Source organism: Hemicordylus capensis, chromosome 14, assembly GCF_027244095.1.
Source record: "Hemicordylus capensis ecotype Gifberg chromosome 14, rHemCap1.1.pri, whole genome shotgun sequence".
NCBI lineage: Eukaryota > Metazoa > Chordata > Lepidosauria > Squamata > Cordylidae > Hemicordylus > Hemicordylus capensis.
In genome coordinates, this window is record NC_069670.1 from 8,463,978 (window position 1) to 8,524,925 (window position 60,948).

General features: G+C 61.8%; 3 protein-coding genes across 9 annotated transcripts; 1 reads left to right on the forward strand and 2 right to left on the reverse strand.

The window, feature by feature from the left end:
• Positions 1 to 5,938: 5,938 nt before the first annotated feature.
• On the reverse strand, positions 5,939 to 14,080 carry RHBG (Rh family B glycoprotein). Of its 2 annotated transcripts, XM_053277213.1 has the most exons (10): positions 13,453 to 14,077; positions 12,428 to 12,614; positions 11,910 to 12,060; positions 11,523 to 11,670; positions 10,851 to 11,017; positions 10,170 to 10,307; positions 8,909 to 9,042; positions 8,650 to 8,771; positions 7,480 to 7,553; positions 5,939 to 6,822 (listed from the first exon to the last, which is right to left on the reverse strand). In XM_053277213.1, the coding sequence occupies exons 1-10, from the start codon at positions 13,667 to 13,669 to the stop codon at positions 6,739 to 6,741; spliced, it is 1,422 nt and encodes a 473-aa protein (XP_053133188.1). In that variant the 5' UTR covers positions 13,670 to 14,077; the 3' UTR covers positions 5,939 to 6,738. The 2 variants fall into 2 exon arrangements, with proteins under 2 accessions (XP_053133188.1, XP_053133189.1); XM_053277214.1 differs by lacking the exon at positions 8,650 to 8,771 and having other exon boundaries at positions 13,453 to 14,080.
• Positions 14,081 to 19,202: 5,122 nt separating this feature from the next.
• HAPLN2 (hyaluronan and proteoglycan link protein 2) lies at positions 19,203 to 26,403 on the forward strand. Of its 2 annotated transcripts, XM_053277200.1 has the most exons (6): positions 19,203 to 19,960; positions 21,134 to 21,253; positions 21,895 to 22,251; positions 23,541 to 23,657; positions 24,181 to 24,366; positions 24,753 to 26,403. In XM_053277200.1, the coding sequence occupies exons 2-6, from the start codon at positions 21,163 to 21,165 to the stop codon at positions 25,034 to 25,036; spliced, it is 1,035 nt and encodes a 344-aa protein (XP_053133175.1). In that variant the 5' UTR covers positions 19,203 to 19,960; positions 21,134 to 21,162; the 3' UTR covers positions 25,037 to 26,403. The 2 variants fall into 2 exon arrangements, with proteins under 2 accessions (XP_053133175.1, XP_053133176.1); XM_053277201.1 differs by lacking the exon at positions 21,134 to 21,253 and having other exon boundaries at positions 19,205 to 19,960.
• A 1,017-nt stretch (positions 26,404 to 27,420) lies between these two features.
• On the reverse strand, positions 27,421 to 56,812 carry BCAN (brevican). 5 transcript variants are annotated; one of them, XM_053278545.1, is made up of 14 exons: positions 56,680 to 56,812; positions 45,560 to 45,649; positions 44,700 to 45,095; positions 43,807 to 43,981; positions 42,135 to 42,262; positions 41,570 to 41,863; positions 39,212 to 39,403; positions 35,992 to 37,185; positions 32,688 to 32,795; positions 31,663 to 31,821; positions 30,267 to 30,349; positions 28,985 to 29,129; positions 27,948 to 28,130; positions 27,421 to 27,673 (listed from the first exon to the last, which is right to left on the reverse strand). In XM_053278545.1, exons 2-14 carry the CDS (start codon positions 45,639 to 45,641, stop codon positions 27,651 to 27,653), a joined length of 3,162 nt encoding a protein of 1,053 aa, XP_053134520.1. In that variant the 5' UTR covers positions 45,642 to 45,649; positions 56,680 to 56,812; the 3' UTR covers positions 27,421 to 27,650. The 5 variants fall into 5 exon arrangements, with proteins under 5 accessions (XP_053134520.1, XP_053134516.1, XP_053134519.1 ...); XM_053278541.1 differs by having other exon boundaries at positions 39,059 to 39,403; XM_053278544.1 differs by lacking the exon at positions 56,680 to 56,812 and adding an exon at positions 56,442 to 56,550 and having other exon boundaries at positions 39,059 to 39,403.
• Between the last annotated feature and the right edge of the window lie 4,136 nt (positions 56,813 to 60,948).

Genomic DNA, 60,948 nt, shown 5'->3' on the forward strand with positions numbered 1-60,948 from the left:
AGCCATGGCTAGACTTGTCCTCCATAAAGTTGTATAAGCTCCTGTTAAAGCCACCCAAGCTGGTGGCCATCACCACATCCTGTGGCCGAGAGTTCCACAAATTAATGAGTTGCTGTGCGGAAAAGTGCTTCCTTTTGTCAGTCTGCACCTTGGGAGCAGAGGGTTCCTCCTCCTCTTCACCTGTGGAAATTTGACCCAGAGCAGAGGGTGGTTTTGGTGGCCTGCTTCCTGAGAGGGCCCAGCAAAAGGTCCTCCCAGGTCCTCAGGGTGCTGAGGTGCAAAAAGCTTCCAGTCCAGACTTAACCCCACTGCTGTTTAATAGTGCCAGCAGCAAGACAGAGGCTCCTCTTTGCACATGCCCCCTCACCTGGATGTTCCACTGCTCTGCTACTGTGCACTGGAAGAGCGCCGTCACTACAGGCGGATGTGCGTCAGGTGGTGTCGAGTGGCTGCTGAGGGGCGACATTTCTGCTGAGTTGGAAAGTTCTTGTCAGCCCTGCCTGGCCCAGTCCCTGCCTTGCAACATTGCTGGGGGTGAGATCATGCGCCCTTCCTGCTGCTTCCCTGCTCCCACCCCCCCTTTCTGCACCATTCGCCAAGCTCCAAGGGCTGTTCTTAGCACCCGAGCGACCATGTTTTGACCTTCCAGACCCAGACCCACATTTTGCCACTAGAAGGAGCTCTCCCCATGGGCCTGTGGGCCAGTGGTCACAGGCCTCCCGTTCTGGACAAGAAGGGCGTCTCCCCAAATCCACTTTGTGGCCAACAGCTTCAGAAAGCGGGCCCAAGATGGCCTGTGCAGCAGAGGCGTCCTTTGGCGGGGGGGGGGGTGGCCCACAGGAATGGCTCAGAGCCCTGAATCTCACCAGCCCCCTCCTCCCCCTCCTCCCCCCTCCTCCCCCGTGGCCTAGGCACCTGCATAAAGCAGCAGTGGGGGGGGGCTCCTAGCCTCGCTTGCTGTCTGAGCTTCCTGCTGCTTCGTAGGGGCTCCATTCTCATACTGGGAACTTTAAAAAAAACATTCACAGTTATTTCAGGGCAGGGTGGGATTGAGTTGGACTCTCAAAAGAGGGGCTGTGGGCCCAGGGCCCAGATCTTTCAGTCCCTAGCAACACCCTTGCTGTGCAGGGATTTCTTTTCATGGGGAGCTGTGGGGGGGATGCTGGGTTGTTGTGTGCACTGTTATCAAGGGCAGTTCCAGAGGGAGAGGGAGAGCCCCCCAGACAAGAAGTGGATCTCCCCCTCCCCATTTCTGTCTCAGAAATCTAACATGTGAGTTACAGCTTTCCTGTCCAAAATACACCCCCCCTCCATGCCCCCTCCATTCTCCCCCCCCCGCCGGTGCAGCCATTGACTATTATTCCTCTGAGGGCCCCTTTCACACATGCACAGATCCCCACTGGACACAGCAGTCTCATCAAGTGGCAAATGGACGTGGAGGACCCAGCTGAGAAAATCCTCCATCCCAGGAATCCTCTCCGAATTCCTTGTGGCGGGAATTCTGGTCCTAAACCAGCGAGCCTCCCTGGCTGGAAGGCAGTTCTGAGGCAAGAGGCCATGGAGGAGGAGGAGGAGGAGGAGGAGGAGGAGACATCCCAGCAGTGAGGCCCTGGTGGCCACAGCCGGGCGCTGCTCGGAAGCCCTGGCTGGCTCTCAGGGCCAGCCGCCTGGCCTTTGAAGAGGCCTTCCTCGTGGCTAAGGGACCCCTCTGCTGGCCTGAAGGGCCGGCATTGTGCTCAGCTACGGAAGAATGGGGGCCCCTACGGAGAGCCAATTTGTTCACTGTCCGGGGCCTTTCAGGGTTCACAGGCCTCCAATCTGCCACTACCAGAGCGGCAGCACCAGCCCCCCCCCCCGCCTTTCCCTCATCATGCCGGACTCCCTTGAACCAGCGCCATACAAAGCAGGGTTGGTGGAGTTCACGGGAAGGAGGAGAAGGTGTGGGGGGGGGGCGGGGGGAGAGAGAGAGACTCCCTTAATCCGATTAAATCTAGCAGGCTGGGGATCCATCGGGGGGGGGGGCAGCGGCGGTGGAGTCTAGGCCAAGAGGCTGGTTACACTCGAACCCTTTTGCGGACGGGCTGCGCTTAGCCATGACCTGGAGGGAGCTCTGAAGCTGGCTGTGCCGGGGAATCTGGGAGGGAGGCTTTTGGTACCAGAGGGAAGAGGTGAGGGGGGGGGGGGCGGGAGAAGGGAGCAGGGCTCTTGGAAGTGGAGGGGCACCTGCCGAGACACCTCCGCCCAGCTCAGACTGCAGAAAAGGAGGACAGGATGCTGTGAGCTGGAATCTGGAATACTGTGGTCTGTGGCCAGTCAGCTGGGTATTTGGGCCCATTTCAGATCTTCATCTCACCTGGCCCAGTCTCCAGGTTCAGGGATCTTAAGGGGTGTGTCCGTTTCAGTCACAGCCAGGAACCCATGGTGATGGCCACCAGCCTTGAGACATGGAGGAGGAGGAGGAGGAGGAGGAGGAGGAGGAGGGCAGAGGTAAATCTTGCTTCATGAACCTTTTGGAGTTTTTGGAGAGTGTCGTTGACAGGTGTGTGGATAAAGATGATCCGGTTGGCATAGTATACCTGGACTTCCAAAAAGCTTTCAAAGAAGTCCCTTGTCAAAGACTCTTGAGGAAACTGGCTGAAGGACAGGAATGCGTAGGAATAAATGGACAGTTCTCTAAATGGAGAGAAGTGGGGTCCCCCATGGATCAGGACTGGGGCCCCTGCACTGGGTGAGAGGACAACAAGATGGCCAATGTGCTTCAGTGTTAACAAGTGTCACGTGATGCACACTGGGACGAAGAACCCCAACCCACCCTGCTGAGCTTCCTGGAGGAAGGTGGGATTAAAAGACAAAGAAAGTGGAGCCTCCCAGTTAAGAGGCAGTATATCTCTCAATTCTTGGGGGGTGGTGGTGGAAGGGGGCAAATAGCAGCTTTTGCTTTATGATGTTGATCGCCCACTCCCCTGCTGCTGCTGGTCTCCTCAGTCAGGCTGGGGGTGATGGGAGTCCTAGTCTGGCAACATCTGGGGGCCTGAGCCTGAGAACTCCTGACCGAGAGGCAAGCCAAGCCGTGCCATCTGGGCATTGCTGCCAGGGGCCAGGAGCCATCCTGCAGCAAATGAAGAGCCCGGCCGGGTGACCTCTGAGAGGAGCCAGGCAGTGCGGGGGGGGGGCGTGTACAGTAAGGAGAATCAGGGGGTGGGGGCAGCTTTGGAAAGCCGGAGGGGGGAGGATGCCCCAGGACATCTGGCTGCTGCTATTGTTTGGCTTTCTTGCCTTCCCCGCCTCCAAATTCCACTCCCCACTTTAACAGCCTCCTTGAGCTGGGAAGGAAGGCTAATTGCTAATTAGCCCCGCTCTCCCCCACCCCCGCCCCTGGCCCAAGGGGAAGGGGAGGGGGGCCAGCACATTCTTCCGCTGTTGCCTGCCAATGGCAGCCGTAGTTTGTCTTGTGCCCAGAGGGGCACCTGCTCGCCAGCCACTGGGCTCATCCACAGCCGGCTAGTGATGATGAAGAAGATGGCGGCTCCTTCCACATGGCCTCCTCCAGTGTGCCTGATGCGCGGTGGTGGTGGTGGTGGGGCACCACCATGGTGGTGATGGGGCCGCCCAGGCCCTTGGAGGGGGCTTCTCCTCCACCCAGACAGGCCCTGGCTGCCTTCCTCCGTCCTCGCTCCGAAGGGCAGCCAGGTCTGCCAGGGAGGGGCCTCTTCCCACCCATCCCGGGGAACAGCTCCCTGCAGATGCCGGGCTTGGGCTTCAGAAGCCGACAGCTCTGGTTTGTAATTAAATGTGGAAATGCTGGATTAATGCTGCCAGTCTTGGCTGGAGTCCAAAGCCGCTGCAGCGCCCTGGTCCTGACGGGCACCGGTTTGCTGACGGGAAACCTTTCAGCCGCTGCCGGCCTCTTCGTCGCTTGGATTCACGAGGAGGCCATGTCAGACAGCACAATAAAACCGCAGGAACATTAAAAGCAAAGTTACAGGGTGAAGTAAAAGCCACGTGAGGAGGGGCAGCAGCAGCAGCAGCAGCTCATATTGAAACTGGGGGGGGGGGGGGCAGGCGCAAACCATGGCTCCAGCCTCTCTTTAAAGATGAGCAGAGAGCAGGCCTGCTGGGTGGGCTGTGAGGGGACAATTCTGTGCTCCATAGACGCAATGCCCCCCCCCCACACACACACACTGAAAAGGCCCCTCTTTGCTCAGTTAGCAGTGGAGGGAGAGGACAGAGGACTGCACCTTTCCTCAGTGTTGGTGATGTTACAGGCATTGTCCAATAGCTGCTCGTGGTGGCAGTTGTCTTGCACCAGCAACAGCGGAGGGGCAGGAGGGTGCCTGTGAACTGCCACTGGGTTAATGCCCAGCCAAAGGAGGCACAGCCTGGAAAGGAGGTGTCCGTATCCTCTGCACCTCAGGAGTGAGCAGGATGCGGCCCCATCCCTCAGCAAGAGAGACTTCCCTCAGGGCCAGCCCAAATGCGCCGCATGCAAATGAATGGATTGTATGTATACTCCGTTCCTGTGTAAGTAGCAGGAAAGGGACAGCAGCCAGGATTCTCGAGGAGGAAACACGCCTGTATACGCTCTGTCCTGCCCCCTAGCCACTAGGGAAGGAAGACCCATGCAGAAAACAGGAAGGCAGACGCTCCCAACCTTGGGTGCCCAGCTGTTGCTGGACTACAGTTCCCATCACCCCTCCAGTGGTTGTGGCTAGGGATGATGGAAGCTGTAGTCAAGAACAGTCAAGACTGGCACAGAAATATTAGGGACCAAGCTCTGATGAGTGCTGAGAAGAGAAGCGGGGTCCTGCCACCTAGTGGTGGAAACTGTACTTGCGCCCCCAGAACTTGGATGTTTCCTGTCCAAGAAGAAGACCCGCTCTCTTGCCAATTTTCAGGGTTTCCTGATCTCCTGGTGTCCTTTGATGTAGGTAGGGGGCGTCCTGGCATCCTAAGGGTGGTGCCTGGCAGATTGGGTGGGTTTGATTGGGTGTGGTGGAGCAGATTCACTCCCTGGCAGCATCTCCACTTAGGCCTGGGAGGGACTCCTGCCCGCAACCTGGCAAAAGGCGCTGCCAGTCTGGGTAGGCAATCCTGAGCTAGCTGGACCAGTGGTCTGACTCAGCAAGAGGCAGCTTCCTAGGCTGCTACGCTCTCAGGGATGGCTTGCAAGAAACATCAGCCAGCACGGAATTCGGGGACATTCAGGATTTCAACACACTCTGTCCATATTGAGGAATGGTTTATGGGATGCACCATGTCTTGTCCCGAAGTTGACTCTGCCATTACAGGGCTGTTTTCTTCTCCCACAATTACTCATTTGAACTGCCTTTCATGGTGACGAAATCCCAAGAGAGTAGTCTGGGTTATAGCAAAAATAATGGCCTCTCAGCTCCAGGCAGGTTTGGATGGAACAGATTATCTAGACCAGTATTCCCTGCAACAGGGTTTTCCAGATGTTGTCGACTACAATTTCCAGAATCCTGTCAAAGGCCATTGCAGCTGGGGATGCTGGGAGTTGTGGTCAACAACATCTGGGAATCTCTGTTACAGGGGACACTGATCTAGACCCATTTCAAATCGGCTTTCGAGTGGGCTGTGGGAGTTGAGACTGCCTTGGTCGGCCTGATGGAAGATCTCCGACTGCCTATCGACAGAGGGAGTGTGGCTCTGCTGATCCTTCCGGATCTCTCTGTGGCTTTCGATCCCATCGACCGTGGTATCCTTCTGGACCGCCTGAGGGAGGTGGGATTGGGCGGCCCTGTTCTACAGTGGCTCCGTTCCTACCTCTCTGGTAGATTTCAGACGGTGTCACTTGGAGACTGTTGCTCCACAAAGTGAGAACTAAAGAAATCTGTTATGAGGGGTCCCTGGATGTGGGTGCCATGCTGAGTGGGGCTGTGCCCTTGGATGAAGAATATTGATAGCCCAGCAAATGGTCCCAGGTTAGGAATGATATTGACATAAAAATACAGATCAGCAGCAGAAATACATCTATTTCAACCTCTCCTTCTGTTTCAATCATTGCCCTGAGGTGCTTGTTTCCCCTCAAGAGTTCTAGAAAGAGGGTGTTTCTAGCCAAGGAAATCATTGGGAATCTGTCCCGCCAGCTAGGGGGGAAAGATGGCTGCTAGGGACCTGACCCAGAGCCAGCTGCCTTTGGGGAGGAGGTCCTGGCAGTCTGGGAGAGACAAACCAAAGGAGCCCATCAAGGGAAGGCAGGTGCGGCCAAGAGGTGTGCCTCCCCAGGTGCTGTGCCTGTGGGCCCTGTGGGTTCTCCCTGCCCATCACCTCCCCAGGGGTGCCCTGCAGTAGTTCTGCTGTCCCCAGGGTCTGCTCTCCAGCAGAGAAATGGCTCCCATGCTCTGTGGCCCAGCTTGAGAACATGTGAAGTCATGTTGCAGAAGGGAGTGCCCCTGAGCATGTGCAAAAGGCCCTCTGCAGAGTCATCACAGCCAGTCCAGTGCAGAGGCTGCTGGAGGCTCAGAATGCCTCGCCTTGGCAACTGAGTGTGCGTGGGGGTCGCTGCCGCCGCTGCCGCCTCCACAGCCAGTCCTCGTGGCCTCTTCTTGACCAGACAAGGGATCGTGTGGGGAGATCTCCTCATGTGACAGACCCCCTGTGCTCAGACAGACCCAGCTAAACGGAGCCTCATGGGACCCCCCCCCAAACACAAGGGGTCTGTGGGCACTGAGGCTGCTTCAGCCCAGCAGCTGGGGGAGGTGCTCGGGCCGAATCCTGTCAGGCACTTGTTGCATCTCTGTCTGGCTCCTGGGTACTCACGGCCTCCAGGCACTGAAGCCCCTCGTGATGATCCTCAGGCACCTGTGCAGAATCCAGAGAGGAAGATAAACAGAGCAGGGAGTCCTGGGCTGCCCCCGTCCACACACACACACCCCCTGTCACTCCCAGGGACTCTTCCCAAGAACGGTCAGCAGCGAGAAGGTGACCCTGGGCCCAGACGGGCCCCCCAAGGAGGAGCAGCACCCTGAGTCTTCCCGTCCCTTATATGTCCGAAAAGCCACAGCAGAGGGGCAGAGGGGGATGGAGGCTCTGGTGTGGGGAGAAGAGAGCTGGCCTTGGGGCAGTAGCCCAGTGGCTTCCCCACAGCTGCTTCTGGGGAAAGAGAAAAAGGGCAGAGAGGCATTCCCAGGTCACCTCTGGCTTGGCCCTTCCTGGCTGTGCAATGTGCAAAAAGCACCGTCTGAATCCAGCTTGCTGAGGATCTCCATCCAGCAGTTTCACTCCAGAGGAGGCTCCCTTTGAAGCCCCCTGGAAGGAGTCTAGGGACTTGGGGGTCAGCACCAAGAGCACGTCCTGGGAGGTCCCCCCCCCCGTTTGGAGGACACCTGTTTGATCTCTTTTTACATCAGGTTTTGTGTGGTGTGGACAGCAGCAGAAGGGGACACTGACTGCCTGGCAAGCATTGCTGAGCAGCCACCCAAGGAGAAAAAGGGTCCCTCGAAAAGGGCCTGTGGGTACCTCCCAGTAGATCTGATCTTCAAAGCACTGCCGGTCGAGGGGAGCCCCGAGACTTCTCATCTTCAGGATGGCGCCTGGGGGAGAGGAGAGAAAGTCCAAGGAAGGCTCTGCCAGCGCGATCTTCTTGCCATGCTCAGACTCCCCTCACCATCAGTTTCTGGGCAAAGCTTCAAAATACACCGTGTGGGGTTGGGGGGAACATGTGGGGGGTTGAAACACAGGCTGGGTTCCAGTCCTTCTTTCCACTTCAAGATAGACTCAGGTTCACACCATTGATAACAAACTACAGCAGAATAATTAAAAGTCACCTCGGGAGGCAAGTGTCCAACTTATATAGGGACTAACCTCTGTTTTAAAGGGGGTCAGCTTACGTTCAGAGTCATCTTCTGTTTGGGTAACCACTATGGGAATGGGAGTTGTCATAGCCCAGCGGCTTCTGGAGACCAATAGTTGGGAACCCCTGGCCTAGACTGTAAGGTCCTTGGGGCAGGGACCTGCCTGTTTCGCTTAAGAAATCTTCTACATCAACTGCAGAGGGTGGTCCTATTGGCTGCAGCGTCAGCCTGGCCGTCCCAGGAGCGATATCTTATCTTATACTGCCCTCCAGTGGCGAAAGTGCGTAATGTCTTCAGCTTGGTGGAGAGACACGGGATTATTGCCCTCATCCCTTTTCAGAGATGCGGCAGCAGAACGGCCTCTTGTCACCAGCGGCCTGGTTGGGCTTCCCCCCCCTCCCCCCCTTGTTTTCTGGAGGTAGCAATTAAAAGACGGCCTTCTCAAGCCTGCAGTTTACAAATGTTTTTCTCTAGCCTTCAATCGAGAGAGAGAGAGAGAGAGAGAGAGAGAGAGAGAGATCTCCAAAACTGGAAGAAGATCCGGAGCAGCAGCGGCAAGAGAGAGAGAGAGTTGTGAGTGAATCTCCTGACCTTCCTTTTTCAGTTTAAAGGAGCCAGCTGAGCTGTGAGCTCTTTGGGGACCAGGAGAAGTCTGGGCTCAGCAGACAGACCCCTCCTCTCTCCACAAGCAGAGGGACGCTGTTGAAACAGGCCGGGAAGCCATCTGGGACCAGCAAATTCCATGAGCCCACCTGCCCACCCTGGGCCATCCGCAAAGCCTTCCCATGCTGCCCCCGCCCCCAGCCCCCCTCCCTGCCCCCCCAGCAAGACTCACCCACAAGGCAGCCGCCAACCACGGCCATCCCCAGAGAGACCAGCAGGCCCATCAGCTGGAAGAGGCCTTGGAAGGCCACCGTCCGCCTCCCGGCAGCCACCAAAGGGAAGACGTCGGCCATCCTGCACAGGCGGCAGCAGCACACCAGGCCTGAGGAGGCGGCCCCAAAGCCCGGTCCGTCCCCGGAAGCCCTTCCACCTCCCAGGCCACACTCTGCCCCAGGGGACCCCCCCGCCCCCCGCCCCCCACCAAGGCTCACCCTTCGCCGTAGATCTCTGGGGTCGCCAGGACTGCTACCAGCGCGCCAAGCAGGGCCCCCAGGACCCCGGGCATCCCGTGAAGGTTGTGCACCCCGCAGGTGTCCTGGATCTTCAGCCTGGAGGCCAGAAGGGGCTGGGGAGGAAGAGACCAGACGCCAGTGGGGGCATGTTCAGGTCAGGTGAAAGGAAGGGGGGCTAAGGAGGGCATCCGCTTGGACCACTTCAAAAGGAAATCCTCCGGGGAGGAGAGAAGTCTGCCAGTGGCCTGTGGCCAGCAGGGGGGCCTCCAGGGAGGGTAGAGGGAAGAGGCTCCTCCCGAATTGTGGCCTCCCCAGAGGGGGACTAGAAGCTGGGCTCGAGGGACCCACGTGGCTTTCACTGAGACACACACACGGAACTCAGCACGTTCAGTCCTGCTGGCGATCCGTCTCAGTGACTCCTGTCGAACTCAGAAGGGCCTTGGGTGAGTCTCCCGGGATCTGCAGTCGGACCGTGAGATGCTGCTCCTCCGCCCCCCCCACCCCAGAGGGAGCCCCCTTCCTTGGCGGCCCGTCCTCTGCCTCTTCACACTTGATCTTCCCATGCCATGGGACTCTGCACCGATGCGCTGCAACATGGCCGCAGCTCAGACCCAATCTGCAGATGAATCCACCACGGCATGGGAACTGGCCCGGGTTGCCCCGTGAGCAGCGTATCGACTCAGGGGGTCCGGGAGAACTGAAACGCCTGGGCAGCACCGGACTCCCCACCAGAGACCCAGGGTGCCAGGCAGGGGCGCCAGAGGTCGCTCCTCTCTCTCCCTGCCCCGTCTGAGAGTCAGGCTGGACACGTGGCGCTGGGTCGGATCGCGCCACTCTGCCTGATGCATGGCCAGCCTGCCTGCAGCGTGGCTGTTCTGTGGAGCAGACTTCCAGTCCAGAGTCCGGGGCAGGGGGGGATATCCCGCAGGTGGTGGCTGGACACCCCACCCACCCCGCCTGACCTCCTGTCGTGGGGGTGGGAGGCTGGGGGCTGGGTGCAGCTGTGCCTGGCCTGCCTGCCTGCACAGTGGCGGGGAGTGGCAGCCCTCCCCCTGCAGAAAGGCCTTTAGGTCCAGGCTCCAAAGGCACCTAAATGCACCCCCTCTGCAACCTTTGGCGCCCCGCGCCCCCCCCCCCCCCGTCGGGCTCCTTAGGACCAGCTGCTCAACGAGGGCTCAGGAAGCAAAGGAGGAAACCCCCCCCCCCCCAGTTGGGGCACCATATTGGTAAGAGAACGTACGGTGAGGAACTGGAAGCCGAGTGTCGACACCAGGCCAGCCAAGACGCCGGCGATCAAGGCCCCAAAGGGGGTGAGCATCATCTCCGCGGAAGTCCCGACAATGACGCCCCCGGCCAGGGCCGCGTTCTGGATGTGAACCTGGAGGGGGGGGCAGATTTGGAGAGGCTGGTGATGAGGCCGCCGTGGGAGGCAAGGCGGGGCAGAGGCGGCAGTCCGGGGGGGGGGGGCAAGTGGAAGGCAGCCCTGCAAGACAGAGGCTGGCTGGGCACCCCCCACCACCACCACTTCCACTCTCAGGCCCTCCCAGGAGAAGGGGCTCCAAGAGACAGACACAGGGGCTGTCGAGGGGAGGAGGAGGAGCCCCCCTGCCCTGCCCTGCTCTGCCCTGCCCTGCCCACTCCCGCTCTTATGAGGCTCACATGTGGTCTCCCATCCAAAGGCAAGCCAGGGTGGACCCTGCTGAGCAAAGGGGACCCTTCAGGCCTGCCACCCCCAGGCCCGCTCTCCTCCGGGGTGGGGTGGGGGCTGAGCTCAGGGAGACCTTCTGCTTGCCAGGCAGGCGCTCCTCTGCCACTGAGCTTCAGGCGTGCAGAAGCGGAAGCCAGCAAAGGGGCATGAGGAGGGCCAGTCCTCCCTAAGTGCCCAGGAGGAGACCCCCGCCCGCCCTGCGCCCAGGGATACCATGTCCAGTTTGCCTCCTTCGTTCAGCAGGGCGGAGGTGGCGAAAGTGGCCAGGGTGCTGGCAGCCAGGGAGAAGTAGGTGTTCAGGGCTGCCCGTTGCTGGTCGTCTCCGTGCGCCGTGATGGCGGAGTTGAAGCTCGGCCAGAAGAGCCACAGGAACAGCGTGCCTAGAGGGGGGGAGGGGGGAGGGAGGGGGCTCCATCTTAGGGCTGGCCCTGTGAGGGGTGGGATTCCAGGCCAGAGAATCGGGGGGGCGGCACTTTTGCCCCTGCCCTGTGCATGGGAGGGCAAGGGCCACACAGCAGCCAAAGCAGAAAGGCTAAGACGTTGTGCCCCTGCCTCTTCCACATTCCCTTCCCTCTTTGGCAAAACTGGGTGGGGGGGCGGATTGCTTGGTGTCCCGGGCGCCTTCCAGGTTAGGCCTGGCAATATCTCCACAGTGTGCTTCCACACTTCCTGTGCAAGTCCCTGCAGGGGGTGACCTCCCAAGGGTCTCCATCTCCCCAGCCGGCTCTGCAGAGCATCCTTGGATCAGCTCAGTCCACCTTTTTTCGGAACGGAAAAAAGCCCCCCCCCCGCCCCGCAATGATGATGTCGTTTCTCGGGCCCTCCACAACCACAGCTTGGACTGCCGATGTGTGTCTGTGGAGCTGGGAGTTTGGGGGCTCTCACCGATCATGGCAAAGAGATCGGAATGGTAGGTGGACCCTTCCCGCTGCTGGCTGCGGTCCAGGTGGGGGCGGTACAGCATCCGGGAGACCATCAGCCCAAAGTAGGCCCCGAAGGTGTGGATGGTCATGGAGCCGCCTGCATCCTTGGCCTGAACAGAGGAAACAAGCAGATGGGGGGGGGCGGTGAGGTGGGGTCCACACAGTGTTCAGTGACAGCCCCGGACCCCCAAGGCAGACTCTTTGGCCTGCCATGAGCCATCTGAACACGCGGCCTTGCAGGGTTGTTGTCAGGATACAAACGGGGGGACGGGACGGTGACACCCCACAAGCCTCACCAGACCTGCTCGGAGGGCCCAGCCGCTTCCATTCCTTCCATGCGACGACTCACCCCAAGAAGGTTCAGCAGGATGTATTCGTTAATGCCGAAGAGGGTGACCTCGAACCCGGCCATGAGCAGCAGCTGGACGGGGCTCGTTTTGCCAAGCACCGCCCCGAAGGAGATGAGGACAGCCCCCGCACAGAAGTCGGCACTGATCATGCTGTCCGGAAGAAGAAGCCGGGGAAGGGGCCGCCGTCAGCCCTGTTTGGAAGGGGGGCCCCCCCACTGCCCAGGAGAGCTCTGAAGCAGCCCCGAAATCTTGCCCTTGGCCCAGAGGTGTCTGAGGACTGCCCCACGGCGGGGGGGGGGGGGCGATTGAGAGAGGAGTCCGTGATGCACCAGCGGTCCCATTTCCTGGCAAGATGGCCCCAAGCCTCCCCAAGGGCCATGTGAGGGCAGTGGCATCCCGGGGCAGGCCCACCAGGCAGCCAGATCTCCCGGATCTGGATCCGGATCTCCCCCAGGCTCCCACAAGTGGCGGGCAAGAAGACCAGCCAGCAGGGCGGTCCCATCTCCATGGGGCTCACCTTTCGATCCCCACGTGGATTTTGCCATTGTGGAAGGAATGGAGGAAGCCTTGGATGAGGACAGACCACTGGATGGCGAAGGCGGCAATGAGGAAGTTGAAGGCCACACTGCCAAAGCCGTACCTTTTCAGGAAGGTCATCAGGAAGCCAAAGCCCACAAAGATCATGGTGTGGACGTCTTGGAAGCCTGCGGGGGGGGGGACACAACGGGGGGGGGGCCCTTGTCAAGGTCAGGACACACATCTGGGCCACAAGGGCCTCCCAAGCTCGGGGGTGCCCAATGAGGAACAGCTGTCTGTGGCTCCCGGCAGACCGGTTGCCCCCCACGTCGGCCGGAGCTGTGCTGCCTGCAGGCTGCCCATTCATCAGGGAGAAGTGTGCGACCCCCGCAAAGCTCTACCTGATGAATGGACAGCCTGCAGGCAGTGAGGCTCTCGTTCACATGGGGGCATGGTGGGGTGGGAGAACCAGGTGCAATTGGGCTTCTGGGAACCAGAAGCAGCTGCCCCCAGCTTGGCACCCCCCCCGGACCCCAACACGACCAGCTGCTGCTGGCTCATTCTCCTTCAGAAGCCAGAGGTTGCCAGTTCGAATCCCCGCTGGAATCATGTTTCCCAGGCTATGGGGAACACCTGGATGGGGCAGCAGCGATCGAGGAAGGTGCTGAGAGGCATCATCCTCTCACCCTGCATGGGTCAACCCCTCCTGAATAGGGCTCAGGCCCATGACGTGAATGGCTCAGAGCCCCGAATCTCCTCCTCAGTACTAGGAGGGGTCACCTCTGATGCTGCTTCTGCAGCTCTCTCCCCCCCCCAAAAAAGGTGGGGACAAACTGGCGGCTCCCTTCGCCCCCAAGACAGCCCTGGCCTCCTCCTCCTCCAGTTAGATGCCACTCTTCTTGGAGAGGCCATGACTGGCTGTGGTTCCCCAAAGGGGGTCTGTGGGCCCCCTGGCCTTTTTCTGAGCCCCTGGGCAGCTCAAACCACCCCCGCCCCGAGCTGGGGCCCCCACGATGGATGACTCACTGGGGTAGCGCAGGTCGAAGTGGTTCTGCAGGGGGGGGCTGCTGCTGCCGTTGGGGAGCCGCAGCTCCTCCTGGTGCCAGAGCTTGGCGCTGGTGTGGCGGCCGTAGCAGACGAAGGTGGCGAAGAGGAGGATGGTCAGCAGCTGGAGGAGGAGGCCCAGGGCGGGCAGCGAGAGCCGCAGCAGGGGCGGGGAGGGGGCCGCGGAGGGCCCGGCCATGGTCCTGGGGGGGAGGAGGAGGAGGAGGAGGGCGGACGAGGAAGAGGAAGAGGAAGAGGGCAGGCAGGCAGGCAGGCAGGGGCCCCGCGGAGGAAAGTGAAAGCAGCAGCAGCAGCCGCCGCCCCCGGGGAGGAGGGCCAGGGAGGGAGGGAGCCGCTCTGCCCCTCCTCCTCCTCTCCTACTTCCTCCTCACCTGCCAGCCACCAGAGAGGGTGTTCCTCCTCCTCCTCCTCCTCCTCCCTCCTCCCCCCCCGGGGGGCGGCACCCACCCCGTGCCCAGAAGGCCGGGCTGGCTGTGGCCTCTCGGGCTTGGCCCGCTGCCTGGCCAGGATCGCAGCAGCTGCCTGCGGGGAGCTCCGCTCCCTCCAGCACTCAGGTCCCCCCCTGGCCGGACTGGGCGGGCGGCGGGCGGCGGGCGGGGCCGGCACTGCTGCAGGCCTGGACGTGCCCCGCCCGCCTCCGCCCGCCGGAGAGGCAGCCGCCCGCCTCTTTCCGGTTCAACCTGTCTGGGAAGGAGAACCAGCAGCAGCAGGTGGGTCGTCGTCCAAGAAGACCAGCTGGGGCCAAAGGCTGGCAACCACCCGGCTCATGTCCCGGGGGCGGGGGGGGGGGGGCGCGGTGGCTCCGGGGAAGCTCCTCGCCTTTGCATCGACAAGCCCCCCCCCCCCGCAGGTCGGGGTACCAGGAAGGACTCCTGCCTGGAACCTTGGAGAGGTGCTGCTGCTGCTGCTGCCAGTCAGTGCAGACAAGGCTGAGCTCGCTGGGCCAAGGAGGGTCCGTCTGACTCCTACGCTGCCGCTATGGCCCACCGCGGAGGAAGAAAGAGACCGGAAAACGAAAGGTGCGATGGTGCCTGGAGAGGCATCGAGGCCTTGGGCACTGATCTCTGGATCAGGCGCGGGCCAACGGCAGTCCTGGCCACGAGTGCGAATCCTCCGCGTCCCTGCAGCAGAGCAGCCGAGCAGACAGGCGGAGGAGCCAGGATCTTCCCACCAGGGAGGGCGATGACATTCGAGCCCTTCTACGTGCGGGGCGCCCATTCCCCCCTTCTCAGCTCTGGACAGGAGGTGGAACCAATGCTGTCTTCAGGGCGGTGCCCCAATGCTCCTGGGCTTGGGGCGACCCGGGTGACCCCCGGGCGATGGGCGAGCTCAGTGGTCTGCCTCGCCCCAGGAGCAGAGCGGCCTCTCCCGGGGGCCCTGGCTGGGCTGGGGCAGCCCCGGCACCCCCACCGGCACAGGAGCCTCCCAGCTGCACCAGGCGCCTGACCCCTCCTGCTTGGCCACTGACTGCTTGCCCTGGAGGGAGGAGAAGTCCGGCTGGGCTGGGCTGGGCCGGGATTCCCCCTCCCGTGACGCTCTTCCGCCCCCAAAGGCCTCCCTGTCGCACCCGGGTGGATTCTGGGGGTCCAGGACTCCGCTTGGGTGCAGGGAAGGAGGGAAAGGCCAGGCCGACCCCGAGGGGCTCTCTGGGGCTTCTTCTGCCCCTTCCCATTTGGCAGCTCCTGGGGTGGGAATCTATCAGAGCTGGGGGTGGAACAGAGTCACGGGAGGGGGAAGCCGGGACCAGCCCAGCCCGCCCACCGCTAGCAGGCAGCGGTTGCCTCTCCCTTGATGTAAGTCCGGTCTCGGCCAGCTCCCTGCCTGCCTTCGCAGGCCCCCTGCTCCATCCAGGAGGTCCACTCCATCCGCACGCCTTCCCCGAGAGGGGGGCGCGTTCCGAATGACCGGCTTCTGTCCCTGGAGTGGAACCAGCCGTGCCCCTGGAGGAGGAAGCCTCTCTTTGGGGCTCCCGGCTGGGGAGGGGGCAGCTTCCTCTTTTCATAGTATGGTGGTTAGCGCGTTGGGCTGGGACCAGGGAGACCCAGGTTCAAATCCCCGTCCAGCCATGAGACTCGCTGGGTGGCTCTGGGCCAGTCACTTCTCTCTCAGCCTCACCTACCTCACAGGGTTGTTGTGAGGATAAATATGATTGTGTGTATTGCTCTGGGCTCCTTGGAGGAAGAGTGGGATATAAATGTAAAATAATTGACCCATTTGACCCATTGACACATTTGACCCATTTGACCCATTGACCCATTTGACCCATTGACCCATATGAACCATTGAGCCAGTGTGGTGTAGTGGTTAGAGTGCTGGACTAGGACCGGGGAGACCTGAGTTCAAATCCCCCTTCGGCCATGAGACTTGCTGGGTGACTCTGGGCCAGTCACTTCTCTCTCAGCCTAACCTACCTCACAGGGTTGTTTTGAGGATAAATATGATTGTGTGTATTGCTCTGGATTCCTTGGAGGAAGAGTGGGATATAAATGTTAGATTTTTAAATGGCCAAAACCCGGAATGTTGATCCCATGCAATGGATGGCTCTGTCCCGACTCTTTTTGTGTGGAGTTTTACTCATCACAGGAACGGATGGACCCATGCGTCCACCCTGCAGGAAGCGAGTCCGGATCCAAGCACACCTGCAGCCACATCGAGAGGGGCTGTCAGCAGGCAGGGCAGGAAATGTGAGTGAGTGGAAGGAGCTTGGGAGAGAGGCCCCCAGTTGCACAGGCCCCCAACCCCAGAACTGACTTCAGAAAATGAACCTGCAGACTTGGCCAAGAGGACCCTTTTCAAGGGAGGCTTGCTCTCTCCTGCTGCAGGGAAGAGAGAGAGAGAGAGAGCAACCGGGGGGGGGGGCTCTCCCGTGTCCGTCCAGTGGCGGGGGCTGCGGGGGCTGCTGCTGGGTCTCCCGGAAGGAGGTGGGCGCTAGGTGTGGGTGTGGCCACTCTCAGTGTGAAGCAGGGTCACAAAGGGGACCCTTCTCCAGGCCTTTCTGCAAGTGGCAGAGAGGGCCAAAGCCACCCTTGCAATGATGATTGCCGCATGTTGCAAACAGTGTAGGAACGGAGCCGCTCGTTCTGCCGGGTGTGTTCTTTTGTGTTGACTTCCCACACAGGACTCCCCCCCCCCCACACACAATTTCCTCTCTCACCCGAGCACAGGAGGCTGTCTGTTTACACACACACACACACACACACACACACACACACACACGTGCTCCATCTCTCTGGTCCACTTGGAGGCCCCTGGCCAAGGTCCTCTGTGACGGTGGTTGGGGGAAACCCCCTCCTTCCCGCCGCCCCTCACTGTCTGTTCACACCAGCCAGCTCTGCCTTTGGACCCAGCCGGAAACGCAAGCAACATCAAGTCGCCCAAAACACGCCCCCCCCCCCCGGAATTGATCATCAACCTCTCGCTGTGGGTTTCGGGACTCTGCCCCTGCAGTCCAGGATGCGGCCCAGCCCCCTCGCGTCCTCCGGCTCTGCCAGGGTCCTCTTGCCCTGGGCTCCGTGGTGGATCCTGCTGGTAGCCCCTTCACGCTCTTCTGCCGGTCAAGAGGAGAGGCCTGGCGGTGGCTTCTGCGGGGGAAGCCAAGAGAGGCTACCACCGTTGGTCCCAGGCTTTCCGTTTTTGATTCGACCTTTGGAACTCCAAGAATGCATTGCACACACACTTGAGACAACTGGCCCCATGATGCAGCGTGATGGCGAGCAAAGTCTGCTCCGGCAGCACGCTCCAGTCCAGTCCTCACACAGTGAGAAGCGGGTGGGGAAATGGACCAGCCAGCATCCACTATAGAGCAGCGGCACCCAGCTTTGAGTCCCCAGAGCTCGCTGGACTAGGAGTCCCATCCCCCTGAGCCAGAAGCCACGGCAGCCGGGGATGGTGGGGCTTGCAGGCCAACCCCCTCTGGCGACCCACGGCTGACAGCCCCATGGGGCTTGTTCTGAAGATCACCTGCAGCTGCCGGGGGGGGGGAGGGAGAAGAAAAGCCCTCCTTGAAGCTGGAGGCGTCCTCCTTCCCTGACCCCCTTTGCAAGGCCATCCCCTGGGGAAGGACACCTGGGGGGCTTGGGTCCAAATGCTAGACTCACCCCCCCGCCCCCACTGCCACCCCCAGAGCAGCGCACAGGATCCCTCCAACTTGGACTCCGGAAGCTCATTCCGCCCAGAGAATCGTCTCCTTGTTGTGTTGGCCGCATCCCGGAATGGCAGGGTGTGTGTGTGTGTGTGTGTGTGTGTGTGTGTGTGTGTGTGTGTGTGTGTGTGTGTGTGTTGCCCAGCGTGTGACACCCCACCACCGAGGCCTAGATCTCTTTGTTCTTCCCTCACAAAGGCCAGACTGTTGCTCGCCTCCCAGTCAAGCTCCCTCCTTTCATCGGAAAAGGGCCCCGGATGTGGCCAGCAGAGGGGAGAAGAGAGGAGCTTGCCGTGGCCCCAGCCCGCTCCCCTCTCAGCCCTGCAGCTCAGGGTGCCTCCTCCTGCCCCCCATCCTACTAGAAGATGGCAGCACCAGGGGCAGCTCCGAGGACAAGTTGCCCCAAGGCCAGAGGGGGCCCTTCCAAAGGCTGCTCCCTCTTGCTCCTCTCTCTGCTCCTTCCTAGCTTGTTGCCAGCACTGAGGGGCAGATACCTGGGGGGTGGGGGGGGCAATGGTGTGGGGGAGGGTCGGGGGGGCTGAAGCTTTGCAGGGGCTGTCTGGGGCCCCTCTCAGGCTCTGCTGCAATGCTGGGGCCCAGGCTGGTCAGGCTCCGGCTCTACTCTGGGAGGGGGCCACGGCAGCCCCGGGAGAGACAGAGCGTGGCCGGCTCATTCTCAGAATCAGTGGCCAGGGCGGGGGAGCCAGGGAGCTGCTGCCCGCTGTGGGGAGCCAAAGAGGAAAGGACAGCAGCCGGGCCAGGCTCCAGCCGAGATGCACACCGCCTTGAAGGCGAGAGAGGCCCTCCTCGCGGTCAGCTTGGCCTCGGCCGGCGGGTCCCAGACAGCAAAGGGTCTCCCCCAGCCCTCCCTGGAGAGGCTGCTGCCAGGAATGGGGCCCGGGGCCTGCTGCCTGCCCACACCTGCCTGGTCTGCCAATCCGCCATGGCCCCTTTCACTGAGTCAGACCCCTGGTCCCTCCGGCTCTTCATTGTCCGCTCTGACTGGCAGCAGCTCTCCAGGGGGTCTTCCCCACCCTGCCTGGAGAGGCTGCCAGGGATGGAGCCAGGGACCCCCGTCTGCATCTGAAGTAGGCTGGGCTCTCCGGCTGAGCTCTGGGTCCTCCGCAGGACACATCCCGGCCACGAGGCCTTCCGCCCGCTGCTTCGGACTTCCAGGACGTGTTGTGCGGGGGGGTGGGGGAGTGTCCCCCTTTCCCCTACCGGTTTCCCCTTCCCCCTACCAGAAAACGAGCCACCTCCCTTGGCAGCGGGGCTGGCTGCCTATCCAAGGCCAAGGTGGCCATCTGTCTGTAGGCAGCCGCTGTGGCTGGCTGTCAGAAACGAAGAAGGGCTGACTCATGTTCTGAAACCCCCAAGCCTTTTGGAATGGGAAGTTTCCAAGGCTGAGAGCCTCTAGTCCGGGGTGGCCACTTGGGTCCCCACCAAGACGGCTCACGCAACCACCAGCCATGCCGGCGCAGGGGGGGAGAATCCGTTTCTCCTCCAGACAGCGGGATGCACATTTTGGGCTGGCTCCTGGGGACCGAAGGTGCATGTGGGCTGGTGCATTGTGGGGAAATCACTGGGCCTGCAGGCAGCCCCCAGAGGTCCAGGGGCTTGTTGACCAGGAGGCCCAACGTGCAGATCGGGCCCAGAGGAGGTGCCAGTGGCCGGCCTCGGAACCGTGTTGACATTTGGTCTGAATTCCCCCAGAAGAAAGGCCAGCTTGTTTTCTCTGTTTGCAAAGCAGAACAATGGGAAATTGTGTTTCTCGCCTCCTTTTCCACATGTATTCCTGGATCAGGGTGGAAGGGAACAGAGAGAAATGCACAGGCTGTTTACAGGAGCTGGCGGGAGAGGAGGGGGAGAGAGAGAAAGAGAGAAAGGAAGGATGAAGAAGCAGCCGGTGCCCAGAGGTCAACGCTCCCTTCGAAGATGAGGAGGGGCAAGAAGGAGCCATCCGCCTCCGGAGGAGGTCAGCAGGACCTCGCCTTCGGCCCTTGGTACGGAGCGGCTGCTCCCATCATAGAGCCTTCTTCATGAGACCCCACCAGCACTGCCATGGCCAGTAGCCCTTCAGCGAGCCACAAGGCTGCTCATTTGGAAAACCTAAGGATGCTCCACGGGCAGAGGTGACTTCTCTTGAGCGTCTCCTCCTTGACCCACGAGGTGCCACGAGTCAGGATTCCGAGGAATGGTGCTTCCTTGGGCCATGAAAACACATTCCTAGGATGGTTTGGGACCCTCCAGTGAGCGGCTGCCGGTTTGGAGAAGCCCCCCAGCTCCTTCCCGTCAGCGCTGCTTGAAGATTGAAGTCTCTGTGCTCAGGTATGCGGGGGGGGGGGGGCTGGCCTGGGCGGGGGGGGGCTGTTTCATGTTCCTTGTGTGGTGGGCTGGGAGTCCCCTTGTTCTTATGGCCAAAAAACGAAGAGGGCATTTCGCCGAAGCCCCCTCGCCCCCTCCAGTTCTAAGCAAGGGGCCCTGGGCTCTATGAGAGAGAGAGAGAGAGAGAGAGAGAGAGAGAGAGAGAGAGAGAGAGAGAGAGAGAGAGAGAGAGAGAGAGAGAGAGAGAGGTCCTTTGGGCCAGGCAAGCAGAATTGCACAGGATTAACTTTGCGTCCCAGACTTGGGTTTGCAGAGAGTTTGGGAAAGGGCAGAGTAGTGAGATGGGGGGGGGGAGAAGAGGAGGGGGGCGGGTGGTCTGAGCAGAGGCAGAGAGCTGCAGCCCCCCCGCCCCCAGCCCACCCCTTGGCCACAGGCAGCCCAGTCCAGAACCCCTCTCCTCCTTCCTCCAATGCCACCTCCCAGGTAGGGCTCTTCCTTGGAACGGGTGGGCTTCCTTCCTGGAGGCAGCTGGGCAAAGGCTCCAGTCTGGGGGCCCAGGTGTTGCTGGACCACCCCTCCCACCACCCCCAGCCCCAAGGCTCAAGGATGAAGGGGATCATGTGGGGACCCGAGACTGAGAGGGCTCCTGGGTTAGACAAGTTCCTGGAGAAGGGAGTCGGTCTGTCGGTCTGTCGGAGGAGCTCTTAGCCCTAACAGGGAAGGATGGAGCCTCCACATTCAGAGGCAGTCTTGCTCCAATTTCCAGCTCCCGGGGGGACAGAGCATCCTTCCATGCAGTGAAAGTATGGGCTGCCTGGAGGCATGGCGGTGAGGAGGCCGGCTCTTTCGGAGACAGGATGGTGGTTTGACCCAGCAGCTGGGGTCTCCTTGCTTTCACCTCCCTGGTTGTAGGATCAGGAATCCTTGAAAAGTGGAAGCCGGGATGGGGTGGGCAGGGCGGGGGGGGGGAGGATTCTTCCACATCCCTTCAACTCCTTCTCTTGGCTCAGGAGCGTCCACATCCCATGTTGAGGCTCACGTGGAGGGGGCAGGAATTGGGAGGAAAGTGCAGAGGACGCTCATTCGGTCAGCTTCATGTCTCCTGGAGCGGGGGGGGGGCTCTTCATCCTCCCTCACCATCTGTGTGGACTCAAGGGGGCGCCCCTCCTTTTCCAGGCCTCCTCCTCCTCCTCCCCCCCCCCAGGATGCAGCCGCCTCTCCTGGTCCTGGCTTCCTGGCTTCTCTCCTCTCTGCCGGGGGTCTCCGCCATCTTCCAAAGGCCAACTGGGAATCCAGGTAGGTAGACAGGCCCCGCCGCCCCACCCGGCCCTCTCTCCACTCACAAGCACTGGGAGATCTCGCCCAGCCCCCCAGCCCTGCGGGGGGGGGGGCTCCTTGGAGACAAGCCGCTGCCCCAATGCAGGGAAGGCCGAAGCAGCCGGGGAGCTGTTGTGGCCGGCCATGGCCCAGGACCGGCCTTCTAGGGATGCCGCCCGATTCTCAGGACCAGGAGGATTCCGGGGGGGGGCGGCAGTGCCCCCCCTGCTTGAAGCACCCACCTTGAGCCTCAGAACCCGAGGGGGTGGGAGTGGGGAGGGTCCCTGGAGGTCCCCTCTTCTTCCCGGCTGCTCTTCTTCGGTCCCGTCCCAGGCTCTGGCGCGACTCCGCCACTTTCATGGGACCCCGGCCTCACCCCAATACAGGAGGGTAGGGGCTCCCCATGGTGGGTCCCCCAGACGTTGTTGGACTACAACGCCCATCATCCCCAGCCACAAGGGTGATGGGTGCAGCCGTCCAAACACTTCTGGGGAGCCGGGGCGGGACTGGGAGGCACAACAGCTCCGGCAGCGGCCCCAGGATTTGGCCCCCCAAGCCGCGGGTCCCAGCGTCAAGCGCGGCTTTGCCTGAGGGGGTCTTCTCCCCACGTCTCCCCACAGCGCCGCCGCTGCCCCTCCAGTACCTGCTGGAGCCGGTGACCAAGCAGGTGGTCACCCAGAGAGGAGCCTCGGCCACCCTGCCCTGCGTGCTGCGGGCCCCGCCCCCCCCGAACTACAAGGTCCGCTGGAGCAAGGTGGAGCCCTCCGAGTACATGGAGGTGGCCATCCTGATCACCAACGGGGCCCACCACAAGACCTACGGCCCGCTGGGCAGCCGGGCCCACCTGAGGCACAGCCACCGCCAGGACGCCTCGCTGGTCATCGCCGACGTGGGGCTGGAGGACGAGGGGCGCTACCGCTGCCAGCTGGTCCACGGCCTGGAAGACGAGAGCATCTCTCTGCTGCTGCAGCTGGCGGGTGAGGGGCGGAGGAGGCAGGGCTGCTTCGGACAGCAGTCAGGGAGGATGGGCCCGACCTCTGCAGGAGGGCCGGGGGGGGGGGGCGTTGTGCCGCAGCCAGACCCAAGGCCCCCCCCGCCTGCAGAGGCCCACCCCCCCAGCCCAGGGAGGGCAGGTCATGTGAGGCGGGTCACGGGGGTCCAGAAGCAAAAGTAGAGCTGTGCTGCCTCAGTCTGGAAGGGGAGGCAAGAGGCTGGCACCTTGGACAGCGCCCAGCCTGGAAGGGGAGGCAGGAGAGGTCTGGCTGGCTGGCTGGCTGGCTAGGGTGGGAGGTTCCTCAGTTTCCCTAGAGATATTTGCGGCGTCTTCAAGGGCCCTGGCTTGATCCTGCAGGCCCTGGCTCTGCAGCACGGCGGGTGTGTGTGTGTGCGTGAAGCTCAGTGGCAGAGCATCTGCTTTGCATGGAGAAGGATCCAGGGTCGGATCCTGGCAGCATCTCCTGGTAGGGCTGAGAGAGGCTCCTGCCTGGAACCTGGGAGAAGCCGCTGCCAGTCTGGGTCGACAACCTTGTTAGGTGCACCAGGGGTCTGGTGTTCTAAGGCCGCTTCCTCTGTTCTAGGTCCTGTGTGTGTCTGACTCACTTTGCAGGATCCTCAAGAGACTCTTCTGAATCACAGGAAGAGGGCAGAGCCATGTCCTCAGCTGGGGGGAGCAGGGTCTGCCCCCCTCCCCCGGGTTCCCCTTGTGGAGTGGGGGCATCCAGAGTTTGATCTGCAGCATCTCCCTGCGCGGGTTCCTTCCTCTCCTCTCCTGACTGGGAGGGTTCTGCTCCCTGACCCGGTTCCCAAATCAGCCCCCTGCCCCCCCCCCCACAACCGTTCCCTTGGTTGGGCACCCAGCTTGGATCTTGGTCTCTCCAGGGGCAGGGCCTCCTCTGTCTTCCATCAGAAGCAGCTGGGAGGGAGGTTATTGGGTCCTGCCCCACATTTTCAAGCTGTCCTCCTCGTTTTCTGCAAAAGAATGAGGGCAAGACAAATTCCGAGGGCATGGGGTTCCAAATGTCAGGCGGTGATTTCCCACACGCATCCAGATTCTGGATCCTCGTGCAGTTTATGCAGGATCCAGAATTCCGCATCAACTTGCTTACTATCCAGTCACAAGCAGGTTTGGCATCCTCTCTTGGGGGCTCAGAGGCGGGGCGAAGGGCCTCTCGCTCTGCTCCTGCCGGCCGGCCGTGGGGCCAGGAGAGGAGGCCCTGCTGCTGCTGCCCACCAGCCCTCTTCCTGCTCTCCCCTCCCCTCTCCCCAGGCGTCACCTTCCCCTACCAGACCAGCCAAGGGCGCTACAAATTCAATTACTTCGAAGCCAAGAAAGCGTGCCAAGACCAGGATGCCCGGCTGGCCACCTACGGACAACTCTACAAAGGTAACCCAACCACACACACACCATTTTATATTGGTTCATTCATCCAGTCTATTATATTTGTGTACCGCCTGATGTGGTGGTCTACTACAACAGAGTTTAAAAAAAAAAATTAAACATTTTCACAGAACAGAAAAAGGGGGAAATAATCTCAGGGGGCAGAAGCAAACAGCTTGAAATCAATTTCCGTTCAAAGCCTGAGAGAACAGCCTTTCTTTCTCAAATGTGGGGCCCAGAACCAGACTCAGGATTCCAAGTGATTGTCTGAGAAGGTTGCCAGCTTCTCACTGAACTTGCTCCTGTGCGTTTAAAAACCACCTGGCATGCAGGAGCTGAGCCGCTGAAGCTTGTCTTGGCACGGAGAGAAAGTGATGTTGGGCGGGTGGGCTGGGGAGTCGAAATGCCTGCTTCGCTGGTGCCTATCGGGACAGGATAGAGGCAGAGGAGCAAGGCCAGCGGGGGAAGGTGGCCACCCACCCACTGCCCTGTGCAGATTCTCCACTTGCACCCTCTCTCTCTCTCTCAGCTTGGACCGAAGGCCTGGACTGGTGCAATGCCGGCTGGGTCCTGGAAGGGACGGTGCACTACCCCATCATCAACTCCCGGGAGCCCTGCGGGGGCCGCCTCCTTCTCCCGGGAGTCCGCAGCTACGGCCCCAAGGACAAGCGGAGAGACCGCTTCGACGCCTTCTGCTTCACTTCGGCCCTGAAAGGTACCTAGGTGGGCCCAAGGGGAGGCCAGGTGACCCCCTCCCAGGCAAGGGCCTCCTGGGGGGCCTCAGCGTCGCTGTGTCCCCCCCCCCGGCTCCATTTCTGGGCCTCAGTGGGACGGCCATCCCTTGGCGACCTCCCCTCCTCTCTCTGTCCAAGGGGAGCCCCCTTGGCTTCAGCACGGGGAAGGCAGAGGCACGGCTCTGGGGCAGCAGAAGGGCAGGCTGGGAAAGATCCCTCTCTGGGGAGGAGCTGCTGCCCGTCAGTGCAGACCATCCTGGGCTCTCCCGCCTGCCTGGGCCAGGCGGGCCAGTCCTCCTCTGCACGCCGTGGGACTGACCCCTGCCCCTTTCTCTCGCCCCCCCCCCCGCTCCCCCGCTCTGCCCAGGCCGGGTCTATTTCATCCGGGGCCACCTGAACTTCAAGGAGGCCTCTCTGGCCTGCCGGAAGGACGGCGCCGCCATGGCCAAGGTGGGGCAGCTCTACGCCGCCTGGAGCTTCTCCCGGCTGGACCGCTGCGACGCCGGCTGGCTGGACGACGGCAGCGTCCGCTACCCCATCACCGCCCCCCGCAGTGGCTGCGGGGGCCTCCCAGACCCCGGGGTCCGCAGCTTCGGCTTCCCCAGCAAGCTGCGCAAGAAATACGGCGCCTACTGCTACGCGGCCAAGTAGAGGGCCAGAGGCCCCCGCCAGGGCGGTCCGTGGGGCCAGAGCCCGGCTGCTGCCTTCCCGGGACCCGGCGGGACCCTTCTCCGCGCCGGGACGCCTCTTTCTCGGAGGAGTTTCTTGGGGCGTGGCCGGGGGCCGCCCTCTAACAGGGACTAGCGCCTTCACTAGCCCAGACTTCCCCTGGGCCTCGGCCTGCAGCTCAGGAAAGTCTGCATCAGCTGCAATCCGCCCCCTCCATCGTGTGTGTGTGTGTGTGTGTGTCTCTCTCTGCCGCAGAAGCCGCTTGCTCCAGCTGTGGGGGGGCCCCCCCGCTTCGCCTGCCTTGACCCGCCTTGTGGTTTGGGCAGCCCAGTTAGTCCCCCCTCCTAGGCTCCTTCCCTGCCCCATCTCACCGGGGCACTGCCTAACCGCTGCTTTGCACACGCCCTCCTTGGCCACCGTGGCCAGCTCTTGCCGCCATCGGCAACCTCTCTTGTGCTGAACGTGTCCGCCTGGCCGTCTGTGACTGCAATCAAATTGGGGCAAGGCAGAGGCCCCCCTGGTCAGGAGACCTGTGGAGGCAGGCGGTTTCTCCACTAGTTCTTGATGCGGCTTGAAGGAGCCTGGCCGCAGCCTGGGACGGGGCCTGCAGACGGATGCCCAGGCCAGTGGGGCAGGGGTGGGGGGCTTTGCCCATCTCCCACTGGTGTGCCAGCCGCACCCTTTCCTGTCTCAGCCTGACCTTGCCGTGAACCATGCCCAGATTACACTCTGACTGGATTACTGCCACACACTCTCCCTGGGTCTGCCCTAGGAGACTGTTTAGCCACCTCAGCTGGTTCAGAATGAGCTGCTAAGGTCTGGGTGGGGGCAAGGCCCTTCGGGAGGAGGCAGCTGCACTGGGTGCAGGCTTGTTTCTAGGCACAAGTGCTGGTGATGGTCACCGTTAAGGCCCTAAATGGTCTGGGGCCAGGATATATGCAGGCCCATATGACTCTGCCTGGCCCATAATAGCTTTCAAAGAGGACCACCTGCCTGTGCTGCCTCCCTTGGAGGTCTGTCTGGTGGACACAGAGAACAGAGTCTTCTCAGTGGTAGCCCACAGCCTGTGGAACTCTTTCCCACTGGAAATCCAACCGGCCTCGTCTTTTCCTCTATTCCATCGCCTCACGAAGACCTGGCTGTCTGGGCAGGATTTTGCTTACTTACCTCGGGCGCCCACCCCTTCTGAGATTTCCCTTCAGCCTGTTAATCCCACGTGCCTGGCCTTGGGTTTGTGTTTTAATTATTATATTGTACTATGGTATTGTTCTTGTTCACTGTTGTTCTGCCTTGGATCTTTTGGAGAAAAGCAGGAGAGCGCTTGAAAAATAAACCAGCCCATAATATCACCCCCCCCCCACAGCCGCAATGCTTTGCCACGAGGGAGAGGCTGCTTCTCACCCCAGCGGGGGCTGCCTCTTCTCCTGACTTTCCTGCAAGCCAAGGGCAACCGGCAGCGTCTGGAGCAGGGAGCTCCCAGCAGGCAGCTGTGTGCGTGCTCTGGAGGCCTTGAGGCGGTCTGAGGCCTCTCCCTCGGAGGCAGCGCATGGGGGAGCGGCACTGGGGGGGCCCCATGCGCTGCTGGGTGGGGAGGGAAAGGGGGCGAGAGAAAGGGCTGCTGCTGAGGCCAGCGCCTGCCCTCCCCCTCTCTCTGGTGACCTGCTGGCTCCTGCCCCATTGCGCCCCCCCCACATACACACAGTTCCCAGCCCAGCGTGCGTGTGTGGCCCCTCCTCTTCCTCCCAGGGGATGGGGCCATAGTGACTCAGTGGCAGGACCCCTGCTTTGCACACAGAAGGCCCCAAGTTCAATCCCTGGCCGCATCTCCAGGGAGGAGGCCTGGGAAAGACCCTTCGCGGTCTGGAAACCTGGGGAGTTGCTGCTGCCAGTCAGTGTTGACAGTGCTGAGCTAGATGGACCGAGGGTCTGACTCAGTAGAAGGCGGCTCCCTGCATCATCCTGTGGGGCAGACTGAATGTCCCTGCAGCTCAGCAGTAGCGCCGCTGCTTGGCAGGCTGACGGTCCCAAGCTCCGTCCCAGGCAGGCAGCGTCTCCACGCAGGGCTGGGGGAGACCCTTCTCTGTCCAAAAGCTTGGAGAACTGGTCCGGGAGGAGAGCTGGGGGGTTGTGCCCACAGAGAGGACCTGCATCCCCCCCACACACACTGCGGCGTTCAAAGCAGCTGGGGCAGGAGCAATGTCGGTTCCGAAGATGGAGTCGGGCAAGTGTCCTCCCATGGGGCCCTGGGACAGCCCAAGGCCATTGGGGCTGGGGGGGCTGGGAGTCGTGGTCCGAGGGCACACAGGGCAAGGGTCAGTCCGTGTGCAGTCCATGGGGGGGGCAGCTCTGTGAGGAAGAAAGACTGCTCCTGGCACAAAGGACAAAGTTATATTTCATCTGGCCGCTGTGTGTGTGAAAAGGAAACATTTTGTTATTAGAATTTCTTTATACATATATATATACACACACACATCATTAAAAAGAAGAACCGGGGGGGGGGGGGAGGTCGCAAGGCACCGCGGTCGTTTCCTGCAGCTCCCTCGTGCCGATTTGTACAGATCCGTTCCCGGCGAGGCTATGGGTGGCGGGCAGCCCTTCAGTCCTGCGGGGGGCCTATCCCTGTGGGGGGGGGAGCAGAAGGCGCCAGTCACACCCAGGGGCCTGCCGGCAAGCGGGGGGGCCGAGCGGAGGGAGGCCGGAGGCCATGCGCCAGGAGCGAAAGCAGGGAGCACAGCGCCAAGCAGGGGGCCTCTTGCTGCTGCTGCTGCTGCTGCTGGGGGCGCCCTCCTCCTGGTGACAGGCTGCAAGGAGCTGCCCTGACCTCCCCCTCGCCGGAGCCCACCTGGGACCAGCTCACCACCCCACCACCCCAGCCCGGCTGGCCTGGACTCACTGGGGGCGCAGCTGAATTGGGGTTCCTCCCACTGGCCGTCTTCCTGGCACCTGAGGACGGGCGAGTGGCGCTGGGTGAAGCCTTCGGGGCACCAGTACCGGACGGCCGCGTCGATCTCGTAGCGCTGCTTGGGTCTGCCGAAGATCTGGGCGCCCTCCACCTCGGGGGGTGAGCCACAGTACACTGCAGGGGGGAGGGGGCAGGCACACAGGCCCTCAGCAAGAGGCTGGCTGGTAACAACTTCTCCTGGGACTCAGCGGGCCGGCTGCCCCCAGGGCCGGCGGCTGCTCCTGGCCTTTCCAGAAGCCCCTTCACAGAAGATGGCTGGGTGGCCCTTCCGGGCTCTGCTCCGGCTGGAGGTTGGCAACTCGGGTGGAACTTGGGGAGCTGCAGCTGCTGCCGCCTTAGGCTGAGTCGCAGGATGGTCTGCCCTGACGGGCAGTGTCTTCTCCACGGCTCCAGACAGGAGTCCCTCTCTGTCCTAGCCAGAGAGGTTGCCAGGGAGGGGCCCCGGGCCCACCTTCGGCCTGCAACGCAAGGGCTCTGCCCCAGAGCGACGGCCCCATCCCCCAGGGGGAATCCCTTGCAGGGCTCCCACATCAAGCCTCCCATCCGAATGCAGACCAGGGTGGGCCCTGCTTAGCCATGGGGGGGGCACAGGGCCACCAGCTCTCCCTCCCTGCCATTTGCACCTGGCCTGCGGCCTGCCAGTTCTGAATGCGGGGAGCGGAGTCTGTTGAGCAGGGAGGGCGAAAACACAGACCAGCCTGGCTCCCTTCCTCCTGCCTAAAGCGGAGAACTCCCCTTGGCTAAGAAGAGCCCACCCTGGTTTGCATTTGGATGGGAGCACTGTGTGATAAATACCCCATTATCCTGAGGGGGTCCTGGGGCCACTCGGGGAAGAACCGCGGCCTGCTGGCATGCCGAAGGTCCCCAGCTGCCTGGGCAAGGGGGTCTCCGGCCAGGGTGGCCATGCTTGGCCGAAGGGCCGTTGCGTGTCGGGGGGCGGGGGTGCCGCTCCGGGGCCCCACACTTACCCAGCCCCATCTTGCAGGTGTAGGAGAGGTGGTAGTTGCAGGGCACGTCGCTCCACTGCCCTTCGTCATGCCACACGATCACCACGCAGTTCTCTCCGGAGAGGAAGTAGCTGTCCGGCTGCCCTGGGTGCCAGTTCTCGTACAGCTGCCCCAGGAGAGAAGAGGGCGTCAGCAAGGGGGCGGGGCCTGTTCCTTTTTAAGATTGGGAGCCCCTTGGGGCAGGGGACCCTCTTCTCCTTCCTTTGGCTATGGGAATTGCTTTGGGGACATCTTTGGCTGAAAAGGCAGCGGGGGGGTTGCGGAGGGGGAGATCCTAAGAAGGAATAATAAGTGAGCAGTGCAGACCCCACTTCAGGCAAAGCCGGGCTTCGCGAAGTGCCCCCCCGCCCAACCATGCCAGGGGCCCCTTCTTCAAGGGGGGGGCTGCTCTGTCCTATTTAGCGGGGGGGGAGGAGCAACTGTCCTCCTGCTCCAGCCCAGCCCAGCGTCCCTCCCAGCGGCTGGGCTCTCTTGCGCAACTTGCTTTCGAGACTGGGAGCCCCTTGCAGGCAGAGAACCATCTTCAGGCCCTCTTGTGGTGCCACCTGGGCCAGGGACACCTTTTTAAAATGGCGGCACTCTTAGAGGCTTGGAAGGACTCCAAGTGGGAAGGGACCCCAGAGGTCTTCTAGAAGAGCCCCTGCTCTGTGCGGGAATCTGCGGCAGCATCCCTGGCAGGTGGTTGGGAGACCAACCTGGAGGAAGTTTGGGGGCTGGTCTGTTTTGCAGAGTTGCCTGTAAATATTATCCCAGAGCTCTGCTTTTTTGCAGAATTGTTATGGTTCATTTGCTAGGATGGCAAACGTTCAGCCCAAAGTAGCAAAACATCGGCCCGTAATTGACGCCATCGAGTCAGCATTGAGCTTTGCTGCTTTTGACTGACACGGCCACACTCTGCGGCCCAAGACATCTTGGGCTGTTGCAGTTGCAATGTCTAGGCAAGAGTCCCAGGCCTGATGCTTCTTGCAGGAGGAGAGCAACTGGCCCTGCCCAGCCCAGTGTCTCTCCCAGTGGCTGCTGCTGGGCTCTCCCTTGTGCTCGAGAGTGGGAGCCCCTTGCGGGGCAGGGGGTCCATCTCCTCCTTCCTTTCACTATGCAAACCACTTGGAGGGGGAGGAGGAAAGGGATTGTTGCAGCGGAATATGCCTGCAGTCCTGTCTATGGGAGAGGTCTTGGGGGCTGTGTGAGGGAAGCCGCTGGAGAGCAAGGGGGGCAGTTGGGGGGCCCGGCCTGCACCACCTACCAGAGGGCTCCCGTCAGACCACTGGAAATCTCCTTCAATGGTCCGGTCGTTCAGGCCGATCCACTGATACTCCTTGTACCGATCTAGAACCCAGAAAGGTGTGTGGTCAGGCAAGCAAGCCAGAAGGAAGGAAGGAAAAATGTTCGCCCCAGGTGGCTACTGCCCCACTGAACCACCAGGAGGCATGGGGGGCAGGAGGGGAGGAGAGAGAGAGAGAGAGAGAGAGAGAGAGCCTGCCTGCCTGCCTGCCTGCCGGGGAGTCCTTTCCTCTAGGGCAGAGGCTGGCTGCACCTCCAAGTACTTGGGACAATGGGCCATCAACAATAAAAGCACTCCAGTAAAACCATCAAAATGACAAGAGGGAGGGAGGGAGGGAGGGAAGGAGGCAGGGGGGAGACACTTCCTCCTGAATACCAAGAGGCCCTGGGGCCCCTCCTTTTGATGCTTCAGGATCGCAGGGGCTGCTGGTGGAAAGAGGGCAGGACTCCCAGGCTCAGATGCAGGGAATAATCTGGCCCTGCATGTCTCCACTTCCCTGCCCTGTGGTGGTCATCATCACTGGAACTGTGCAGAATGTCTCAGGCCTCCTTGCCTTCCGGAACTTCATCGGCTGCACATCCAGCAACACGGGGGGGGGGGTGCAAGCAGAGGCCAGGCCCCCATTCTCCAACCCACAACCCGCCTGGGCAAGAACCGGCCAGCTGCAGGTCACCCCTTCCCCTGAACCCAAAGGGAAGTAGTCAGAATCAGGCAGGAGGGGGCGGGTTGTCAGCAGCACCCCCCCACAATCTGGAGACAAGGCAGAGGCCCGGGAAGGTGATGATGAGTGGAAGGAGGAACCCCCCCCCCCGCTCCACCAGACCCACCACCGGAGCCAGAAGGGCCGGATCCAGCACTCCCTCTGCGGCCCGAGGATGCAGCTCTCCGACTCGGCGACTCCGAGGACCCAGCAGGTAAAGCAGAGGCCCCTCGCCCCCCCCCCCAGCGCCAGCAACAGGGAAAGCCCCCTTTAAACCACAGACACTTCCCCGGGGGGGCACCACTGGCACTAGTGGGCAGCCTACAGAAAGCTGCTGTGGTGGCCGTGGGGGGGTCCTTGGGAGGGCATCTTTGGGGCCCTGTGTCATTCCTCTCCTCCTGGGAGCAGCCTCGGCCGGCTTCCTTGACACTCTGAGGCCTGACTCTTGCCTCCCCGCCAGCCCCTGCCCCAGATGAAGCCCTGGCTTGGCCGTGGCCCAAGGAAGGGGGTGCTGGGAGCACGGTTCACACCCGTGTGGTGCTGCTCCCCTCCGGCCCCAGCCGGCCAGCTGTGGCTCTCCTCCTGGACCAGGCTTAGGGTGGATTGGGGCGCTGCCGCCCCCCCCCAGCTGCCCCCCCCACCGCAAGACACACGTACTGTTGACGAAGCTCTGCTCTTCCGGGGTCATGATGTTGGCCAGGTGCCCGCCGTGCTCCCTGCACTGGGTCTCGGCCTCTTCCCAGCTGCGCCGGGCAGAAAAGTGCTGGTAGCAGAAGCCCTGGAAGCCGTCCCAGCCGGGCGGGCAGGTGGCCAGGTCTGGGGAGGAAGGAAGGGAGGAGGAGGAGTGTGGGTGTCGGTGCCAGGAAGGCGGGCAGAGGGCGGCCTCCGGGCTCTGGCCCGCTTCACCACCCAAGCGGGGGGGGGAGGGAGGGTCGCCTGCATGCAATACCGCGGAGGAGGGAATGCCGGGTTGAAGCTGCACACACTTGCATGTGGCTAGGAAGGGGGCGGGAGAAGAAGAAACCCCCCACACGGACGCCTCCCTTGGTGTGTCAGAGGCAACAAACCCCCCAACAAGAAGCTAGAATACCCCTTCTTCCAACAGGGCAACCACTCTCTGCTGGTTTCAGCACAGTAAAAAGCCCGGCCTGATGAACTGGGGAGAGCCGGGCTCAATCTCACCTCAGTCGGCTGTAATCCTATGCGGAGTGACTCGGGAGTAAGCCCCCCCCCCGCCCCAAACTCAGTGGGACTCCCTTCTGAGTAAGCCTGCGTAGGGCTCTGCTGCTGCTGCTGCTGCTGCTGCCCACTGCACAGCGCTGAGAAGAGACTTCCAGGTCGCCGCCCCCGCCCCCACCCCAGGACCCGCCAGTGAAGATGGGCACCCAGCGACTCCCCCCCCCGCCCGAGAAAAGGACACTCGTCTTGCTGGAAACGGCGCTTCCCTTAAGGCAGGGGCTCTCGGGTGCCCAGATCCTGTTGGACTACAACTCCCATCATCCCCAGCCACAACGGCCAAAGGCCTGTTTGGACAAGAACCGCCAACCTTGGCTTGGAGATGCCTGGATCGCCTTGCCCCTTCGGCCCGGGAGAGATGCCTCCTCCCCATGGATCCCTCCCCCCACCCAGCCCTCTCAGCTCCCCATCCAGGGCCCTCCAAAGGACCCTCCGCTGCTACTCACCGATCTCACAGGCGTCTCCCGCATAGCCCGGGAGGCAGAGGCAGCCAGTGGGGTCTCCCTCTTCCGTGCAGGTGCCTCCGTTCCTGCAGGGGTTTGGGATGCAGTCACCTGGAAGCAGAGGCTGGGGGTGAGGAGAGGCCAGTCGGATCGCTGGAGGGACGGCCCGGATCCTGATGCGGCTGCAAGCCAGAGAGCGGCCTGTCCTCCTCCTTCCCAACCGTGGCCCCCGGATGTCGCTGCAGGACAACCCCCCCCCCTCATCCCCCACCATCACGGCCTTGTTGGCCAGGAACCCCTGGCAGAGGGGGCCAAGCTCTGGCAGGGACGCCCTCCCACTCGGGGGACCTCAGGACTCCTCTGGTGCCGCCAAAGGCAGAAGCCGGAGCAGCAACCGAGGGTGTGTGTGTGTGTGTGTGTGTGAAGCCTCTTCCCTAAAAGGAGGGCAGGCGAAGGCGTTGGCAGCCTTTGGGCTGAGGGGGGAGGTGGGGCCTGGGAGGGCCCGGGAGCAGCCACAGTCTGCCTGGGGTGGAGGCCGCAGAGGGAGAAGGCGGGGGCCTCTCTGTCCAGGGAGAGGCACGTCCCTCTTGGGGTCAGGCAGCGGCAGCTGGGCCCAACGCTGCAGCCGGCCACTGACTTTTGTTGCCAGCCCTGCCCTTGCAGCTGCCTGGTTGCCTTCGCGGCCAGCCTCAGACTTTGCTGCCCAACGCCCGGCCTGTGCGCTCTGCCACCTGGCCAGCCATCCAAGGGCTTGCCCTTTGGCTGCAGGATCCTGCCCCGTCTGGGATGTGACCATCTGGACGCAGACTCTCCCCGGTTCAGCCTCACCTGGGAAAGGGCTGGGAAAGAGCCCGATCGGGGACCCGGGGGAGATGCTGCCAGCCAGTGCAGGCAATACTGAGTCAGGGGGACGAATGGCTTGACTCAACGGGAGGCAGCAGCTTCCTCTGTCCACAGAGGGGGCAGGAGGCATTTCACGCTCAAATCCTGCAGCGCTCACAGCAAGTGGCCCCATCCTCACCCCACACCGAGGGAGCCATGCGGAGGGGTGGGAGGGGTGTGTGGATCGGGGACGCCCCGCCGCCACCACCCGGCCGCCATCATGGCCCGTCTCCATCAGCGCTGTGTGTCAAGGAGGCCTCCCAGACATCCTCCAGGGACAACGGGACGGGTCTGCTGGCTAGCTGGCTGGGCGCCTGGGAGGTGCGGCAAAATCGCCCCTTTCTAAAACAAGCCCGGATTGTCCCCGTGCCCAGATCTGTCCTGGGGTGGGTTTCAGCAGCATGAATTTAAAAAGTGCCTCCCTAAGCAGGTACTCCAGCAGGATTTGTCCTGTGGCTCAAATTATCCCCGATGCCCAGAAGGAGGAAGCTTCCCTGCCGGGCTTTGTCCTCTCCATGAAAAGCGGACTTGGGGTCAGGGGAGGGCATGAGGGAGAGGAAGAGAGAAGGCTCCGGCTCTTCCCACCTACCCCCCCCGGCAGCCATTTGTGGGTTCAAAATGGCCCCCTTCCTCCTCCCCCCCCCCGCCTGAAGAAAGACACAGACGATGCCCAGGATCGATTCCGTCGTGGGTGGTGGGAAAGCCGTGGAAGAGATTCCGAGTGGCCAGAACCAGGGAGGGGGAGGGCTTTATGGGGCTGCCGAGCAAGCCAAGAGATCGGAGGTGCAAGGCAGGAGGGCTGACCTTCAAGGCAAGGAATTGGGGGGGCAGTGCTATCCCCCTCTGCCATGGCGAGGAGGGAGGGGCCCTTGAGCGGGGGGGGGGGCTCACTGACACGCCAGTGCAGGCTTGCAGGCTCTCCGAACAATTCCCTGCCTCCCAGTCTTCTGAATGCAGCCGGAGGGCGTGTGGGTCTTCCTCCAGAGCGCATCGGGGTGCTTAAGGCTGCAGCTAGGACCGACTGTGGGGAGCTGGATAGGTGCGAGGCAAGAGCTCCTGCATGACCAAAGGCGGCTGCCGCCCTCCCCCTGGGTGTGCACACACTGTCCTGGGCACAGAAGCTCCCCCTCAGGCTGCAGGCAGCCATTCTGCTAGCAGGCAGAGCGTCTGGTCTGGTGGCGGCCAGCAGGACTGGTGCCCTTTGCTAAGCAGGGTCGGCCCTGGTTGCCTATGGATGGGAGACCAGAAGCGTGGGCACCGGCGTGAGATATTAGGGATGGGGAATCCGCTCTGGGCAGAGCAGCTGCCTGCTTGCCTGCAGAAGGGGCCCGGCTCCCTCCCTGGCGGCAGCAGCAGCATCTCCAAGACAGGGCTGGGAGAGACTCCTGCTGCCTGCAGCCCGGGAGAAGCCGCTGCCAGTCTGTGCAGACAAGACTGAGCTCGAGGGACCCAGAGTCTGACTCGGCATACGGCCGCTTCCTGTGGACCTGGGTTTCAGGCTGAAGTTTAGAAAGAGACACAAACCTCCCTGCACACAGAGAAGCCGCCTGCCAGGGAGATGGCGAGGTGAGCAGCTTCCTCTAGCAGGAGGAGGAGCCTCCAGTGATGTGCTCTCGGTCCCCTCGCGGTGGCCTGCAGTGGGGCAGACCAGAGACTGGCCGGCCCTCTCCCGCCTTCCAGCCCCGCGATCCTGCTGCACCCGGGACCTGCCCTTGGGGTGGAAGGGGGTGGCTCTGAGCCAGTCGCGCATCTCTCAGCCTCGCCTACCTCACAAGGTTGTTGTGAGGATCAACATAACCCCTGGACACCCCTCTGGGCTCCTTGGAGGAAGAGCAGGGTGGAAATGTCAGGAACAAACCAAGAGTGGGGAGGGGGCAGGTGAGGCCGCAGGGCGTCCGCTGCCCTCCACAATTCTGGGACGAGGAGGAGTCACTGACTCGGGTTTGTAGCAAGCCGGAGTGGGGCTGTGGACAGGAGGGCCCTGGAGACGTTAGTTTGTTAGTGGGTTGTGTGGGGACGGGACGGGGGGGGGGCAATGCCCACACCTGGGAGAAAGCCAAGAAGACACCGGAGACGGAGAATGCCGTGAGCTTTATTATTCTCATGAGCCCCCGAGCGGACTGTGAGCAGCGCTGTCCTCATTTCTCAGGGAAACAGCCGTTAAAATACTTCACAGAAGTAGGAGAGACTTCAAGAGGCTGCAGCACACGCTCCGGGCGCAACCAAACGTGGGCTGCTCCTCTGGTTCCTTGGCCTTCCCCCCACCAGATGGGGGGAGAGAGAGAGAGAGAGAGAGAGAGAGAAGCGCCCCGAGGAGGAGGGAAGTGCGGCCCAGAAGGGACCCCGTTAGTTCGGGAGCGTTAGTGCCAAAGGTCAGCCAAGAGGGCGGCCAGGAGCGCCAAGGCCGGGCAGGCCCAAGGGTTACCTGAAATGTTGCCCCCTGCCCCGAGACTGGCGCTCTCCGTGGGCAGGGCGGGCAGGGGGCGGGCAGTGCTGAAGGGGGGCTCCGTGAAGGGGGTGCCCATAAACGCCGAGCCCCCCGAGATGACTTCAGAGACGCCTCCGGTGGGTGACGTGGCGACTCCCGCCTGGCCATCGCCCTCTTCTCCGCTTTCAGTGGGCAACGTGCCTGCCGGCCCCACCGGGCTCCTCTCCGTGGCCTCCTCCTCCTCTTCCTCCTCTTCCTCCTCCTCCTCGGATTCTTCCACGGGCGGCTCCACCTTGGGGCTCACGTCACGTGCCTCAGCGGCCTCCCGTTCCTGCCCAGGAAGAGGGCCACCCAGTGGGTGCCTCGTGTCAAAGCTGAGGCTGGCCGCCTCCTCCTCCTCCTCTTCCTCCTTGGGGGTGGAAGTGGTCCGGCTGGTGGCCAGGGCTGGCGAGAGCCAAGCAGACCCAGAGTGCTCCTCGCTCTCTTCAGACAGACTGGGGGCGGCTGTGCCGGGGGCCTGGGGGAGCGAGGCGTCCCTCGTCGCTGCCGTCCCCTGCACGGGGCCGGCTGTCCCTGGAGGCACAGCCCCCGAGAACTCGGCATCGTGTGGGTCCCCCGGGTGCCTGGGGCCAGGGCTGCTTGTGGGCCCAGGAAGGAGTCCGCTCCGGGGGGTCGGCTGCGTCCGGGGCTGCTCGGCCTGCCAGGTCGTCAAGGAGGCCTTGGGTAAGCCCGAGTCCTCGGGCCAGGGAGGGACGCCGGCTCCTTTGGGCTCGCTGTAGCTGACGTTGAGGGACACCTGCTCGAGGGGGACCCCCTCCGCCTCCGCCTCCGCCTCGGGGGCGGACGAGGCTGGCTCTCGGGAGGCCTCCTCGGGGTCCGCTGCCCCGCCACTGGCTTCGTGGGCCCGGAGGCGACCCGAAGAGCCGGCTTCTGCGGCGCCCTCTTCCCCGCCCGGCTCCTTGGACGGGGCCGCGGCAGGCTCCGCTGGGGGGCTGTGGAAGCCGTGGGGGGGCCTGTTCTCCTCAGCCCCACGGGGATCTGGGGAGGCTTCAGGCTGCGCCTGAGGAGTCGCGCTGGGCCCCACGTCTCCCGCTGCCAGCTCCGCCTCCCCTGCAGCTCCCGCCGAAGGCCCAGTGGCCGCCTCTCCCTCCTGGCTGGGACCCACCAGCTCCTCTCCCTCCGCCTCGGCACCTGCCAAATGCAAAAGGGAGGGTCAGAGCGGCGGCGGCTGCTGCTGGTGCCTCCCCCCCCCCCACCAGAGGCCAGAGCTGCCCCCAGGCTTTGCAGGAAGAAGGGCAAGATGGAAGCGCTCAGGGCCGCTCCAGAGGCAGGGCTGTGGGAGCTCCCTTGCCCCACACCTTGCGGGAGAGACCCCCATCTCTGGAGCTGCAGCAAGGGTGCTGGCGGTGGGGGTGGGGGTGGGGAATGAGCCTCGCAGACAGCCCAAGCCAGGCCATGGATTCCTCTTCACTGATTCAAGAGGGAGTTTCCAGGTTGGGGGGCAGCGGGAGAGCTCTGCCTTTGGGCACAACGGCCAACGCCGTCTACATGCACAGAGGTCAGACACGACCAAGGGCAACACCCCACGGCCGGCCAGCTCTCAACCACGGACAGGTTCCTGCCGTTTCCGGCCAAATTTCGAAAGGAGGCGTCGAATCCCGGTTGTCATGTATGGACGCGCAACGCAAGACCTATTGCCTATAGGTCTGTTCTCGGACCCAAAGTCCGGGGCCGGAGGAGCCCCCAGGCAGGGTGGGAGAGCCGGGCAGGAGAACTCAACAAGCAGGAGATGGGGAGGGGGCCGGGGGGGGGGGCGGGCAGGACATTCCGACCCCAGCAGTGTAGCGAGGCTGGGTGGTGAAAATCTGCCCCACACAGGCTCCCTCTCCCCTCCCCCTGCCTTGCTCTTTGCAAAGGCGCGGCTGCTACCCCACTTAGGAGGAGGAGTCATCCGGGGAAATACAGTAGTTAGGATTGTGAGGACCAGCCCAGGGTTGGGTTGCGGCGGGTGGGGGGGGGGAGAATCTCCAAAAACCACCTTGGCTCCTAGCAGGGCTGGGGAGGAAGGCGGCCTGCCTGGTACCCTGGACAGCGCCTGCAGCCGGCCGGAGGAGGAGGCGGCCCTGGGCGGATGGGCTAATGGCAGAGGAGCACCCGCTCGGCCGGCTCCAGCCCCCAGCACCTCCAGCCCCCCGTCTGTCCAAGACCCCCCCCCCCCACCCGGCAGCTGCAGCCCCTCAGAGGCGGCCATGCTGGGCTAGCTGTGCCCGGCTCCTGTCCAGGATGAGAGGCTCCCTTGGGTGGCTGGCCAGAGCGCAGGGGCAGGACACGGGCTCTGCACCCAGGAGGTCCCCCGTCCAGCCCTGCAGGGCCCCGTCTGGCAGGCCGCTCCTCTCCTTTGCGGACCCCAAAGCAGAGCGGCCAATGGGGGGTGCATCTTGTTGGGGCCCCCCAACCCCTCCCCTTTCCTTCTCTTTCCTTCCTCTCCTTTTGGGGAGAAGAGCCGGTCTTGTGGGAGCAAGCATGAATTGCCCCCTTTGCTACGCAGGGTCCACCTTGGTTTGCATTGGGATGGGAGACTCCATGTGAGCTTGGTAAGCCATTCCCCCCGGGGGGGAGGGGGCTGCAGCTCAGTGGCAGAATCTCTGCCCTTGGCAGGCAGGAGGTCCCCGGTTCCCTCCCTGGCGGCAGCTGGGAGAGGAGACGCCTGCCTGCCTGCCTGCCCGCCTGCCCGCCTGCCGCCTTGGAGAAGCCGCTGCCAGTCAGGGTAGACAATCCTGAGCTAGAGGGACCAAGAGTCTGACTCAGGATAAGGCCGCTTCCTATCTTCCTCTACCATCTTTGGTTGGGCCCCCTGAATGTGGGGGCAACCGGGAAAGGAACATCCAGTCCGAACTCCCAAGACCTGGTCCCAAAGATCTGGCTGGCCCGGAGAAAGCTCCTGCCTGCTAGTCTTCTAGTGTCTGGGCAGCCTCTCTCCAGGGAAAGGCCCCCCCAGCTGCCCCCCCAGGGAAGCCCTCAGCCGCCCCCAACCCCGCCTGCTGGACACCCCCCCCCCACCTACCAGGCCCGCGTCTCTCTGTGCAAATCCTGTCTCTGTCTGTCCCCCTTTCCTCCTCCTCGCCACTCTGGCCTGGTCTGCTGGGACAGCTAACTGGGCCTGCCTCCGGCCCCTGGGGGGCCCGGGGGCCCGGGGCTGCCTCTTCGGGGGCCTCACTGGGCTTGTGCGGCTGCGCCTCCAGGAGGTCCTGGGAGACGGGCACGGAGTAAATGGCCCCTCGGGATTCCTTCGGCACCTCCCGCGCCGCGTGGGGCAACCACAGCTCTTCCATCTTTTCTGTCACAGTCACAATCTCCTCGCTGCCCTCTGCCTCGGGGACGGGAGACTCAGAGAAAGGGCTGGTCTCTTCTGTGGGCGGAAAGAAAGCGGGAGGTGGTTACTGCCTCTGCCCTCGCCAACATCTGGGACAGGAACGCTGAGCTGGTGAGATGTGAGGGCGGCAGCCGGGGTGGGGGGTCCTTCACACATCTGCCCATTTCATGTCTAAAACAGGGGGGAGTCCACGCCTTGCAACCCGAGGGGCAAACTGAACGCCGCCCCCCCCCCCCGCCACCCACGGCCCCTGGCCAGCCTGCAGGCATTTTCTTCCACAGTCTGGCTCAATTCCAGGACCAGAGGAGCCACAGGGGCAGAAGGCAGTGCGGGGGGGGGGCACCACGGACTGGAGGGGTCATCGCCCCTCATCCGCCAAGCATCCCTTCCACTCAGGGGTGTCCTTGGAGAGCCCTGGCGGGGTGTGGGGCCTGGGGCAAGTCAGCCAGTGCGGGGGGCCCTTCCAATTAATTTGCATGGGAGTTAAAGGGCCTGGGGCGGTCGCCCTGCTTGCCCTGCCCTAAGGACAGCCCTGTTCTTCCGCTGCAGGAAGCCAACCCTGCCCCACTTCAGACCGGAATGCTGCAGATGGGGGGGGAGGCATGACCCCCCTCCTTGTGTCTGGTTTGGCCTGCAACGGCCCTGAGGCTCAGGAATCATAACTGATGGGCTTAAATGAGGGGCAGGTTGAGGAAACTGGCTCACTGAAGAGCCTCAGAAAAGACCAGCTGGATCAGGCCAAGGTAGCCCATCCAGTCCAGCAGGCTGCTTCAGGCAGTGGCCAGCCAGGTGCATCCGGGAAGCCCCCGGGGGTGAGGGTGTGGAGCAGAGAGGATGCCAATGCCCCTGCCCTTGGTATCCCCTGATATCTGGTGTCCAGGGGCATCACACCCTCTTGGATCCTGATGGCAAGAATCAGCTATCCAGGCTAGTAGCCACTCGATAGCCCTGCCCCCCAGGAATTTATCTAAACCTTTTAAAACTGGCTAGACTGGTGGCCATCACCACACTCAGTGGCAGTGAATTCCATAGTTTGACTACACATTGTGTCACTGCCTTTGGTCTGTCCTGAATCTCCCAGCATTTCGCTTCATCGGACCGTCCTGGGTTTTAATATTATAATGAGCCTCAGTCTCCCCTGCGGATAGGCAAGGCTGGCATGATACACTTCAATACACTTCAGTGCTGCTCAGTTAACTCAAGCGAACGCCACTGAAAGCCACGGAGACGGAAGCCTGATGTGTCCAGAGATTCTGGGGGAGGTGCAAATGGATCCAGCACAGGCAGTGAGTGACGTGCAGACTGGAAGAGGAACCAAACTCCGGTTCTTTGGCTCAGATCAAAGATAGCTTTGGCGATGCCTTATATTCCCTCTAGGGCAGAGCTTCTCAAACTCGGGTTGTGATGTTGCTGGACTACAAATCCCCTCATCCCCTGCCCTAGAGTGATTCCAACCTTCACATTGTCTCGTCGCCCCCTCAGAGCCACCTTCATTCTGCATGCGGTGAGGGCAAAGAGGCTCTCCGTGGCCTCCGCGGGAGGCCCTTCCCAGCACTGGCTCCCTGGCCCCCTTTCGGGGGAGACGCCGAGACCTGCAGCTGAACCTGGGACCTTCTGTATGCCAAGCAGGCGCTCGACCACTGAGCTGCCCCCTATGCGAGGGGTCTCAGACTTGGGTCCCAGATGCTGCTGGACTACAACTCCCATCACCCCGTCCCATGGGTCACAGAGGATGATAGGAGTTGTAGTCCAGCCACATCCAGGGACCCGGGTTTGAGAGCCTCCCCACTAAGCAGACAGCAAGCAGTGTGGGTGTCTTCCGCCGTGAGCTTCTACGCTGCCAAGCATTTCCTGCTCACGGGCCAAGAGAAGCCGTGATCAGGGGACAGGCGGTGGGGTGGCTGCTGCTGCTGCTGAGCCCCAAGTCAGCCGGAATAGGGGCTCCAGGGCGGGTGGGCCAGGTGGCCTCCCCCATGGCCAGCAGCACCTGCAAAACTGAAGTCCCTCCTGGTGTGCAGAAGGCTTGCCGCCTTTGCTTCACGGCCTTGTGCTGTGCCTTCCACACACACACACACTCAGGACTTAGCAGGCCAAGCTCATCTCGGCCTGGAGATGAAGTGGGGGGACTGTGCCCCCCCCCCCACGGCTGCCTCCCGAGGCCCAGACCGGCGGAGCTGCCCACGGAGCAGCAGGAGCCCTCACCTCGGAAGCAGTAGGCGTCGTACTTGCTCTGGGGCTCCGGGAAGCCCGTCTGGTTGCGGAAGAGGAAGAGGGTCTTGACGCCCGGCAGGCTCCCTCCGCACTTCTCCCGCGGGGTCACGATGGGGTAGCGCACGCTGCCGTCGGCCAGCCAGCCGGGGTTGCAGTGGTCCAGCCCCTCGCTCCAGGCGGCATACAGCTGGCCCGTGGTGGCCATCTCCCCGCCCAGCGCCTGGCACTCCGCCTGGGCCTCCTCCCAGGTGAACTTCTCCGGGGAGCTCACCACGAACAGCTCTCCTGCAGCAAGCACAGGCCAGGCGGCCGTCAGGGTCTACCAGGAGGAGACGGGCCCAGGCCCCTCCAGCTGAGCAGGGAGAGCAGGCACCTCCCTGGCTGGCTGGCTGGCTGGCTGGCTGGGGTGGGGGCGTTGGGTCGCAAGAGGGAGAGGCCTGCTGTGGGTGACCGCCCCACAAAGCAGACGCGGAGCGTTGCGTTTCCCAAGGCCAGGCCCAAGCGTCCTGTGTAGGCAAGGAAGCCTGCCCTGGCTCCTTCCGCCCGGGGGACTTACCATACAGTTCTTCAGCATAGCAATAGACGTCGTAGGTGTCCCCCGGGTCCACCACGCCATAGTTGCGGACTCCCGGGTACCCGTCCATGTCTCCGTAGCAGGCTTCGCGGGGGGTCTGGATGGGGTACCTGAGGGGAAGAGAAGCAGCAGCAGCAGGAGGAGGGGGCTTGCTTTTTGCTGGGGGGCCAGGCAGGCCTCTCTGTCCAATGGAAGGGAGATTGGAGCAACAACCCTCTCTTTTGTGAAAGGGGAGAGGCTCCCGAGCGGAGGCTCCCACAGGCGGCCCTGCCCCTGCCCCTGCCCCAACCACAGTGAAGCGTGTGAGCTCAGACCCCTTCTCAGGGCCTGGGCCGGTCTTCTAGTGGAAATGCTGCCCCTCCTCACTCCAGCAGGGAAGGAAGAGAGCCTCGTGGCCTCCCTTCATACCACTAGCAGAGAATACGAGGAGAGGGAAAATGCATCGCACCTCAGGGCCTAATGCTGCTTTTACCGTCGTCAACGTAGCAATCTTTGGACTTTTACTAGCCAATAAAAGTGCCACCATCCCAGAAAGTGGAAGCTCATCCCAAGAAGCATTCCTCTGAAGAAGCCAGGCCCACACCTTCCGATTCAGCGGAAAGGCCAAGTCCTCTGTATCCCAGGAGGATTCCCCCCCAAAAAGGGGTTCAGCCCCACAACAGAGTATGAAGGGGGAGCTGGGCTCACAGAGGCCACAGAGAGAGTCACGAGATCCCGCCAAGCACAGATCACCAGCAACATCTCCTCTCCTGCCATGGGAGAAGTGGCTGGTGGATTGGGCCCCACGTTATACCTGCTTCCTGCGCTCACTTTTGACAGCAGCTGTATCTATTTACAATACCCCCATCCGATCTTTTCCGTTCAATGAACTCTCAAGACAGGCTCATAAAATGCAAAACGCTTGAACAATAACATTGAATCATAACCGTGCCAAGTAAATAAACAGACTCCTTCCAGGATGCCAACAAGAAATAGAGATGTACATATCAGGAGGTATGAAAATGTGTGTGTGTGTGTGTGTGTGTGTGTGTGTGTGTGTGTGTGTGTGAGAGAGAGAGAGAGAGAGAGAGAGAGAGAGAGAGAGAGAGAGAGAGAGAGAGAGGATAAAATGTGCAGGTGAAGGGTGGTGAAATCCTGTCCTCAGCCAAACGCTCAAGCCAAAGGAAAGCATGTCCTGGGTGCTGAAAAGGCAGGCTGGCTGGTGGCTTGGCGCCATCCTGATCTCCCTGGGGGGCGGAAGGAGATTTGCCAAGGAGGCACCTGACCCCACCCAAGAGACCCATTTTGCAGTCATCGCCTCTCCAGCACCTGCCGGGAGTGGGGTGGGGGGCCCACAGGGCTCAGAAGACCAGGAGGAGCAGCTTCCAGGCAGGCCTTTCCCAGCACCACCACCCCCGCCCCAGAGATGCCTGGGACCTTCGGCATGCCAAGCTGGGGGGAGCGGCTTCAGCCCTTCTCCAGCTCCCCCCTCCCCTCCCGCCCCCCCTCCACAATCTCTTCTGCTGCTCAGGTGCAGCCTGACCCAGGCGGCTTTTGGTTCTTCCAACAAGACACCTGGCACACACTCAAGGAGGAGAACCCCAGAATCCCCCAGGACACCTATGGAGCCCCCCACACACACACCCCATCCCCGGAGTGAGCCCCGCGCGCCTACCTGACGGTTTGGTCAGCGATCCAGCCCGCGTCGCACTGCTCGTACCCGCTGAGGTAGGCGGCGTACAGCTGCTCGGGGGTGGCGATCTCGGCCTCGATCCTGGCGCAGGCTTCCTGGGCCTTGGCAAAGGTGTAAGCATACCGGGCGGAGCCTTCCCGGTAAAGGAAGACGACTCCTGGGCAGGCAGGGAGGAGAGAGAGGCCCTTCGAGGCTCCATCACGCCCGTCTGGAGGGGGCCCCCCCGCCAGGCCAGCTGGGCAAAAGGGCACCTTTTACGTGCCTGGGGTTTTTTTCCTGTTTAGCAAGGGGGAGCAACTGTCCCTATCCAGCCCAGCACCCCTCCAGAGGCGGGGGGTGGGAGGGTTCCCCCGTGTTTCTTTTTAGATAAGGAGGAGAACAGGGAACCAGATTCCCATTCTTTTTGCCATGTAAACTACCAGCTTTTTTGGGGGGGGGGGCCTGAAAAGCAGTATAGATGCTTTGCCAGATGTTTTAATGCAATGAGCCGACTTCAAGGCTTATTGGAAGAGGGCTAATCATGTGACAGCGAGGAGGAAACGGGCCCCCTGGGCTGAGCAGGGGCAAGCACCTCTTTCATGTTCTGAGGAAGTCAGTCATGGATTGATTGCTTAAGCAATGCGTGAATTAGTCCACCCTAACCCTAACCCTAACCCAATCAGCCAGCGCAGGAGGGAAGCCAGGCAGGAAGCATGGGGGGGCCCACCTGCCTGCCCCCTCCCTCCCGGCCAGGGGCCTTCCCATGCAGAGCCCGCCCCCCACCCCACCCCACCCCACCCCTGGCTCCTCCCCAGGGTGGCTGGGCCTGCGCGTGTGCTGAGTGGGGCCCTTGATGTGGGGCCGGGATTTGCACCCCCCGCCCCCAAAGGCCTTACCTTTCACCTTGACCTCCAGCAGGTCATGCCCGTCCTCGATCCCGTGCTGGACGTCGCAGCGGTAGACCCCGGAGTCGTTGGAGCGCAGGTGGTTCAGCAGCAAGGTGGCGTCCGTCGGCGACTCCGGGTAGAAGGGGAGGGAGACCCGGTCGCGGTAGCCCTCGCTCACCTTCACCTTCAGGCCCCGGGCCACCAGGATCTCCGCTTCCCGGCCGCCCTCCGCCAGGAAGGTCCACTTCACCCGGGGCGCCCCCTGGACGGCCCGCCGCCCCACCGCCCCAGCCGTGGGCAGGGGGCGCAGGTAGGTCATGTGGCAGGGGAGGGTGAGGCTGCCGGCCAGCACGGCCCGGACTGGAGGGTGTTTGGGGATGGAGACCCGAAGGGCCTTGAAGTCGTCTGGTGGGGGGAGAAGCAAGCAGAGAAGATCCCCATTCAGACATGACGCCGCACCAACTCACAGAGGTCTAGAAACTCGCACCTGTGTGAATGACGCTCCCTGTGCTCATTTCCAAAGTGGGCCTGGATACAGGCCCCTCAAATGCACGTACAGCTAGGAAGCGTACCTCCACACCTGCATTCAGCATAACGCGGGGACGGCTGTACCTGTGTAAACGGTACACTCGTCGTATGAGTGTTGGACGTAGCATGTGAATGGGTCCAAGGTCACCTGGGAGCCCGAGGGCAGGCTGAGCCACTGGGTTGGATCCCCCTTCCAGAACAGGGACTCCTTGGACCACAGAGAGGCCCTTTGAGCAGACCAGTGCCCGCTGCTCAATAGCCCCCCCCAGAAGTGTGTGTGCCATCCCCCCCCCGTGACCTGCAGCTTGTGCAGAATATCTACCCCCCGCCCGCTGCCTTACCTGTGCTTTCTCTGGAGAAACGGAAGGCCCCTGCGGAAAGCACCTGGGCCAAGGCAGAGAACGCCAGAAGCAGGTGGGCCATTCTGGTTCCTGTTAGGGAGGGGGGGGGGACGGAGAAGAGTCAGAGCAATGGCGGCATTGCAGGCCCCACACACACTGCCACATGCCTCAGAGGAGAAGTGAAGAACTGTCTGGAGTGCCCTGTGCCACTGAGGAGTGAAAGGGAATGGCCAGCCCGGCGGGGGGGGGGGCGGGGGGGAGAAAGGTTGGACCATCATGTGGGTTTCTGTTCCACACGCCTTCCAGGCTGGCCAAGTCGTGCAGCATCTGTGTGGGCATGCTCGGGGCGGGGGGGGGGCGAGGTGTGTGTTTCCAGGCCCAGGTCCAAGGTGCTGCTGATACTCCCTTCCCAAGCCGCCCCCCCATCCTAGAGCTGGGCTCCCCCCCTCAAGGATAGACAGCTCCCCCCTCCAGAGAACCGCCTGCAGGAACGTCAGAGGGCTTCTGAATCTGCCTGGACACGCCAACTGCGGCTGCCGGGAAACCTCTACTTCTGCTAGTGACATTGACCAGGCCGGAGAGGCGACGTTTTTAGCCTTTGTGACACGTATTTTGCTGTCTTTGGTGTCTGAAGAATTGTAAACCACCTTGGGAGTCTTGTGTATGTATAAATGCAACAAAGAAATAACAAATAAGTAGGGAAGTTTGGACAACTTCATGGAGGAGAGAGAGGTCTATCCACGGCTACTAGTCGGAGGGCTGCAGGCCACCTCCAGCCTCCAAGGCAGGATGCCTCTGAGTCCCAGTCGCAGGGGAGCAGACACCGCAGGAGAGATTGGGCCGGCCCCTTCCAACTCCTGCCTGTGGCTTCCAGCGGCATCTGGTGGGCCACTGGGGGAGACCGGAGGCTGGCCTAGATGGAGGCTGGCCTGACCCGGCAGGGCTGCTCCGATGTTCTGAAGTAGTGGAGTGATACTCTTGGGATTCATCGTCGGTCCTTCTGGGGCAGCAGCAGCTGCCCTCGAGATTGCCTAAGTGAGCTGCATCGGCCGGCACCAGGCATGGATCCATTTGCCTGCTGTTGGGAAATGTGCCCCCCTCCAGGCGGCGCGGTCCCTGTTGGCCCCGCCCCTTCACGCCTTGGCCCCGCCCCTGTCTCTCGGCTCCACCCCTTTCCCACTGGGCTCCTCCCCTGGGTGCAGGGCTCTTGGCACTGGGTCCCACTCGTGGGCTGGGGCCAAGGGAGGTCCCAGCACTTGGCCCACTCCTCCGGGGCGCTGCATGGCGCTCAGTCCGAGGAGCCAAATGCTCCACAGCGGAGCCAAGCTCGCTGGCAGGAGATCATTGGAGTCTTGTTTGCAAATCAACCGCTATCAAGAGAAAATGCCAACCGGGAGGAGACCTTTTGCTGGCACAGTCTCTTCCTCCCTTCGCCCCCCCTCCACCCCCCCCGTCTGGGCAGACCAGTGTCTCCTCCGCTGCCATGACCTTTCTTTAGAGACTGTCTGAAGCGTTTCTGCACGACAGCTCTGCTCTTCCGCGCTCCATTTAACAGGATGTCCTAGAACTTTCTGTTTAAAAAAAGCTTGCGCCCAGCTCTTCCCATCAGCACCTTTGGCATTTGCAAAGATCGTCTTGCCCCAGCGCCTAAAGTACATGACAGGAGGCAGATCCAGATGCAGGCCGAACAGAAAGCGATTGGGGGCTAAATGCAGTTCTCTGTGAGCTTCTGGACATCTGGAACTCACCCATCAGGGCTGGGCAAACTTGGCCCTCCCAATGTTGTTGAACTACAACTCCCATCATCCGCAGGGGTTGTAGCTGAACAACAGCTGGAGAGCCAAGCTGGCCGAGCCCTGCCTTACAAGGGCCCTTGTTTCCTGCTGCAGAGAGGAGGAAAAAAGGCAACCAGCCAGGACAGAGGAACAGAGTCAGACCCTGGGTCCACCTAGCTCAGGATTGTCTTCACAGACTGGCAGCGGCTTCTCCAAGGTTGCAGGCAGGAATCTCTCTCAGCCTGATCTTGGAGATGCTGCCAGGGAGGGAACTTGGAGCCTAGAGGCTCTTCCCAGAGGGGCCCCATTACCCCATAAGGGGAAGATCTTGCAGTGCTCACACATCGAGTCTTCCATTCAAATGCAACCAGGGCAGACCCTGTTTAGCTAAGGGGACAAGTCCTGCTTGCTGCCCCCAGACCAGCTCTCCTCTCTACGCAGGTGTCTTTTGGGAGGGGGCTGGTTTGGACCAGGGCCATAGCAGGGGGAGGGACCCCTGGCCTTTGTGTGAAGGCCCCAGGCCAAATGGCTTCATCAGGGGAGCAACGGGAGACGGGCAGACTCTGGGTCCTGCCTGGCTCCGAATAATAAGCCAAGACCTTTTCTGCACCTTAAGCAAAGAGAGCTTGGCTTTCTGGGCCCCACACAGGGAGGGAGCAGTGGAGTGCCCCATCTCTACTCTGAGGGTGCAGGTCGGAGCAAGTGCAGAAACACAGAGACCTCCTCCATGCTGGGGGGGCAGGTCCCCAGAGGCTCAGACCCCCCAGGTTTGTGGGGGCTGCTGAGTCTTGTGAGGTGGGAGCCCCACGGCGCCCGGTGGGGATGGAGAAGGAGGGCGCCTGCTGGGTTAGGGTTTGTGGGGAGGAGCAGCAGAGCCGGCTGTGTCTGCTGGCCGCTCAGGGTGCAGAGGGCTGAGAGGGGGAAGGGGCCCCTGCTTGCCCTGCAGGAGGTCTCCGGTTCGATCCCTGGCAGCGTCTCCAGGGACGCCTTCCAGGTTAGCTGCTCCACAGCGGCAAAATGCTTCCGTTCAGGCAAATCGCATTCAAAACATATATAGCAAAGCTGCCAGCAGGGGGCGCAGTCTTGCGAAAACTAACAACTTGGTGGGGGGGGGGAAACAGCAAGCTTTTTATGCCGGACGCGGACGTTTTACAGCGATTAAATTCGAAACGAGGCCTTGGCAATGGGAACAGCACCCTGATGTCAGCGTAGGGGCCGCGGTGCCACGACACAGGAAGTGTGGAAGCACCCTTGACCCCACTGCAGGGTCTAAGAGGGCTGGGAGAGACACCTGCCCGCAACCTTGGCAACTTCGGGGCAGACCTTGAGAGAGAGCGGGCCGTCGTGTGCTGCTGCTGCTGCTGCTGCGGCACGGAAACGCGGAGGCGGAGGCGGAGACCTCCTCGACCGACCGACCGCAGGCAGACTGGCCAGCTCTCCGGCGAGAGCCCTGTAACCACGTCCCTTCAGCAAGGCCTCCCTTTCCCCCAGCAAGCGGCTGCCTCTCTGGGCTGTCTGCAGGCCAGCAGTGGAGAGGAAGGAGGAGGCTTCCCTGCACAGAGAGGGGCCTCTTAAGATTCCAGGCAGGCACCAGGGCCTTTGCTCTTCTTCCCGGGGAATGCTGGAGACTGACCAAAGGGCCTTTTCTTCCCCGCCTCGCTCTGAATTTCCCAGCGCACAAAGAGCGGCCTTCCCTCCCCACCGCCAGCAGCCTTTGTCTCCTTCCAAATCACAAATCTTTACGGCTTCTTCTTCTTCTTCTTCTTGGCCTTGGCCCTGGCTGGCGGCCAGCTCTCTTCCCACCCTCCTCCTCTGGCCTCCCACGGTCAAAGCAACCGGCTCCTCTGTGCACGGTCCGGCACCAGCTGCCTTGCTGGCCTCTCTGCTGGCTGGCTTCATGAATCAGGGGCTTAGGGAGACGGTTCTCCCTCTCCGCCCACAGAGCCAGAGCCAGGGGCCGCCATCCCAGGACCACACTCACTGCCAGGACATTTAGGACTGACCGGAAGAGGCACTTCTCCACACCGCACACAACTGAGGGGCTTCCCAGCCAGCCACGGGACGTGGTGAGGGCCACCAGCTTGCATGGCTTGGACTCACTCATGGAGGACTGGCCTATCCATGGCTTCTTCACCACAGGATCTCCCAGCAGCACTTCTGACAAGAATCCCGGCTTCAGCCTCCTTCTTCCACCGCATGGCAAGGATGCTCAGTGGCTGGTGGTGCTGCAGGCTCCCGGGTCTCCTCTTCCCCTCACCTTGCCGCTGTGCCCTGGGGAAGAAGCCAGCTGTGCCTGTCGGTCCGGCCCCTGCCACCGCCCCCCCCCCCCCGGCCTTCTCTGCTCTCTTCTGCCCCACTGTGGTTCGTACTGGAATTAGTTCCACCCGCCAGCTATCCCTCCTCCCTCCCACCGGACCAGCCTTTTCTCCTGGGGAGTGAGGGAGATATCATGAGGCAAGTGGGAAGGGGTGGAGCTGGGGGCCCTCAGGAGCTGGGCCCCCCGGGTTCTTGGAACCCATCCTGGACGGAGGCTTGCTGCTTCTCCCCCACTCAGAATCCCCCCCGCCCCGCCCGCAGTCTCTCGGCCAGGGCTAGTCAGCCCAGCTCCCAAAGGTGCCCTGTCAGCAGCGTGTGGGGAAGGGGGAAGGCCTCTCTTCCGGGGGGGGCTCTCTTGAGGAACTCGCAGCAGGAGCCTCGGCTGGCCGGCCGGCGGCTTTTGCGGCAGCTGCAGCGTGAGTCAGCATCAGGCTGCCTTGCATCCCAGGCCTGGCGGCCCTCCAAGGAGGAGCCTCACCCCCCAGCCAGGGGTGCTTCGGGGGATGAGCCAAGGGGTGTGGGGGGGTGACCCTGCTGGCAGCCCTGGTGCAGGCACAGCCGACCCCCCAGGAGTGCAGGGGACCCCCTGCTGGCCAGGGCCTCCCTGTTCCCCAGGCCCTCCCTTGGGGAGCTGCAGCCCCCCCTCTGCAGCACACGGGGGGGGGGGAGAGACTCTGCCCCACCCGGCTGGAGGCAGCGTCCTCTACTCTGCAGGGGCCACTGGATAATGCTGCACACACACCCAGCCCCCTACTTAAAGCCCAAGTGGGCCGTTTAGGTGGCAAAACGCTAGAAAACAGAAGGGCGCAACTAGCAAGCCTGTAGCCGCCCTTGCAGGTCTACTAGCCTCAGCACCTGCGGGGTGGAGGGGGGCTGTCCACATGCAGAGAGGGGGAAACCCCTCCCTGTCCACACCGTGTCTCTAAAGGAAAGCCAGCCAGCCAGCCAGTTCCCTCTCGCCTTAGCAAAGCTTTTCAGTCCTGAGAAGCAGAGTTTGCCCTCCAGGTAGCGGCCTGCCCCTAAGTCCAGCCTGGGGGGCACTAGAGGAAAGAAGCCATCCCCCTTGGGGCCAGCAGCTCCCAGCTCCAGCAAGAGGCCTTCCCCACCCACAGCTGGGTCTGCAGTCTGGGGAAGAAAACTGGGGCGGGGAGGGGGGGCAGTGTTCCCTCGAAGGTGCACAGAAGTGGTTTTTTAATGTCCGCGCAGTTGATTTTCGATCCCACTCCGGCTGAATCAGGACTGCCTCGCTGGGAACACACATGGTGTGCGCGCACACAGCCTTGATCCTGCCGCCCAGAACAAAACTCATTCCGCACACCGGAGGAAAAAATTAGAGGGCGCTCAGTGCTGGGGGGGGGTTGTCATCACAGGACACCGAGGTCCCCCGGCCAGCCTTGAAACAAAGCGGCAGCCCCTGGCAAAGGCTGGTCTTGGGCTGGCTCTGAGGGAGGGGCGGGCCAGGGGGGGGGCCCAGAAATGCCCAGGAAATGGAGAGGCGGCAGGAAGGAGGACTTGGCAGCGGCTGAAAAGGGCGGATGTGGTGGGGCCATCTCTGGGTGTCTGTGGGCATCGGAGGAGTGACCTGCAACTTTCCAAGGGGCACCCTGGTGGTGACGGGCTCGGGCAGGGCTTGGACACGCGCTGACGGATCTGGGGCCACCTCCCCGCCCCTCCCCGCCCCCTGCACGGGCCCTGCCTGTGCCTCGCATGCGTGAGCACACGTGTGTGCACGTTCTGTCCTGCTGCTCTTGAGCAAGCCGACCCTGGCCTTGGTTCCGAGGCGGCTGGGCAGCTGCAGCCAGGCCAACTTGAGCCGCTGCCCGGGGAGGGGGGTCTCTTTGGAGCTCTTGCCCACGGAGCCCCCTGGGGCCAGGAGCGCCTCTCCCAACGCGCCATGCCCCCCTCCCCTGGCGCCCTCCCACCTGGCCACCTCCACACGCAGGCTCGCTCCGGCTGCCGCCTGACTCACTGGGACCCCTCTCGCCCTGCTGCAGAACCATCGAATGGCCCTGCGCGTTGCTGGCCTCTTCCGCCCGGCCCGGCCCGGCGGGGGGGGTTTGGTAGGACTGGAGCACGAGGGTCCAATCCGAAAGAAGGCCCTTGCTGACCGTGCAGGGGCTGTGATGGCCGAACACAGAAGCACCCTGAACGGGCAGGAGTGACACTGTGGTAGTAGCGCGTCATCTGGAAAGCCCCCCCCCTGGGGGGCACCTTCTTGCAGACTGAACCCCACCACAGTGTCACTGGGGAGTGTCTTGGTCCAGCCCTGCCCCCCCTCGCCCCCCCCCAGGAGTGTGGCTTGCTGCCTCCTTTGGCACCACACTTAGGTCCCAGGAGGCTGAAAAGCGAGGAGGAGGAGGAGGAGGAGGAGGAGGAGGAGGAGGAGGAGGAGGAGGAGGAGGAGGAGGAGGAGGAGGAGGAGGAGGGCGGGAGCAGCAGCAGCCCCAAGGCAGGCAGGCCCTCCTCCCCCCTCCTCCTCTTCCTGCGGCCCCTCCAGCAACAGTTTCCGGGGGGGGGGAATCTGCCTCAGCTCCCCCAAGGACTGGCCTGGCTGCTTGGGTCTTCCTAGGCATCATGGGTCAGGTTATCTTGGCAACCATCAGGACTATCTTGAGGAAGCAGCAACGCTGTCCTTCCGAAGCAGAGAGAAGGCAAGGAGCCACCCCCTCCTCGGCCCCCATCTGTGCCCAGCCCACCCAAAGGGAGTGACGCCTGGACTAGTCCCACGGAGCTCATGGCCAACGGGGCCCAGATGCTGCAACGGGAGGCAAATGTGGCTACCTTGTGGCTGGGTTGGAACCAACCGACTCTCTCCCAAGAATCTGACCAGCAAGAATTTGAGAGGGAGGCGATCCAGGAAAGTGAGAGAGATGAGATCAGAGGGCGTCGGGCATCCTGTTTCCAGCAGTGACCAACCTACTCCCAGTCAGAGGCGTGAAGGAAACACACACACACACACACACACACACACACACACACACACACACACACGGTTTGCCCCCCCCACTGAGCAACTGGAACTGAAGGGTAGACTGCCTTTGAACATGGAGGTTCCATTCAGCTGTCATGGCTCTGTTGATGGGAGTTCCCTCCCCCATCGGCATTTAACGTTTCTGGTGCCACTTAATTGGAAGGAGCTGTGAATGGGCTTGTTTCCTCTCTGTTCCCCACCCCCCTCGGGGCTGCTTGGCTTCTTCCAAAGCATTTGAGGACTGAAATGTCCCCTCGGTGGTGGAGGAGGAGGAGAAAAGGGGTCTGGCCCAAAGCCAGCTCCCTGAAGGCAGGCTGGAGTGAAAGGCGTCTCTCTCTCTCTGCTGAATCCGGCTCCTTCCTCGGGAGGCCTTTGTCCGGGGGCCTCCTCGGCTTGGGAGCCTGCCCTGCTGAGCCCCACTTGGCCCCCCAGCCAGGAAGCCATTTCTTCCGGACTTACAAGTGCAGGCAACGCCCACAAGACTGCCTGTTGCCCTGACAGAGGGAGCTTTGGCCTGTGGGCCGTCTTCAGGCCACTACACACGCCTCCCGGTGCCTGCTGTGGGGGGGGGCAGGTTCCCGTATTTGGAGAACGCCTGTCCCACCACCAGGGTGGGCTCAGACCCGACTCCGGCAGGGCCTGCCTGCAAAGCCCCCGTCTGTGCATGGAGACCAGAGGCAGCCCCTCCTGGCCCACCCCTCTGAGCACCCTCCAGGGCAGGGATTCGGGTTCTGTCTTTGCGTTCTAGCACCCCCATGTTGCATGAGCGTCGCAAAAAGGGAGCCGTCTCTCTTTATCCCTTGCAGGACTGTGAGATTCTGGGGGTCATTTTCAAGACGATCATGCCCAGCCGAAGCATTGGACCCGGGTAGTCTGGGAAGTGCCCAGGAGGCCCCAAGGAAGTTGCCAACGTCGGAGCAGCCCGGCTGCTGGATCTTACCCTCGACTCCAGCAGGGCTGCTCTGGCGTTGGCCACTTGCCTTTTTGGCTCTAGCAGAGTCCCGCCTGTGGCCCTGGGTCACCCCTCGCTCGGGCCAGGCAGCAGCGGCTTCTCCCAGGCTTCAGGCTCAGGGGTCTTTCCCAGCCCTACCTGGAGATGCTGCAGGGGCTGGAACTGGGACCCCCTGCATGCAAAAGCAGGGCTCCTAGCACTGAGCTACAGCCCTGTCCTCCCCCTGCCTGGAAAGTCCCTCCCCTGCGGGCTCCTTCCCACACCCAACACAACCCTTGCTGGAGGTCAATGGCTCTTTGTCATCATGGAGGGAAGGATCAAGTGGGGCGCCCCTCCTCCACCCCCCATCCTGGGACCCACAAGTTATGTTCGGGGGGGGGGGCTTCTCAAATATGACGCAGCCACACCCTCCTTAAGGGAAGCTGGAGGGGATAGTCAACGCCTCTTAGAAGACAGAACCGAAATCCAAATGGAGCTCGGCTGGCAAACGCCTTTGGACGGCGCTTAGCCCAGCCATGGAGCTAAAACCAATGAGATGAAGTTGAGCAGAGAAAACTGCAAAGTCCTGCATTGGGGTAAGAAACCACCAATGCACATGGAGAGGATGGGGGGGTGGGCAGTGGGCCTGGCTTGGGGGCAGGACGCATGGGAGGGACCCCCGAGATGGGATGCTGCAAATGCCCCCCCCCTTGGGCCACACTGACCTCGCCCCACTCTCTCCTGAGCTGGACACAGACCTCACCTGGGAAACTGTGTCCAGTTCTGGACGTTGCATCTTAAGGGGGGCACTGAGAAACTCAACCAAGGGGTCAGGAAAGCCAGCCCTGGGCGGAATGGAGGAAGAAGTTGGCTGTGTTGCGCCTGGAGAAGAGGAGACCAAGGAGTGAAGTCAGAACCGCCCTCCGCACAGAAGGAGGGCCGGGCCAGACGGGTTCCCTGTTGCTTCTGAGGGCCGGACTAGGACCACCTTAGAGTTGAAATTACGAGGAAGAAGCAGCAAGTCCAGGCTGGACATTGGGAGGAACTTCCTGACTGGAAGAGTTTCTTTTGACAGGGGAACTGCCTGCCTCATGCAGTGGTAGACTCTCCTTGGCTGGAGGTTTTCGGACAGAGGCTGGGCCTGGAGGTCCACCTGTCCGGGATGCAGGAGGGGTTTCCTCCACTGAGTGGGAGGTTGGACCAAAAGGCCCCCAAGGTCCCTTCCAAGTTCAGTGGCCCTATCATCTTCGGAGGTGGACTGCCCCTGGACACGGAAGTTCCATTTGGCCAGCATGGTGAAGAAGAATGGCCTCTCTGGACCCGATGAAAGCTTTCAAGGCTGGCCAGCCCAATGATGCCCTGCTGAGGAACGACAAGCAGACCCCCCCCCGCCCTTTGCGCCCCACCACTTGCTGTCCAGAGAGACCCTCATGCCTGCAGCTATTGAGAAGCCCTTGGACTGGCTGCATCTGTACAATGGATAAGATATTAAGGGGGGGGGGAACCGCAGGGTGGCAATTTTGTCCTGGCTTCTGTGTGGCTGTATCGGGCCATTCCTATCAGAGTCACCCCATTTCTCTCCCATGCTGTGTGCCAGTTGAGAGCCTGTGCTCCCTTCAGCTGCACACAGCAGCCCTGCGGGGTAGGCTCCTGCTCTTCTTTCACAGAGAGGCGCTCTGCGGTGGAGGGGGGATTGCCACTCGCCCTCAGTCACCCAGGAAGTCCACAGCCAAGTGGCTGGTTAGAACTGGGTCACCCCAGGACAGCGCCCCCACCCACTGACCCACTCTGCCTCCCAGTGATGGCAGAGAGGAAGACCGGCCTCGATTCGGCCAGCCTGCAGCCGGTGGGCTACACTTCCAGGGAGTGATGCTTTCCCCTCACAGTTCTTGCTTCCAGTGGTCAGTGGGCGGGCAGGGGTGGGGGCTAAATCCAAGCATTATTGTATTGGTGACTCCACTGTTGGACGGGGTCTGTATTCAGATCCCTGCGTTCAAGAAGGAGAACATGAAAATAAAAGGACCAAGCAACTTTCCCTAACCTGAATCCCCCCCCCCCAGCGTTTCTAATTAAATATACTGCTGGATTCGAGGGGTTGGGGTGGGGAGCAAAGCTATAAAACCTATTGACTTTCCAGTTGGTATTTCATACTGCTGCCTTGAAATCAATCTCATTCATAGAGAGAGAGCGCGCGCAACATCCAGCCATTCACACTTTTTAAGTCCTACGGATTTCAGAGGGAGGGGTTTCAGCACAAGGTGATTGAATGGAGCCTCCATGTTCTGAGGCAGTCTACCAGGTGCCTGAGAGGAGAAGACTGGAGAGCCCTCATCCTCTGCATGCCCTGCCTTGGAGTTTCCAGAAGGAGGCTCTGGTGCCTCGAGTTCTGATCCCGCCAGACGCCAGTGAGAGACCTTCTGCCAGGACCACCAAACTCTTTTTCTACTTCAGGGAGGTAGAAATTTGTTGCGGGGGGGGGGGTGCTGACTGGGCCCCTGAAAGGATGCCAAAGGTGCGCGCTGCCCTGGTTTTTGAGAAGGCATCGAAGTCCTTACAATCCTCCTCCGGAATCAAGGTTATGCCCTTTAGCAGGCTTCTGGTCTGCAAGCCACCAGAACTGCAACCCCAGGCAGCGCATGACGGCATGGTTTGCAGTGGCCTCCCCGCTTCATTTGGACCCCCCCGCCGTCGTCCCCCCGCCCGCGCACCGCAATAGATCACTGTACAAAGGAAGCCCCAGACCCGATCTTCTTGACCCCCATGGAAACCCACCCCCGCCCCGCCGCGGGACCCGCAGCCTCACATGCGAGGTAGCAGTAATCAAGGCATGGCTTTAAAAAAATAAAATTAAAATTAAGGAGGGTTGGGGAGTTAGTGCTTTTTACTTGCCGTCTCATCATCCCCGCCGCCACCATCCAAGTGGCCGCTTGTCACTCGGGACGCGCAATCCCTCCCTCCGCATTCCCGGAGGACCCTCCTCGTCTGCTCTACTCACTGGCCCCGGCCAGCCAGACGAGCATCCCTTCGCCACGCGGGCTCGCTCGCCTCGCCTCGGTCAAGGGGGAGGACGGGGGCGCGGAGGAGAGACGCAGAGCCGGGCTCGGCTGCGGCGGAGGCTGCTACTCACCGGGCGGCTTCTGGAGGAGGCAGGGGGCTGCCGCCCAGCGCCGGGGGGCTTGTGGTTGTGGAGGGCTCCGCTGCTGCTGCCGCCGCCGCCCCCCAGATCCCCCTCGGGGAGGCTTGCCTTGCGGGCCGGCTGGGCTGCTGGTGGCGGCGATGCGAGGAGCGAGAACTTTTCCTGCCTCTCGGAGCAGGCGGGCTGGCGGCGGCGGCGGCTGCTGGTGCTGCAGTGAGTGAGCGGGACGCTGCGGGGATGGAGGAGCGAAGCCCGCAGCAGCAGCAGCAGCAGCAGCTCTTCTGCTTCTCCTTCGGCTTCTCCCAGAGGGAGGGAGGGAGGGAGCCGGCGGCCGCCAAGCTGAGCCCCGCCAGGACGCTGCGCGCTCTCCCGCTGCCGCCGCCGCCTGGTGCTGCTGCTGCTGCGGCCGGATGCCCCGAGGGAGAGGAGAGGAGAGGAGAGGAGAGGAGAGGAGAGGGCGCGACTCCCCCGCCCGCCCCTCCGCCCCCTGGAAGGAGAGGGGCTCAGCCTCTGGCGTCCCCCTCCTCCGGCACTCTGGACGCGCACACACGCCCCCTTTTTGCCGCGGACAGAGGAGCCCTGCAGAGGCAGCGGGCGGGGGGAGCAATGCACCAACTTGGCGGGCGAATGAGGAGTCGCCGCTGCTGCCGCTTCTTCATCGCTGGCGGGGCCCTTGCGAGGGGGCGGAGGCGGCATCTCTTACTGTCAGGGGGGCGCAGCGCCATTGTCCTCCTCACGCGCATTTCTCTCCTGTCCCGCCAATCCCTCCGTCCGGGGGTGGCGGTTAAAACGAAGCACGACGAGGCTTCTGGGCCGGGGTCGTCCGGCCGCCGCTGGAGCCGGGATGAAGCCCTCGCAGAAGAAGCGGGACCCGCACCCAGCTTGCCCGACCCGCGAGCGGCAGCCGCCTCTGGTGTTCCTCGAAGGAGGCCCCGCTGGAGTCCGCGGGTCTGGCTTGTCCTGGGTCAGGAGCGAAAGGCTCTGCATGGAAAGGCTCTGCTGCAGTCAGGCCGATGGAAAGGCCTGGCACTTCGCGAAGCTGTTCCGGCTGGAGTGCTGCTGCTGCTGCTGGTAACTTTCCAGAAAAGAGAAAGGAGTGGATCCATCTGAAAGGCTTTGGGTCGGGCCCTGCTTGCTTCTCAGCTCAGATTAACTTTCAGAAGTGTGAGCTGGCTGGCTTGGATGTGGGCTACTGCCTTCCTTGTCTCCAGACGCTGCAATCTGCAGTCCTACCAGTGATCCCCTTTGGAGCCCTCCTTGGGCCCCAGATCTCCCCTCAGGGGATGGAGCAGCTGCTCTGGGAAGAGCATCAACAGGTTCCCAGTCCCCTCCCTGGCGGCATCTCCAAGATAGGGCTGAGAGAGACTCCTGCCTGCAGCCTTGGAGAAGCCATTGACAATCCTGAGCTAGATGGACCAAGGGTCTGACTCAGAATATGGCAGCTTTCTCCATTCCTATCTCCTTAGGAAGACCTTTGGGGAGGGACTTGCTCTTCATGCTGAAGCCTGCTGAGACATGAATGTCCTGCCTGTGGAACGGGGCCTTCTCTGTGTTTGCACCCCCCCCCCCAGTCATGGAACAACTCCCTCCCAAGGAGAGTCCTACTCTTACCTGCAGGCACCTAGAAACAAGCTGTGATTGCAAAGTGTCCCACCAGATGCCTCTAGGAAGCCCACAGGCAAGGGTTGAGGGCGTGCCCCCTCTCCAGCTCCCCTGCAACTGGTACTTAGAGGCATCTTGCCTCTGAGGCTGGAGGTGGCCCACAGCCACCAGACTAGTAGCCGTTGATAGACCTGTCCTCCATGAATTTGTCTAAGCCCCTTTTAAAGCCATCCAAGCTAGTGGCCACCACCTCATCCCATGGCAAGGAATTCAATAGATGAATTACACGCTGTGTGAAAAAGTACTTCCTCTGTCAGTCCTACATTTCCTAGACTTCAGTTTCATGGGATGACCCCAGGTTCTAGTGCTGAGAGAGGGGGAGAAAAGCTCTCTGTCCACTCTCTCTACTCCATGCAGAATTTTATAAAACTTTACCATGTCTCCTCCTCGTAGTTGCCTCTTTTCCAAACTCAAGAGCCCCAGATGCTGTAGCCTTGCCTCTTAAGGAAGGTGCTCCAGGCCCCCGATCATCTGGGTTGCCCTCTTCTGCACCTTTCCCAGTTCTACAAGGTCCTATCAGTTCCTAATTGGAAATCACCCATCAAGCCGACCAAGGCAATTTCCACCTCGCAGCCCTCCCGAAAGCTGACTTGAAATCCGACCAGGTAATCTGTCTTCCCCCAGACAGCCTGGAGCTGGGAGGCCGCCACCCTCTCGAACTCCTTGCCCAGTCATGGTCATGGGAGGGAGGCTGGAGAAGGACCTGTCCTCACCTAGCTCTGCGGGATCCAATGCAGGTGTCTTTGAAGGGTCTACTAATAACCTCCTTAAGACAGGCAGGCATCCTGTCCTCCCTCAGAGAAGCAGTTGTTACATTGACCAGACTCTTCCCAAGCATCTCTATATCAGGGAGTGTAAGCTGTCTTGGGCAGGGGGTCAAGAGAACAGGCGGGAGGGTGCACTGTCCAAAGCAGCTTGTCCATGACCTCAGGAGTTACAAGCTGGAACTGATCCAATCTAATCATGTAAGAGACGTTCTGGACACCTCCACAGTAGCTTCTGCAGTAAAGGTGGTATCCAGCCTGGCCCGGATAGGAGAGATTTTATCCGCCAAGAAACTCATTAAAAGCACCACAGTGGGTCGCTGATGGCTCCAAATTCAAATTCAAGTGGAGGAGGCATGTCCTAGCCCTCTGACAGCCCTGGACCACTCAGCTGGACGTGAGCTTGCCGGCACAGTGAGTGCAGAAAACGACGGCTCAGCGTCTGTAGGATTCAAGTCCCGTATTGCTCCAAGTGTGCCTCTCTCTAGTCATCTATCTTGCTGCTCCCTCTCCCGTAACTCTTCCACTTCTGAAGTGGGGTGGTAGAGGAGACTCAGGAGTGATAGTATCAGCCGCTCTAGTGGGTGGAGGTTCCACATCTGTCCCAGGGGAAGGCATCGCCAGAATGGCCAGCAGAGCCAACCCTAAAACCTCCCGCGGCTTCTTGGAATCCTGTTGGGTCCGATGACCTTCTTGGGCAGACTGACCATCCCAATAGGTCCTTCACCCCTGCAGAGTGGAGTTGTGGCTTTAAATCCAAACGGAACCAGAGGGTGGTCTGTCCCTGACAGTGGGGGGACCACAAGAGTCCTTGCCATCTACCTCCGTAACTCTTCCACAGACCCCGGGGCTACTTCTGAAGTGGGCTGGTAGAGGAAACGGAGCATGTGGCCAGAGATGTGCGTTGGCTCTCCAGAGACCATTTGGCATCTTCTTGGCATAATCTTCTCTGGATCACCCCACCTCTGAAGACTGGGGTGGAAAGACCCCCTTATTCAGCATGTTGGAAAGTCCTCCAAGGGTCCATCTGGGCTGGGTTGGTCCCACAAGGTCAGGCTTTGGCTGGCTGGCCGGCCTCTCAGGAGTCTCTTGGGACATGACGGGTTCCTTTCCTTCTTTGGGGTGCAGAGCTGTGTTCTGCCTTCCACCAGCAACTTGCATTTCCCCTGATTATGTCGGAATAAACACGAGGCTACGGTCACATCTGTGTCCTGCTTGAGCAAAACTTGAGTTGATGTGGCTTCTGGATATCAGCAGAACTCAGACCTCTGACGCTGGAGGCCTAAAGCAAATCCTTCCCATGACCATGATCGGGGCACGGATTTTCTAACCCTTCTAAGCACCCCAAAACACACACGTGTCGTGTGCACGCTTTGCAACAGTCACATATCCTCTTGCTGCCCGGGTGTGTGTGTGTGTTTGGATTGAGAGGGATTGCCAGGCTTTGGCACCGGTGGCAGTGGGGTGTGTGCACGCGTGGATGTGTGATGCGGGGGGGGGCAGTTTTATCATGGCTGCCTGGAAGCTAAGAGGAGTGGATGGGCCCAGCTTTGTGAGGCAAAGCCTCTCCTCCTGGTGTGCCTGCCTGTGGACACCGAGGGGCCCGTTTCCCTGCAGCAGCCCTCCGGGTGCCCTTCCCTCCTCCTCCCCCACGTGCTGCTTGGGGCGAAGGCTCCTCTGTCCTGGAAGGAGAATGTGGCCTCGGCGGGGTGGGGGGAGGAAGGGGGGGACCCATTCGGCCCTGGCCAAGCCTATTGCCGCGTCTCCCTGGAAGGAGCTGTCCCTGCTGCCTGGAATGCTAAGTGGCCCTTGGCTCCAGCTCTGCTCCCTCTGG

Excerpts from the sequence above, each read along its gene's own strand:
- RHBG (XM_053277213.1), bottom strand. The coding sequence starts at position 13,669 with ATGGCCGGGCCCTCCGCGGCCCCCTCCCCGCCCCTGCTGCGGCTCTCG. Across the intron at positions 10,308-10,850 it reads AAGGAGGCAAACTGGACATG|GTTCACATCCAGAACGCGGC; the intron begins GTATCCCTGGGC and ends CCCCCCCTCCAG. Across the intron at positions 9,043-10,169 it reads TCGGCTTCCAGTTCCTCACC|CCCCTTCTGGCCTCCAGGCT; the intron begins GTACGTTCTCTT and ends CTTCCTCCCCAG.
- BCAN (XM_053278541.1), bottom strand. The coding sequence starts at position 45,641 with ATGGCCCACCTGCTTCTGGCGTTCTCTGCCTTGGCCCAGGTGCTTTCC. Across the intron at positions 42,263-43,806 it reads ATCGCTGACCAAACCGTCAG|GTACCCCATCCAGACCCCCC; the intron begins GTAGGCGCGCGG and ends TCTTCCCCTCAG. Across the intron at positions 41,864-42,134 it reads CTATGCTGAAGAACTGTATG|GAGAGCTGTTCGTGGTGAGC; the intron begins GTAAGTCCCCCG and ends TGCTTGCTGCAG.
- HAPLN2 (XM_053277200.1), top strand. The coding sequence starts at position 21,163 with ATGCAGCCGCCTCTCCTGGTCCTGGCTTCCTGGCTTCTCTCCTCTCTG. Across the intron at positions 22,252-23,540 it reads TCTGCTGCTGCAGCTGGCGG|GCGTCACCTTCCCCTACCAG; the intron begins GTGAGGGGCGGA and ends CCCTCTCCCCAG. Across the intron at positions 23,658-24,180 it reads CTACGGACAACTCTACAAAG|CTTGGACCGAAGGCCTGGAC; the intron begins GTAACCCAACCA and ends TCTCTCTCTCAG.